Genomic DNA, 72,089 nt, shown 5'->3' with positions numbered 1-72,089 from the left:
GCTATCCCCTGTTTCATCATAAAGTGGCACTTTTCCCAATTGAGCAAAAGATTGCACTCTTCACACCGTTTAAGTACTTCGGCTAGATTGTCTAAACAATGATCAAAAGAGTCACCTACCACAGAGAAATCATCCATAAATACTTCAATAGTGTCCTCCACCATATCAGAAAATATCGACATCATACAATGCTGGAAGGTCACTGGAGCATTACACAACCCAAAAAGTATCTGTTTGAAGGCGAAAGTCCCATAAGGGTTACTGAAGGTTGTCTTCTCTTGGTCTTCCGAAGCTATGGAAATCTGATTGTAGCGAATAACCATCAAGAAAACAATACCTACCCTTACCAGCAAGTCGGTCCAACATCTGATCCATGAACGGCATAGGGAAGTGGTTCTTTTCTGTCCAAGCATTTAATTTCCGGTAGTCCATGCAGACTCTCCATCCAGTCACAGGACACATCGGAATAAGCTCATTTTTCTCATTCGGAACCACACTCATCCCAGCTTTCTTGGGCACACACTAAATAGGATAAATCCAACTACTATTTGCAATGGGATAAATAACTCCAGCATCCAACCACTTGATAATTTCCTTTTTCACTACCTCTTGCATAGGCGGATTTAGTCTTCTCTAGTGCTCGATACTAGGCTTGTGATCCGGCATGAGTTGGATTTTATGAGAACAAATGCCAGGAGAGATCCCAATAATATTTGCAATAGTCCACCCAATAGCCTGTTTGAACCTCTTCAACACGGAAACCAATGCCTCAACTTGTGTCACATTCAAATTTGATGCAATGATGACTGGTAAAGTAGCATCTCTCCCAAAGAATACTTACCTCAAATGTGATGGTAGAGCCTTAAGCTCCAATTTCAGAGCCTCTTCAACAAACGGTCTTGCGGGTGGAGAGTCGCGATTCTTCATGTCTAACTCCAATCTCTTTTGTTTTGAACGAAATTTGAACCTATCAAGTGCGGCGACAAATTCATCATAGACTTCAATACCATCACCCTCAAAATTCATCATTACCGCTGCTAGTGCATCAACACCCAACCTCTCTTCAATAGATACCTCAGAACCACTCTATACAATATGATTCACCACTAATACTGAGTTGATCTCACTACTCTGCTTCATGGATATACAGATGTTGAAAGTTTCCTCTTAATTATTCAATCGGAACTTCATCTGCCCTTTCTCCATATCGACCAAGGCGAGCCCAATGGCAAGGAATGGTCTCCCAAGGATAATGGGAACCTCAAAATCAACCTCACAATCAAGTATCACAAAATCCATCGAAAAGATAAAAGACTCCACTTTCACTAGTACATCTTGGATCACACAATGAGCCTCTTCACAATTCTATCGACCGTGAGAAATCGCATCGCAGTCGGTTTTGGATCCCCTAAACCCAACTTCTTGTAAATAGACAATGGCATCAGATTAATGCTAGCACCCAAATTGCACAACGCCTTCACAAAATGCAGCAACTCGATGGTACAAAGAATAGTGAAGGCACCAGCATCCTCCTTTTTTTGCACAAGGGACCTTGTAGCAATAGCACTACAATGTTGCAACCTATAATCATCTTCAAAACTCACAACCCTTTCCTTCGTCACCAAATCTTTCATAAACTTCACATACCTAGGTATTTGCTCCAAAGCTTCTATCAACGGAACATTGATGGAAAGTTATTTCAACATAGCGATAAACCTGAGGTATTTCCCTTCTTCATTCTTCTTGATTAACCTTTGTGGGAATGGAGATGGAGGTCTAGGCATGGGGACAACTTTTTGGGTTATCTCTGCTTCCTTCTCTGTAGCATTCTTGGACACTCCAGTAACCTCAATCTCTTCATCATCTTTCTCAACCACATTTTCAACCTTAGACGGCATAGGTGGATCAATGGTCTGCTTAACCCCCTCGAGTAGTGACAGCCATACAATGCCCATCATTCTTCGGATTTTGGATAGTGTTGCTAGGAAGTGTGCCAGGCAAATGTGGGTTTACTGCAGTGGACAACTAATTCATCTGATGCTCAAGTTGCTTGATAGACACTGCATGGGCATCAACCTTTTGACCAATACCAGATAAATCATTCCGCATCTCCTTCACATTCTCATCTGTCGAATCAAACCACTTCATCATCTTCTGCATCATATCCTCAATACGTAACATACTACCCCCCAGCCTCCCTATTACATGATTCCTAATTTTGAGGAGGAACATATGGCCCAACCCGATCGTTTCTTTTTCCATAGTTGTTTCGGTTGTAGTTGTTGTCGCGATTGTAGTTTCCATCCCGGACATATTAATCCTCTCGATTGTAGTTTCCATAGCTTCGACCTTGGTTTCCTTGACCTTGGTGCCAATTATCCAAATTGGAACCTTGGGCGTTCGCTCGAAAACCCCCCATCTGATCATTCACCGCATAAGTATCCTCTTCATAGTAGCATTCCACAACCGGTGGTGGATTCCTAGTTAAATAATTCACAGCATTTACCTTTTTGGCACCTCCGCTCACATGTTTCAATACCAACCCCAGTTAGGTCCTCATTTGAGCCATCTCCTCACGAATGTGATTAGCAGATTGGTGAGGTGTAGCTAGAACTGCAATTGTGCTTCTCCCAGTATCTGACTTTGTAGTTCTCCAAGCTTTGTTATTCCTAGAGATTTTCTCTAATTTCTTAGCGATCTGTTGAAAAGTGTACTCACCATATGAACCTCTAGTGACAGTATCAAGCACAGCCTTACTATTGTCATCCTGACCTCTGTAGAAGTATTCCTTCAGTGACGCATCATCAATGCGGTGATTCGGAACACCTCTTATGAATGCAGTGAACCTATCCCATGAACTACTCACAGACTCTCCAGGTAGTGCCACGAAGTTATTGAGTTTATCTTTGTGGTTCAGCTTCTTTGACACTGGGAAGTACTTTGCCATGAACACCCTATGCAATTGATCCCATGTGTGAATCTAGTTATATGGGAGCTCAGTAAACCACACAACAGCATCACCGGTCAATGATAGAGGGAATACTCTCAACCCAATGACATCCATGTCCAATTCTGGTCGACCCACACAACTATAGCAAACACTCCTCAACTTGGCCATGTGCCCATGTGGATCCTCTAATGCCAAACCAGAGAAAAAACCCCTCGATGTAAGCATCTGCATCAGACTGCTAGTAACCACGAATGTATCCCCCAGAGGTAGAGAAGGTAGAATAATAGGCCCTTTGGATTCGACGGTATTGAAGTCGACCCTATAATTATCACGCAACATTGGTTCTGGTAGTGGATTCTGCACCCTCAATGCATCTCCAAGCAGATTTTCACCCTGAACCTAAGCATTCTCATTATCAACCCTAAGAGGCTGCAACTCAACTCCATCACCTAGATTTCCTCCAATAGGATTGACTGGGACCCCTTAATTATTCATCCTTCACAAAGTTCTGTTCAATTCTGGATCGTAAGGAGTCAGTGGTTCACCTAAACTCCGTGTACTTGGCATACACTAGAGTAGGAACCTGAGAGAAACAAAAACAAAAGAAAAAGTAAAATTAGGAGATAATTGACTAAAGTTCAATAATGTAGTTAAACTTAATCTAAAATCCTTATTCCCCGATAGCGGAAGCAAAATTTGATAAGCTCAAGTTACACCTCCTTAAAGAAGTATAAGCGATCGTTATCAAGTAAAGAACCCAACTTAGAGGTTGGGGTTGATCCCACGAGGAATATGGTTTAGAATTAAACTTAACTAACAATTATATTTGTTTAGTCAACTTATTTTCAGAGACAAGTAAGTAAGGATGGGGGTTTTGTGTAACAAATAACTGATTGTAGTTTAGAGAACAAGCGAGCATGATTCGAACTTTAGGTGTTATCAATGAGAGAAAGTAACTTGGGTGTATGTGTTCCCCATAAGCTCATAACGCAGTAATCCTAGTAATAGTAATCTTTTTCTAGTGTATCACATGCAGAGTGGTAAGTTATGTATCTCTAAGTCCTTGTTCTGGCAAATAGAGAATTTCACCCCGCACTTTGGTCCAGCTACGTGTGTATAATTTACTAACCCTTACATTTACCTCATACTAGACATCACGTCAATGTATGGCTTAGTTTTCACCCTCGCACCAACTGACATTAGACTATTAGATAGTGTCACACAAAATCTATGTTGATAATTCTTTTCTTATTAACTACCGACTTGGTTCGGCAAGTAGCAACAAGAGAAGTTCTGACGTTTTGCACCATTAAAAAGACTTCTAAACGAAAGAATTAGCAATGCATGCAATAACACTATTCAAGAATTACTTAGTTACTATTCATAATTTGTTAATCGCTCATGGTTCCCACAACCCTAGTTGTGGATTTAGTTACCCATAGTAGCAAGAACACAATTCATATTTTTAGAAGAAGAATTCATGAACTTACGTAATGAGTAGAAGAAACCCAAAATCTTCAACTTAAATTCAAAGCAAGAATCTTTATAAACCAAAATTAGGAAATCAAATTGTTAATGTTTGCAAATTAATTCCCAAGAACACACCAAGAACTGTAGTTAAAAAAGTAGCTAACCCCCAAAAATGAGGTTTACATACCATATTTATAGAAAACATAGTACCAAACAAAAAGGAAACGAAATAGGGAAATAAATTATTGGACACAGCTTCAATCAACTAGATTGACCTACGGACCATGGATCGACCTACTGTCCATAGGTCCCTTCCGTAGCTCAGGACTTAGACAAATTCTCAGAAGCTTGGAACCTTCAACTTTCAAATGCAAATAACGGACTTGCAGAATGGACCGTAGGTTGACCTACGGTTCGTGGGTCCCCTCTCATGGTTCCATACTTAGACTTTTTCATAAGGTACTGGAACTCAGACTTTCTGGTACAAATGACAGACGTGTAGGACGGTTTGTAGGTTGACCTACGGTCCGTCAATGGCTTTCATGGTTCCACACTTGGTCAAGACTTCCCTGATGCTCCATCTACGACACCAACCTATGGAGCGTGACTGGACCTACGGTCCGTAGGTCACCTCCGTAGATGGCTCCTTCTTCAGAAATTCAATTGTTGTCTCTCTCAACCTCGTCCAAGTCTATTTCCTGCAAATATAGCACAATAATCATTAGTTCTAATACAAAATGGCCCTAGACACACACAACTCTTAAGTGAAATGTATTAAAAATACCGTAAACTCACGGTATATCAATGTCTAATTAAATGAATGTGCTTCTATTGATGCTAATGAGAATGTTGACTTAAAGGTAAAATGTAATGATGGATGCTTAACTGGATTGTTGTTATGAGTTTCCTTCCTTGTCATGACTTATTAAATGAGAATGTTCATTATCTATGAGTATTGACTAAAGATGAGAATGAAGAATGGTAAGTATGTTTATGGTGGCCTCAAAGTGGTACTTAGTATGAATGGTATTATGGGATGTCATTCATACATTGCATAAGTATAACTTAGGGTTGTCTAAGATGATGGTTCTATTATGTTGTAATGGTTTATATGATGATTATGTTTGTGACTCATGTTTTACACTAAAAGTACATGATGCTTGTCAAACTTGTTATATGCATGGTTTTCAACTAAAATGTCCTTTTTAGCATGATTTTTGCATGGCTATCATACTTGGTGCATTTTTGTGCTAACCCATATTTCTTCTACATTTTTCTACAAAGTGTAGGGTTTGGTGATAGCAGCTTCCATCCTCGTGGATAGGTTCATAGTAGATCAAGAAGTGAAGTTATGGTGAGTCATCATAGTATCCAAGGGCTTGACCATCATGTCATTTACCTTTTATTATTATGTTTAGAGCTTTTGTATGGGTTGTGTCCCAAAGTTTTAGTCTTATGGTTCTAGATGTTTGGGACAAAGTATAGACTTGCGCTCATGTTTATAAAAGACTTCGATTGTAAAGGAAAAAGTTTTAAATTTCTGCACCATATTCTATTGTCTTATGTTATGAATGTTATGAGGCTTATATGAGGCTCTTCAAAGTCTTATACGTCGTGTCACATCCGGGGTGTAGGCTCGGGTCGTGACACAAAACCCCTCATTCAAGTCATTCTTTCAAATCCCAAAAGAAAATCCTCTCAAATATTCTCTCTCTAGAAGTTGGAAGAAGAAGGAAGAAATTAGAGCTAGGTCAAGTTCAAGTCTCCCAATTTTCAAGCTTTTTAGGGCATTGTAATCAATGTATGATGGCTTTTCATCTATGGAATCCTTCCTTCCATGGAGCCCTTGGAATTTCCCCAATTTGATAAAGAATTTCCCAATTCTAGTTAGGGTTTCTTCCACTGTTGTGGGTTATGATGAATGTTGATCCAATTGAGTGAATAATGATTGTTTATGATTGAATTGATAGTAAATCATGTTTTTAGGTTGAAATTACATGTACGCATGCCTATTCCATGATTGTAACCTAGAATTGATGTAGTTGGGTTGATGCCATGAAGGGAAACTTTGTGTGTTTAGATGTATCCTTATAGGATTGATGAATTATGATTAGAATTGCTTGAGGATAAAGCATAATTTATGATCATGAGATCTAGGGATTTGAGAGAAAAGCTTATTATAGGAATTGTTGGTAATTGATGTTATTGTTGAGTAAGGGATACTTTCCCCGTGAATTGACTAAGTATGAATGTTATAATGTGAAAGGTTGTCTCACATGAATGATTCTAGGTTTGAAAGGATTGCTCACCTAAAATGAATCTAGGCTAAAAGAATATGTAATTGATGAGGACAGATGTGACTACCCTTGACCTTCATATGAAAGGATATGAGGTGATTCCCATATTCCTTAGAATTGAACAAGAGGCGAGTCCCCATGTTCTTACTATGATGAATGGACATGGAGGCGAGTACCCATGATCCTTATTTAATAATGTGGAGACGAGTACCCGCATTATATGATGAATGGTGTGGAGGCGAGTACCCGCATTATATGATGAATGGTATGGAGGCAAGTACCCACACCATATGATGAGATTATGGAGGCGAGTAGCCGCGATCTAAAAGTAAGTAAGGCAAGAGGCAAATACCTATTAGCCTTTATAAGCTAGGCAAGAGGTGAATCCCCATGTCTTTAAATGTAAGTATGAATAATGAGAACTATGATGTAAATATTGAATAGCTTGGATTATTGCTAGAGATGCCTTCCATGAGGTAAGCTTGACTTGAGGCGGATGACCTAAGCCTTGACTAAGTATGAGTAAGGTTGCTTGAGAAGTATACCTTTCTTAATATGATGATGATGATGATGATTTATGTGTATTGATTATGCTTATGATTTAGATTGACTAACCATTATGTTTATGTGTTTTATGCTAGACATCATATTTAGTACATGTTTGTACTAACTCGTACTTTTGCCTACATTTTTATCAAATGTAGGGTCCGGCGACATTGACACTCATTCTCATGGCTAGGATCATAGTAGATCAAGGATTGAAGAATTAGTGAGTCCTCATAGCGTTCGAGGATTGACCACCATATTCTGTTATGTTCTTTCATTTTATGTTTGGACTATTGTCTGGGCTGCATCCCAAGATTTTATTCATGAGATTTAGATGGTTTAAGACAATTGTATTAGACTTCCGCTTCATTTATAAAGACTTTGATTGTATTGAAATGTGTTAATTTCCGCTTATTCCTATTACTTTATGTTATGATATGCTAAGTGGCTTGTATGAGGCCTCTCGGGATCTTATACGCCTTGTTACGTGTACAGGTAGCCCTAGGTCTTGACACCCACTTTGAAATTGCCAATACCGAGCTTGAAAACTCAAAAATAGAGGAAATAGGGTTGAAATACTAAAATTAATACAAAAACCCTCCTGGGTTTCAATTTCATAAACTTTAGGTCGCTTACGTGAGCATCGCGATCGCGAACCTTGGTTCACAAAACTGAACCCCGGATAAGTGATTTGCCTCGTTTCTGTAAGTCATCCTTCGCCAATGTGAAGGCCGTGAAAGCGAGAAGGCTTTGCAAAAGCAAGCGTCTGACCTCCTGATCCTTCGCGAACGCGAGACTGTCTTCACTAACATGACCCTAAAAAAATTGAAGACCTTTCATGAAAGCGAGGACTCTAGGCACCAACAAACATCAACCAACACAAATATTTTCCAAATGGACCCTCGGAATTCATTTGGAACCTAATGGAACCATCAAAACACGAATCCAAGGTCTTCTTGACTTGAAACTTGTAAAAGTCGCAATGAACTAATATAAGGCCTTAAAGGGCAAACTCAAGCTCAGGACCTTTGTAAATTCAATCAAGACCTCTCCTAGGCCTAATATAATATCTCAAATCCAGCGGAACTGTTGGTAATCTAATTTGAGCATCCGAACCTCAATTGTTGACCAAAATCAATTGACTAAAATCTCTATAATTTCCAACTTAGGACCTCAAATCTACAAAACGACTCCGAATTTGAAATACACGATTCTCTTAGACTAAATTCAAAATTTCAGGACTGATGAAATCATCTGAATTCCATTCCGAGACTCAAAACTCTAAAGAACAATGAAAACCACTTCTAACAAGTTTAGTCTTTTAAAAGTCTAAAATTTCTACAATTCACAACTTTTACTTAAAACTTGAAACCAATTTCACAAACCAACTAGAAATGACTCGAGGCAACCATCAAGAGTGTTAAAATAGTATTTTACAAAAATTTCCAAAAGAAAACAACCGGGCCATTACATATGGTCCTTACCTTGGCAAGTCGCACAATCATTTTTCGGTATAGAAAAGAGACTAGATTCCATGTTATGTCTCACATGATCTATTTTGGTTAATGGTGAAATATCCCATAAAATAACTACTCCCTTCGTTTCAAAAAGAGTGGCCTAGTTTGACTTGGCACGGAGTTCTAGAAAATAAAGAAGATTTTTAAATCTTCTGGTCAAGTTATGTCAAATATACTAAATTGCCTTTAATATTGTTGCCTTAAACATGCCACGTGAAAAGCTGTAAATATAATGTTACCAAAAAAATGAAAGAGGTCATTCTTTTTTAAACAAACTAAAAAGGAAAGGATGCCATTCTTTTTTAAACAAAGGGGGTATTATTTTACTTCAAAAGGTTTTATAACTTCATCAATATTTATGACTTAAGATTTTCTCATGGCTTTTGATTATGCATTGACCTTGTCACATCATTCATGATTTAGCTTATTGACCTTTAATACATTTTAATTGGTCATTCATTGCTTGTCTTTAAACTCATTATGATATCATGTATGTTTACTCATTTTTCTCATACTCAGTACATTCAAAGTAAATAATATAGGATCTGACGCTCATCCCTGGTCCTGGCTAAGTGGATTAATCCACTTAGAACTTGGATTATTGAATCCTCGTAGTTTGGTGGCAAGGCCATTGTCATTTTATTACTTTTGATTCTTTTTCCATTTTTCAGACTTTGTACGTGGTTTAGTAGGTTGTCCTAACCACATCCATGTTAGTAGAGTACTTTGTCATACATAGTTTATTTCCACATTATGTTATTCTCTCTTGATGAGTTCTCTATGACTTTGAAAGACTTTTGAGACTTACATTTCGTTCTTATTTTGTATTCTCTTGATTTGATATTCATAGTATCACGCTTATGTTAAGTTTTGTTTAGGGCCTCACATGGTCCTATTCACCATATCACATCTAGGGTATAGTTTGGGTCATGAAAAACTTGGTATTCAGAGAACCAAGTTTAAAAGGTTCTAGGAGTTGTCAAGTGATATACCGTGAGTTTATGGTATTTTTTGATGCATTTCACTTGAAGTTTGTGTGAGTCTTGGACATTTTGTTATTAGATATGATGGTTTTTATGTAATCTTTGCAGGAAATAGGTTCGGAAGTGGTTGAGAGAAAAAATAAGCAGTTCATCGTTCAATTGACGGGCCGTAGGTGCAGAGGCGTGGATATGAGTTCAAAGAATTCGGACTAACTGTGAAACCATGAAGGCAAACGATGCCTCGTAGAATAAATGGCGGACCTTCATCCACGACCGTCGTTTTGATCAGAGAGTTGAGTTCCAATACTTGAACAACAGAGGAACAAGACGGACCGTAGTCCAGTCCACGGACCGTAGGTGGCAAATGTCGTTTGAAGAGACTAAAATTTTCACCAACTACTTACCCACGGAGGTGAACCACGAACCGTAGGTTGATCCACGGTCCGTCGTTCATGTCCTCGATCAAAATCGCGTCTAAGCCAAATTTTTCTTATTTCATTTTCCTACTTTGTTTAGGACTTTTCTACTATAAAAACTAGTTGTAATTTTCATTTTTAAGGGTTAGACCTTATTGGAGACTATTGTTTTCGTCTTTTGGAATTATTTTGCAAACATTTTAGCAACTTAATTCTTGAAGATCGTTTATGAACTTTGCTTTTGATTTTCAATTCAAGATTTCGGTATTCATCTACTTTGATTGTAAGTTCATGATTATTCTTACTAACAACATTATGAATTCTGAATTCTCAAGCATGAGTGGCTAAATCCACAACTAGGGTTGTGGGAACCATGAGCAATTAACAACGTATGACTAATAATTAAGTAATTTTTTACTAGTGTTCATGCATGTATTGTTAATCCTTTCGTATAGAATGCTTTTTACCATAGGCCAACGTTAGAACTAGCCTCGTTCCTACTTGACGAACCAAGGAGGTAATGAATGAGAAAATGATTAAACAACTTAGATTTAGTTAAGGATTTTCTGCTATCTAATAGCCTGACCTTAATCAATTGATGTGATGTCTAATACCCAACTCAATTGACGCGAGGTCTAATCAGGGGTTAAAGGTAAGGGTTATTAAAGTACACACCCGTAGAGGGACCAAGTTGCGAGGTGAAATTCCCTACTTGGAGGACCAATCACTTAGGGATATCCAACTTATCAACCTTGCATGTCAAACACTAGGATAGAGTTACTATTATTAGGAATATTGCGTTAAGAGCTTGTGGGGAACACTTATACCCTAGTTTTCATCTCATATTGATATCTCAAACTCCAAACTTTTTCTACTTGTTACTTAGTAATACAAACCACAATCTGTTATTTTATTTATAAACCCCCTTTTTGTTACTTTTCTCAGAAATAGTTTAACTAATCATAGATAATTGTGAGTTAGCTTAATTCTAAACCATATTCCTCGTGGGATCGACCATAACCTGAAAGTTAGGTTCTCTATTTGGCAACGACCGCTTATACTTCTTTCGAAAGGTGTAATTTGGGTGTATCATCAAGCCGCGTCAAGTGGTTTCTTGTTCATGAGTGTGAAGCATGTCACATTTATGAATAGGAAGTGATAAGATATTTAGGAAACTTCCCTTCTTTCACTACTCTAAAGTGGTGTGATAGAGTTAAACTCTATAAAATTCTTCCTCCAAACTCTTGTTTAGTGTTTTTCAGAATATTCCTCGTCAAAGAGCTCTTGTGAGAAGAAATGTTGGTGACAATGTGCAACCCAAAGTTTTTGTCAATCCTTTAGTTGAGCAAGTATCACATGCCGAGTTTAGAGTCATTTTACAAGTGTTAGCTCAAGCTATGAATACTCAAGCTAATAGGGAGGTTGTAGCTCTTATGAAACCAATTGTGGGTATGGAAATGACAAGGGTAAGGACTTCACAAGGATGAATCCTCTAGAATTTCATGGGTCCAAAGTGGAGGAGGATCCACAAGAGTTCATTTAGGGAATCCACAAGATTGTGGACAGTATGGGTGTGATGCTGGTGGAGAAAACAGATTTGACCGCTTACCAACTCAAGGGTGTTGCTCAAGATTTGTTTAAGAGTATTGGATATGGGTCCTTGGATTGGAACAAGTTCAAGGGGGCATTTATTGATCATTTCTTTCCCGTTGAGATGAGGGAGACTAAACTACAAGAGTTCATCAACCTAAGTTAAGGGAACATGAGTGTGAAGGAATATGCATTGAAGTTCACTCAATTATCAAAGTATGCACCTACTATGGTTACCGACTCAAGGGCAAAGATGAGTAAATTTGTGCCAGGTGTGTCCGAGATGATGGTGAAAGATGTCGAACCGCCATGCTAATCAAGGAAATAGATATCTCAAGGCTAATGATCCATGCCCAACAAATAGAGGAAAAGCTAAAGGGGAAGGCTATAGAGTCAAAGAGGGCAATAACATGTGATGGTGACTTCTTTCACTCTAGGTTTCATGGACATGGACGTTCTCAGTTTCAGCAAAAGTTCATCGGTCATAATTCTTCAAATGCTCCAGCTCAAATGCTCAACAATTATAGGGTGTAACCCTAAGCCTCAGGGAGGTGGTTCTGGTGGATCGTCTATTCTCGCATGCTGAAAGTGTGGAAAGAGTCATTCAGAAAAATGTTTAGCTAGTAATGATGTTTTCTATGGTTGAGAGAAAAGTCCTCACAAAGTGAGGGATTGTCCTTCACAAGCAAGCAAGAGTAAGGATGGCCTGCAGGTTCATCATAATGCTTCTGGTTCAGGTGGTGCTCCTCTTCATAATAGATTTTATGCTCTTCAAACTCGACATGATCTTGAGAGTTCTCCGAATGTGGTGATTGGTATGTTACAAGTCTTTCATCTCGATGTATATGCATTACTTTATTCATGTACTATATTGTCTTTTGTGACTCCTTATATGGATGTGAGATTTGTTGTTTTTCATAAAGTTCTTTTATAACTTTTTTCATTCTCTGCACATGTTGGTGACTCCATTGTTAGTAGACGAGTATATAGAAATTGTCCCATTTTAGTTTCTGATAGAGTCACTCATGTTGATCTTGTAGAGCTAGACATGTTGTATTTCGATGTTATTCTTGGGATGGATATTCTTTACTCTTGTTATGATTCCATAGATTGTCGTACTCGATTGGTCACATTCTAGGTTCGAATTAGCCTATCTTAGAATGGAAGGGTAGAAATTCAGCGCCTAAGGATCAGTTTATATCTTGCCTAAAATCTAGGTAAAAGATATCTAAAGGTTGTATCTATCAACTTGTTATAGATTCTGAAACCCCTACTCTTGAGTTAGTCCCGATTATAAATAAGTTTTTAAAAGTGTTCCCCAAGGATCTTCGTAGTATTCTTTCTAAAAGGGAAATAGACTTTGGTATTGACTTTCTTCCAGATATACAACCTATCTATATTCCTCCTTACCGTATGGATCCATCAAAATTGAAGGAGTTAAAGGATCAATTGAAAGATTTGTTGGATAAGGGTTTTATTAGACCGAATATCTCACCATGGGGTGCTCCGGTGTTGTTTGTTTGAAAGAAGGATAGTTCCATTCGTATGTGTTTTGACTATCGGCAATTGAAAAACTCATGATAAAGAATAAGTTTCATATTACAAGGATAAATGAAATTTTTATCAACTCCAAGGTGAGAGTTTCTTCTTAAAGATTGATCTTTGATCGAGGTATCATTAGTTGAGAGCAATACTAGGCACGGGACCGGAATGGGACCATCGGACTGGCCCGATATGGTTTGATCGGGTTGTTGATCGATATCGGGATGGAGGCTCAGTTCCATCATGTCCCACTATATACCGGGATAGAACCGGGATGAACTGGAATGGAATGGGATGGGATAAACGGGACGACACATATAGTTATTTCAAAAAATAAAAATTTATTTTTGAGTTATTTTGAATTATGAAAATATGAATGTTTTTTTTATTTTTCTAAGTTTAATAGTTCATAGTATTTTAGTTTTGAAGTTTATAATGTTTATTTGTAATTTTACTTAAGTTTATTTTTAAAATATTTTTTTAAAATTTTTACTTATAAGTTTGTAAGTTAAGTTTAATAATTTATTTTTTTAGAGTTTTTGAGTTTCTGTTATAAGTTTTCAAGATTTGAATCTTTTGAAGTTTATAAGTTATATGGTATAAGTTATAACTTATAACTTGTAATTTAAATAACTTAAGTTTGTAATTTTAAAAAATTAAATAAACAGAAAAGAAATGCTAATAAAAGTATAAACCAATGACACAAATTAAAAAAAAAAATCAATCCAACTTATTCAAATTAGTATTACAATTACAATTTACAACAATTAGTAGTGTGCCTAATTTATGCAACCACCTTCTAGGAAGGGTTTTGTTTCAACTAAGCCTCGAATGTAATACTAATAGTTGTATAGTCCTATAAAGCCTTTCTTTAACTCAGCATTTATCCAATCTCTAAACAACACTGATATCTCCAAACTATCTTCTGCTAATGAATATTTATGGTCTCCAATTTGAAATATTGTCGCTCAGCATTTATTCAATCTCTAAACAACACTGATATCATTGAATTGCAAGCACATCTTTCACCATCCTACTAAGTTTTGGAAATAGAGTTCCACAATCCCTCCACCAGTTCAGTAGTTGTGACATACCTTCCTTGTTTGTAATATCACTACAACAAATTCGATTATCAGGGACAAATAATTTTGTCATTTATAAATCATATTTCGTCACTAAAATTCTTGTGAGACGAAAAATAATTTGTCACTCAGTCGTCACTAAATGTGTGTCTCTAAAAGTATGCAAAGACGATTTAGTTCTTCGTCGCTAAAAGTATTATATTAACTACAAAAAGAAAAATCGTCCCCAAATGCTTAAACATTTGTGACAAATTCATTTGTCATAAAAAGTATATTTTTTGTAGATAATAGTATGTTTTGTCACTAAAAAGGTTATTACTACCGACAAAATTATATCGGCGCTAATGACTATATTTTATATACCAAAAATTATTTTGTTATTATATGTATTAATTAGGGACAATTTTATTATTATAAAAAAGATTAATTTTCTTATTGTCACTAAAAGCGAACAATTAGTGACGAATTTGATGTCGTAGCTAATAATTTCGTAGCTATATATCATATTTGTTGTAGTATATTATTTGAACCTTGTTCAAGATATTTAACAAATTCACATTTATTAGAAGAATAAAGACCAAGTATATGTTTCATTCTACCATGGGTACCTACCCGAGGCAAAGAAGTTTGAGGATTTTTAACATTGTCTAAGGAACAATAGTTATCATACATTTCTTTAGCAAGTAATCTGATACTATTTTGACATGTTACCAAATCAGGTTTTTCATCTAGTTGAATATCTAAGTTTTGATAAATGCATTCAACTAAAGCTTTTGGACCATATTCTTTATATTCAGGGTTAAAAAGAATGGCAGTTAAATAAATTTGAGGAATAGGAAAAAAAATTCTTAAATTTTGTAATCATAGCTTCAATAAAATTTGTAAATAATTCATTTGTTTTATATTCAGAAAAGAGAGATGAAATCTCACATACATGTATTAAAATTTCAAAAATAGTAGGATAATACATTCCAGAAAAAAATTTAGTAGCATCATAAAATGATTTTCAAAAATATTCTAGGTTCATTTACTTTCGTCCAAACACAATCATTAAGTTTTAGATCAGGATAAATATTATGAGCATTAAATTGCATAGTAATAGGTTTTCTATATGCATAAGCAACTTCAAGCATATCATAAAAGGAATTCCATCTAGTTTTTACATGCTTTGGAACTTTTCTATACTGAAGCTTACAAGTATTACAAAGCTCTTTAAATTGATTATTTCTCCTACTACTATGCATATGAAAAATAAAAATAAAAAGCATTTTCAACTTTTACAACTATTTTCAAATAATTTCACATCATCACCAACAACCAAATTTAATATATCCGCAGCACATCTTACATGAAAAGCATATTTACTAATCGGACAAAGTCTAGGTTCTAGCATATTAATAACATTAAAATTAGCAAAATCATTACCTAAAGTAATAATAATGACTTTATCACAACGACCAAAATATCTAAAAATTTCAACACAGTAGTAGCAATATAAATCCCAGTTTTTTATGTTCACAAATTTTATAACCGATAATTCTTTTTTGTAAATTCCAACTATAATCAATCAAATGCTCAGTAACAATTAAATTAATAAAAACTATTAGGACTACGACCCATATCAGTGGTAATAGCAACTCTAGAATTAATTATTTCAAAATAGAAACACAAATATTGATAATATTTTTCTTGAAATTCAAAAATGTCTCATTTTACCATGCTTCTTGATAAACCATCAAAACTAGGATTATATGTATCACGAATATATACATTAAAACTCGAATGTTCTCCAAAACTAAAATGTAAACCACAAACAACAATGAATTTAGCAAAATTTTCACGATCACGGTCCTTATTATAGGGTCGTTGTGTAAGAGGACCACTTGGGTTTGAAGGATTTAGTTCACCTGGAACCATATTTGACCCTCTAACCAATGCTCCAACTCTAGAATCTTCACAAACACCAAGAGAAGATAAATATGCAAACCACTCTTTACTATGTTTTTGAACCAAATATTTTTTTAAACCCCCGTTGAACCTCCAGTCCCACCAGATTTATATTTAAAATGTTGTTTACAAAGATTACATATACTAAAAGTTCTTTCATCATTCAAATAACAAAATTTCCACACATGTGATTTTAAAGTACATTGTACCTTGGTCTTACCCCTACTTGGAACAATAGAGGGACGACTAGTTCTAACTAGAGGATTGTCTTAAGGTGGAGCTTTGATACATTGATGACAGGACTAGACGGTGTATCATCTAAATCTAGTGCTTCATCAAATTCTACTTCTTTATTTTCTTGACAATTACCATAATATCTTTTATAAACCTCTACGGGAACTAAAAGAGTATCTGAATTAATTTCTATACGACCAGGATGAGAAAAACTAGTTTCATTCACATGTGTAAATTCATTTGTATTCATTCTAACAAGAGAAAATTTAGATTTAGAAGAACTAGAACATTTATCCTTTTTATTAAACAAATTTTTTACTCCTTGTGTAATCGATTTTTTACGTCCGCTTTTTTTAGAAGAATTCATGATATAAAATATGAAATTTAACAAGAACAAATAAAATATAATAAATATAACAAGAATATCTTACATATAATAAATACAAAAATAAATATATGATTAGAGAGTGGAATGAAGGTACCAAACGTTTGTGTAAAGAACAAATGGTTATAACCGAAAATTGAAAAATTGATGTCAAAACTTGAAGTTTGAAGAAGATTGCTCCTCCAAAATACACCAAATGATAATTCAAATCTTCAAAATTACAAAATAATATGATTGGAAGTTGAAACTTGAAACTTTGAGAGAGATTAAGAGTTGAGAGAAAATTAATAATTGATATTGTAAATTTATGATTAAAAATGTAAAGAGAGGGAGTATTTATAGTTTTTAGAAATAAAAGGGGAGTAGGGGACTTGGGGGTCAAAATTTGATTTTGACCTTTAGAAAAAAAGTGTCGTTGGAGACATGAAAAAAGAAGTGTCGTTGGAGTCTTGGAGACATGAAAAAAAAGTGTCGTTGGCACTTGGCAATTTTGCATATTTGAAAATTGCAATTTTGCTTGCATAAATACACTGCCAATTTGAAAAGAGTGTGACACATGTTGTCAGTAGCTCTACCTGTCTGCCACTGCCACATGCTAGCCATTTTAATTTTTTTTAAAAGATTTCACGGGACTAGACCAGACCGAATCGGACTGGAATCTAGATGAACCGAGATTATTGGTACCAAATTATGATACCGTACTGTTTCGAGTACTGGTTCAATGTATCACATTTCGTCCCGACGGAGGGAAACGGACCGGAAAGTTAACCAAAATGACCGGAACGGTACCGGTTTAACCCGGTCTGGTCCCCAGTCTTTCTTGAGAGTAAGGGAAAGTGATATCTCAAAGACGACTTTTCGAACTCGATATGGTCACTATGAGATTTTGGTGATGTTGTTTGATTCGACTAATTCCCCAACAACATTCATGGATCTTATGAACAGAGTGTTCAAACAATATCTTGACATGTTTGTGATTGTATTTATTGATGATATTTTAATTTATTCACGAAGTGAGGATGAACATATTGACCATTTCAGGATAGTTTTGCAAATTCTAAAGGATCGTCAATTGTTTGCTAAGTTTAGCAAGTGTAGACTTTTATTGAAGTTCATTGCTTTCCTTGGCCATATTGTCTACAGAGAGGGTATTCAAGTTGATTCTAAAAATATTGAGGTAGTTAAGAGCTAGCCTAGACCTCTTTCCATTTTAGCTACTTGGAGTTTCTTGGGTTCGGACGATTATTATAGAAGGTTTGTGGAAGAATTTTCCTCTATTCTTTTGTCGCTGACTATGTTGACTCAAAAGAAGGTGAAATTCCAATGGTCAAAAGCTTTTGAGAAAAGTTTCCAAGAGTTGAAAGATAGACTCATTTCAGCCCCTATTTTAACCTTACCGAAATGATCTGATGGTTTTGTGGTTTATTGCGATGCTTTGTGGATTGGTCTTGGTTGTGTTATTATGCAACATGGGAAAGTAAGTGCTTATGCTTCAAGACAATTGAAGGTGCATGAAAATAATTATCTGACTCATAATTTGGAGTTAGCGACAGTGGTTTTTGCTTTGAAGATTTGGAGATAGTATCTTTATGGTGTTCATGTTGACGTGTTCACGGATCACAAGAATTTACAATACGTGTTTAAGCAAAAGGATTTGAGTATTCACAAAAGGAGATGGTTGGAGTTATTGAAAGATTACGATATGAGTGTCCTTTATCATCTAGGTTAGGTGAATGTGGTTACCGATTCTCTTAGTCAATTGTCGATGGGTAGTGTTTCTCACGTTTAATGGTAAGAAAGAGTAAGTTTTTGGTGTTCATAGACTAGCCTGGTTGGGTGTTCGCTTAGTTGATTCTGAGGATGGTAGTGTCATTATTCAAAATGGTTTAGAATTGTCTCTTGTTTGGGTTGTGAATGCTAAGGAAGATCTTGATCCGATTATGATGGAGTTGAAGAAGTTAGTTTTTAAAAAATCCATTGAAGCTTTATCCCAAGGAGGAGATGGTGCGCTTCATAACCAAGGGTGGTTGTGTGTTCCGAATGTTGATTAGTTAAGAAATCAAATTTTGGTGGAAGCTCAGAGTTCTCGATATTTTATTCATCCGAGATCCACCAAGATGTACTATGACTTGCAGGAGGTCTATTGGTTGAATGGGATGAAGAAAGATATTGCGAAATTTGTGGCTAAGTATCCTAATTGTCAACAAGTGAAGGTTAAACATCAGAAATCAAGAGGTTTGTCTCAAGACATTAGAATTCCTACTTGGAAGTGAGAATATTTGAATATGGACTTACGATTTTACCTCATATTCATCATCAGTTTGATTCAGTTTTGGTTATTGTGGACCAAATGACTAAGTCGGCTCATTTTCTCCCGGTGAAAATTTCATTTTCAATTGACGACTATGATAGGCTTTACATACGAGAAATGGTGAGGTTGCACGGGGTTCTTTTATCCATCATTTTAGACAGAGGTACTCAGTTCACTTCAGTTTTAGAGATCCTTTCATAGAGGAATTGTTACTCGAGTTAAGCTTAGCACAACGCTTTACCCACAGAAAGATGGTCAAGCTGAGCGGACTATTCATACTTTGGAAGATATGGTGAGAGCTTGTGTGATTGACTTTAAAGGTAATTGGGATTATCATATACATTTTATTGAGTTTGCTTATAATAATAGCTATCACACAAGTATTCAAATGGCTCTTTTTGAGGCTCTCTATTAGAGAAGGTGTAGGTCTCCTATTGGTTGGTTTGAAGTTGGTGAGGTCACTTTGATAGGGTCTGAGTTGGTTCATGATGTTATGAAGAAGGTTTGACTTATGAGAAAAAAGCTGAGAACAGCTCAAAGTTGATAAAAGTTATATGCCAATGTTAGAAAGAGAGAGCTTGAATTTGATGTTGATGATTGGGTTTACTTAAAAATCTCACCTATGAAGAGTGTGATGAGATTTGAGAAGAAAGGGGATCTTAGTCCCTGTTATGTAGGCTTATATCATATTTTGAGGCATTTTGGTAAGGTAGCTTCTGAATTGAATTTGCCATCCGATTTGGCATCGGTGCATCTGGTTTTTTGTGTTTCTTTGTTGAAAAAGTATGTTAGTGATCCTACCTCTATTGTACCATTGGTAGTGTTGGTATTAAGGAAATTCTTTTGTATGAAGAGGTTCTGGTCAAAATTTTGGATCGACAAGTCTGGAAGTTGAGAAATAAAGAAGTTGTTTCCATGAAGGTTCTTTAGAGGAATCAATTAATTGAGGGTGCTATTTGGGAGGCTAAAACATATATGATGTCCAAGTATCCTCATCTTTTTCCCTCCACTCCTATTCTAGCTTGAGGTATTAGTTCCTCATGTTCACTCTTTCGGAATCATGAATTTTAGTCATCCTCACATTTCCATATGCATGCATGTTCATGAAAACTTGTTTTAAGTTTATGTTTTAGTTTGGGGTTGATTACTCTTTGTTGATGTGCATTTTTATGTGATTTGTGTTCCTATTGGATTGTTAGATCTCTCTCTACTCTATTCATTCTTTCTTGAGTCCCATTCGAGGATAAATGTTTTCGGGGGAGATATTGTAACGCCTCAGAAATTGGTAAGTTGAGTTTGAAAAGAAAAGTTTAGAAAGGTTGTTGGTGCACTGGTCTACGAATGGGTCTACGGTCCGTAGAACCCAGTCGTACAAGGTGAATTGAAAAATTGGAAGATGTCAAGTCCCAGATTAGGGTCTACGAACCACCAAGATAGTCCATAGAAAGGTCAATGGGTCATAGGATGGTCCTTAGGAAGGTTCAAGACTTAGTGAAAATTGGGACGACCTTGGGTTCTACGGATGGGGTCTACGAGTCCTACAAAGGTCAATGGTCCACAAAAGGCTCTCGTGGATATATTTTAGAAATTGGGTCCCTAATAAATGGTTCTACGGGTGATCAGTATAGTCCATAGAAAGTTATACGCATAGTAGGTCGACCCGTAGAAGCTGCCCGACAAATGTTTGATCAAGGTCATTTGGGTCTTTTCCTACTCTTTTAACACCTAAACCACATCATGTTGATCATATATATAAGCCTTGTAACAACTTTTACTCTTCTAAAACTAATTGTTCCCTCACATTCACTCAAAATCCAAATTTCCTCCAAGTTCATTCTCTCCAATCCTCTCTCAAGCTCTCAAGGGAAAAGGCTAGGTTTCTTGAAGCTACAAGGCTTCTTCTTCACTCTTTAGGAATTTGATCACCAAGGTATGTGGAAACTTCACCAATAGATTCCTTTCATCCATTTGGTCCCAAGAGAAACTCAATGCCTCCTTTTGATTTCAATCCAATTTTTCTAGGGTTTCATGAAATTCTTCATGGCTTCAATTGTTTATGATTTATTTTTTTATAATTAATCTATTTGTGCATTATTTGATTCAAGTACATGTTTTCCAATGAATTTCATATGAACTCGTGTCTTATGCTTATAATATGATTATGAACTATGATTATGAAATTATGCATGAATCATAAAATTGAGAAATTTATGAATAAAAGATGTTTTAGATAAAGTATCAATATGATTTGTGAAAGATTTTCTCACTATGAAATATGATCATGATTTTTGATGCTTAGATAAGTGTCTTATTAACATGTTATGAAATCATGATTTTGAAAAGAGCTATTTTATGATATGAAGTTATTATTAGATTTGTATGACTAGATTACTACTTTTTCAAGTTTTATGATATGATTATGATTATGTTTATTACCGTGGGATTTTACTTAGCACTGAGAGGACTTTGGAATGGAGGCCCTACTACTAGTAGAGATTTGGTCTTTCGAAGCAATTCTGTTGTCTCTAACTATATGCCCATGTAGGATTTATTTTAGAATGACTTAGCTAGCGGATCCACCTAAGCTAATATGTATGGTACTTCCCTTGGCAAGTAGAACAATCTCTTTTCAGTGTGGTAAAGACACCAGATTCCATGTTATAGATCACATGGCTTATGTCGGTTAATGGTTAAATATCCTACAAAAAAACTATGATTTACTTCAAATGGTTGTATGACTTCCTCAATGTTGATGACTTAAGCTTTTCTCATGACTTTCCAATGTGCATTGACCTTGTCCCATCATTCATGATTTAGCTTATTGAGCTTTAATATGTTTTACGTGGCCATGCATTATATTTCTTTAAACTCATTATGATATGATGTTTATATTAATGTATTTCCTCATACTCGGTACATTCAAAGTACTGACGCATACATTGTGCCTATATTAATTCAGAATAGGATATGACGCTCCTCCGACTGGTTATGGCTAGTTGGATTGGTGAGTCCTCATGGTTCGAGGGCAAGGTAATTGTCATTTTATTGTTTTTGATGTATTTTCAAGTTTTTAGACTGTGTACGTGGTTTAGGGGTTTGTCCTAACCACATCCATGGTAGTAGAAGATTTGTCATACATAGTTGATTTCTCCATTATGTTAGTCATGTACTCTCTTGATGAGTTTCCTATGAGTTGGAAAGAATTTTGAGACTTACATTATGTTCTTATGTTGTATTCTCTTTATTTGATATTTATAGTATCATGCTTATGTCAATGGCTTGTTTAGGGCCTCATGGGTTCCTATTCGCCATGTCATGTCTCGGGTATAGTTTGGTTTGTGACACAAATTCTATAGAAAATCAAGAAACTATGATAATTATTATAGTAATTGTGATAGATAGTCGTTGCAACAACTATGGTAATTACTAGAGCAATTACGATAGTTGTTGAAACAGGTATCGCAATTGCTTGAATTGTTACAACAACTTCAACAATTGTTTGAGTTGTTGCAACAATAGTTGAATTATTATAGCAACTTTTGCATAGTTGTTGCAGTAACTTCGACAATTGTTTGATTTTTTTGTTAGAAAATAAGGTGAAAGAGGAACTGGTGAAGGAGATAGTGGTTGTGACAGAGGAGAAGGCTGGTGGTGATGGTGGAAGAAGAGATAATGATTGTTATGGCGACGGTGAAGGAGGAGAAGGAGGATGAGGTGGTAGTAGAGGAGGAAAAAACGTGGTGATGGTGGTGGTAGTGATGGAGGAGGAGACGATGGTAGTGACAATGATGGCGGCGGTAAAAAAGGGTGGGAATAATGGTAGTGGCAAAGAGGGAGGGTGAGGGGGAGGGAGAGGGTATGAGAAAATAGAATCTTTGTGTAAATAATAAAACTTAAGGATTCAAAATTAGTGTTATTAACACTAATCTTAAAATTTTCACCTCTACTCAATTAATTAACTTGTATCACTTTTTCTTAGTTTTGAAACTTTTTTTTTGTCACCTTTAATTACTTTTGTCGAGTTGCTCAAGAAACTTGGGTAATTTGTTGATCAGATAGATGAAGCGTTTGTGCATAGGAGTTACTGGCTTTGTTGACTTGTCATCTATTTGCATTAAAGTAGTAGTAAATTTGGATTGGTTTTCTCAAGGAGCATCATTCAATACATATGAATAAATTGTAAGGTGTTTTCAGAGGATTTTGGTTCCATTTTTTCTTTTCTTTATCCATCATTATGTCCTCTAGTGTTCTGTCTCCCTTCATTTTTATATTGTAATTTTAATTCTACCTGAGCTTCATCTAATTTTCATCCCCAATTTAAAATTGTAAATCTTGAATTATAATTTTATGTCATACGGACTTTAATTTAAGGTTTCAATCATATTATTCTCATAAATACTTCTAGTAAATGAAAACATTTGTTTGTACTCAATTATAATTAATAAAACCATAGGAAAATTATCTACAACTATGTATTACACTATTTAAATATGTTTTGATGTGAATAATCATATTGATGGTCAATTAAAATTAATATGGTTGTCAACAATATATAAGATGTTCTTTTCAGTCACAGCTAAGATTTGCCGAAATAATAAACAAGACAAAACTAATATATATATATATATATATATATATATATATATATACTTGAAAGAAAGTTAAATGAGGTAAAAATGAATGAAACAATTCTTAGGTAAATGAGTGATATTTTATTGATAACTCATTTTTTTCATAAAAAGGGAGAGTTCAAAATATTGAAGCTAACAATTGTAAACACAAACACAACTTAATGGGCCTTGATTTCCACCAGTACAAACACTATGGGCTAGGTATCACTTTTGATGAGAAAACACCATAACAACGTTTTGACCTTACAAGTGAAGAATTTAAGATTTATATACATATATTGTCATGGTTTTCGAAATCCATGACAGCAAAGAGTGAAACTTCATTACAGATTCTGGAATTTCATCCTAAATACTATGATGGATTTTGATAAACTCATGAATTCCCAAAAGAAAGAGAGACTATTTTTAATGATTTTTTTAATTTGCGGCTATTTTTCAATTAACAAGTCTAAAAATTGCCATTTTAAAAATTTTATCAAAAGAATTAGCATTGTTTTCTTTTATCATAAACACAACAATAAACATAGAAAAAACAATTTGGATACTGATTAATTTTTTAAAAAAAAAAAAATGAAATGATGAGAAAGAAGCAAATGATAGAGCTCAAAAACTTGGCCATATTGCTTATAGAATTTGATAAACTCAAATGTTTAAAGGAATTTCTAGAGTTGTGTGTTTTGGTAGAGCAAGGTGAAAAGGGCTTTTATAGTGTGAATTTTTTAGATCTATAATATACAACTTAATGGACAATTCAAATAAAAGAAATCATTAATGATATACAATTACATTACTCAACTTTCAAGATTATGACGTTGCTCTCATAAATCCTCTATTAATGCATTAAAATGAGCATTTTTGTCCTTAATTTTTTTATGTTTAGCTAAAAATTGTTCAAATTATAGATTTTCAAATTATATTAGTGAAAAAATTTAAAACAAGAAATTAAAATATCATCAATTTGAGATGAAAATGTTATATATTAAATAATATATTTCTTAAAATATTACATTATATTTAAAAAAGAATTACAAATATTAGATATTTAATTAATAGCATTATATGTAAAATAATATGTTCATTACAAAATAATACAAATAATAATAAAATAATGAAAAAGTGAAATAGAGAAATGAATAGTAGTTCTCCAAATTTGAAGAACTACTATTCATCCCTCTATAAATAGTATTGTAATCTTTTATGAAAAAAAGTATTTCTTTATATATAGTAAAAGTTTTTAAAAATATTTTAAGCAATGTAATCATATCATATCATATATATATATATATATAAAAGAGAATCCTAGGCCCACCTACGTGGCGCAACCATAAATCAGAATTCCCTTTTAATTTATTTATTTCCAATACTAGCATTTCCTTTTAATGAAAAGTTGTGACTTTTATGAAAACTTGTAACTTTTAGGAAGAGTTGCGACTTTTATATCAAAAGTTGTAACTTTTATGAAAAGTTGTGATTTTTATGAAGATGCGATTTTTATGAAAAATTGTGACTTTTATGAAAGGTTGTGACTTTTCCGAAGGGTTGTAACTTTTCCAAAGAGTTGTGACATTTCCGATAAGCCACAATAAACATTTGTTCACACTACCCTTTGTTGTCTATAAATAGAAGGATTTTCTGCTACAATTATTTGTAGGTGTTTTTCCGCTGTAGGGTAGTCGAATTCAAATACATTAATTAAGCTTCTTATGAAGTTTGTTTGATTCCTCAAAGTTTTCTTCCTCCTATTTCATGGAGCTTAGTGATTCATGTAATTATGACAATCTTTTTTTGTTATTTTGGTGACTTTTTTTTAACTCTGTTAAAAATTCAGCAAAATGATTGAAAATTGATCTTCTCTTTTGTTCCTTTCTACAGGTTTCTTCGTGTAAACAAAGAATATTGATTTTGATTGCAATGCAACATTACTATTCTTGCACCTCTCATTCAACAACTCATAACGTTTTTGAAATGGTTGAATTCATAACATTGGTTCTTTAGTAAACAAAACTTTTATTTCTGCCACTATTATTTGTAGGTTTTTTTTGCTATAGGGAGTCGAATTCAAGTACATTAATTAAACTTCTTATGAAGTGTGTTTCATTCCTCAAAGTTTTCTTCCTCATATTTCATGAAGCTTAATTTTTTACTGTAAGTCATAGTGATTCATGTATCTATTGCAATTTCTATTTGCTATTTTGGTGACTTTTTCTGAACTCTGTTAAAAATTTCAGTGAGGATGATTGAAAATTTATCTTCTCTTTTGTCCCTTTCTGTAGGTTTTTTCATATACTTTTTGGGAAAATTTATTGTGGGTCGTTGTGTTATATTTTATAGCACACAACTAGGAGTGTCAAATGGGCGGGTTGGGTTGAAATATAAATCGGGTTGGGTCTTGACCCGCTCAAGTTTACTTTGGGCTTAATGGGTTGGGCTCAAATGGGCTAAAAAATGGGCTGGGTCTTGACCCGCTTTATAATCACAATTTAAATTTCAACTCAAGATTTTTTATTTTTTTTAAAGTAATAAATGGATAGATAAATCCTAAAAGATATTAAATAGATAATAATTCATACCTTCAATATAGGAACATATTTTAATAAAGAGTTTTAAAATGAGTTGAAATTGGAGATTGAATTGGACTCAATTGAGGATTCTCTTAAAATGGGTTAGGCTTGAAAGGGTTGGGATTGAACCCAATTCAAATTATCTTGAGCCCAACCCTTAAAATTCTGGGTAGGTTGGGCGGGTTACCTATGTTTGGGTTCATTTTTGACACCTCTACACATAACAACAAATATGTGATAACTAATACGGAACCAATGATGAAGTTACAAAGCAGATTGCTCTCTTGCTTGCCATAGTTAATATATTATTTTGATTGCTTTTTCTTAGGTACAAACAATTTTTATGTCATTGCACTCTTCCTAGAATATTAGTATAGGCACAATTAGTCCACTTCTTTTGTCGCAGGTTAAGTAGTTTGTCATATTTCTTCGTCTCTTCTTTTTGGGCATAATAAGATAAGAGATCAAGTTTTCTTGAAACAAACAAATGTCTAGACTACACTATAATAAAAATAATTATCGGCAATAAATATGAACATTAATGAAAAGTGCTAGAGGCTTTACCGACATTAATTAATTGTCATTAGATTCAATGTTGCTATAAACTTTAGGGACATTTATAGAGAGTACCAATTGCCTCTGAAAATACATATTTAGCGACAATTAAGCTATTAATTGCCGTTAAACATCATTTTTACGGTAGTGGTGACTCTTTATTTTGATATTCTCTTTGGTTTTTTTATAAAGAAGTAAGAACTCTTTCTCTTGGATTATTTCAATTAAATTTGTGAACTGTAAACTTGGATACAACTCGATGCGCTATCTTTTTGAAAAATATGTTAAGCAATATGCCTTTTTCTTCTTGATTGCTAGGAAAGTAAGGTTGTCTTTATTATTATTTGTGAGTTCAAGTGCTCATAAAATTATGTTGTGAGATTTTAATATGTTATGTGTCAAAAATTTGGTTTAGAATATCCAGTTGTGAACAGTTCCATTCAGACCAAATAAGTTGGGGTCGGTGATATGAAACCTAAGCAATAGTAATGACTACTCTAAGACAATGAGGAAAAACATTTATAATACTAACAATTTTAGGGTCATTTTTAACATATATATGATACGTCATACTATAATAAAAACAGATTGATGGAGGTTCATAAGAAAGGAGTTGAAGGTCTTCCATTTGAGTTTAGTTAATTATGTTTTTGTATGGACGCGATGTTCCACTTTACTTGGGAGTGTTGTTGTTCGAGGCTTTTTGGTCTCTTCCTTAACGTCTGATGTTATTCTTTATAACTTTTTGGAATTTAGCAAATTTCATTACTTCTGACCAACTATTTCTATGGAGATTTTCTTAGACTTCTTTTTTATACTTACAATCTCTCTCTGACTCATAATTTTTCTATAACAGAAAATTAAAAATATAGCATTTAAGATTTCGGAGGAACGCTTTGTCTTAACCTAAAATGCTCTTGACAATGTAGTGTATGTATCGAAAATATGAATATTATCGAAAGATCATATGTAAGCTTAATGAAATAGTTCAATCCCATGCGAAGCACAAGTAATTTACCTAGTATAAATATATATTAAAGATTAATAACAATATCATGAACTTGATAGATTTCGATGAAATTCTTGATTACCAAAGATAAATAAATAAATAATAATGTTTTAATTGAAACAAGTAATAGAACGTTAAATAGTGGTAAGGAAATTATTTTTCACTCATAAGCAGAGAGATTATTTTTCTTCTTTCATTGTATTAATTACCAAAAAATAACAATCTTTAATATAGGTGAGTACAAACTCAATATTTTCAAGTATAGCAGCAAAGGAATTCATGACCCCACCTCTACTTGGGAGTGTGTGGATGGAAGTGGGAATAGAGTTGAATAACAAATACTTGAGGATAAGTAATTTATGAGAATAATATGATTGAAACCATAAATTAAAGTTCGTATGACATAAAATTAATCAGCATTCAGCTATGACAAAATTAAAGAAACATCACCCTCGTTTTTAATAACCTAGTACATAGAGATTTGTTAATATGAATGAATGACCAAACCAGTTACTAATTACTATGTACATAAAGATACAGAAAGAATCACCCCAAGTTGCTATCTTCAGCAGCACATCAGGATTTACTTCTTCCTCTCTTCCCTAAAAAATGATATAGTATGAGCACGTGTTCATATTGTGATCGTGGATGAATTAGGAACATCATTGACCCATACAAATGTAAATTTCATAAATAAAATACAAATTATCCATAGATATGGAGTGTTGGCAGTAGATCAGACATGTTTGTTCTATTTCAGAGTGCCTTGTTCTCTTTAATTTGATGGTGCGATTTCAAAGAAAATAATTTTAAGACTCGCATCCTGCAAAAGAAGACAGCAAAAAAATTAGTATTAACGCATAAAGAGGCAACCAGTATGACTAAGGCTGAAAGCAGAATAGCTAGAAAAGTTGGCATGAGAAAATTATTCAATATATGTTGAATCATAAGTTTAGGACTGTATGAGAGTATATACTATTATACTTTTGAGGGGGAAGTAGATTTGATAAAAGGGGGGAATCAATTTAGGAGAGGAATTTCAGAGATATCATAGTAACAAAGGTTTACTCAGTGTGCTGTGATAATTTTAGCAGTACAAGGGATCAGGGTTTATGCACTTCAAGCAAGTAATTGGAAAGCTAGAAGAGAAGCTATTCAAGAGTACAGCAGCAAATGGGGCAAGAAGAAAATCCGCAGAGAATCCCACCAAGATTAGGTAACGCTATAAGAGTAATTAAATAAACGACTCAACTACATAGAAAGATTTTCCATAGAAATTAATCATGCTTTTCTACTATCGTCAATGGGAGGCCAAGAATAAATTAAGAAAAGGAAATTCAGACTAGCAAAGAAATGATAGGTTGTTCTCACTTCTTTTCTGAATTTAATTTAATTAGAGAATAGGTAGAAGCAAGCGAAAATTTCTCAAGGTAAAGCCCAAATCAAGAATGCCCTTCACTAAGTCATTTTTATCAGACTTATGTTTCTCCAACCGTGGCAGGTCCAGTAGAGCTCCCAAACTAAGTTATCAAATTATCCAATGAGAAAGGTCATCAAAACTATGTCTCTAATGTCTCCTATGCTTGTTTGTATGTACAGTAGTTTCTCAAATCCTACAAGGAAGAAGGTCCCAGTATTCACTTTCAGATCAACTCTTCAGAGATGGAAAATGATCAAGTTAATTGTTGTTTACGTAGATTCTTTAACATGGGGACATTCTGATGCAAAACCATTTGACTATTTTGAGTATTATGGAAGAGAGGGAGCATTCTGCCCTTATTAAAGAAGAAAAAATGGCAGAAATGTGGATTGCAGGATTTTTGGTCGAACATTGTAACCATGTCTCAGCCTGCTAGTTGCTATTCTCTTTTTTTTTAAAAAACTGATAATGTTGTATTCCTCAGCATTAAGGTACGCTAGAGACCTCCAAAAAGGTAACAAACTAAAACAAGAGATTAATTACAGTAATCATAAAAGATCTACCGACTGTTCAGCATTTTCTATACAATATTCGTTACACCAAAAGTAGAAAGTTGCAATGCAACTCCCTTTGATATTTTGAATGTTGTTGAATCTATCTTCAAAGCTTCTTCCATTCCTCTCCCTCCAGATAGTCTATACAGTGTGGGATTATTCTCCACCACTTCTTTTATGTCTTGCTTCCCCCGCTCCTAATCCAACAACTTAACAAGTCTATTGTGTGCTCTGGCATTGACTATTTGGTATCTGTTAAACTGAGGATCAGACCATTCCTCTCCCTCTAGATAGTCTATACAGTGTGGGATCATTCTTCACTTCTTCTGTGTCTTACTTCCCCCACTCCTAATCCAACAACTTAATAAGTCTGTTGTGTGCTCTGGCATTGACCATTTGGCATCTGTTAAACAGAGGAACAGAGTCCAAAGCTGAGATGTGTCTTAACAATGGAGAAACAGAGTCCGTTGTCTCTATCCTTTTTCCATTCAACTTATCTGTTTCATAGCCAAAAAATTTCTTAACCTAAAAAATTCTATCATCCTTTATCCCAACAAAATGGCATCATTTGCATCCGGTAGTCTTAAGGGAAAGGGTTTTATGAGACCACCAAAAAAGTGTTGGAGTAGATTTTGATGACAAACCATTATGCAATCGTGTTAAATTTCAGCTGCAACCAATTAAAGATGTATATGGGAAAAAAGGGTTGTTGATTGTTCGGATGGATGGCTCGACACTAAAAGACAACCTTTAACCAATATAATGGCATCATCTAGTGGGAGTCCCATGTTTTTAAATTCAACCAATTCTAGTGCGATCATTAAGGATGTGGAATATATTGCTAAATTATTTATTATTGAAGCAATAGAAAAGATAGGTCCAAATAATGTTGTTCAAGTTATTACGAATAACACAAGTAATATGAAACTTGTCGGTTCTATCGTGGAACAAAAATTTCCTTGTATATTTTGGACCCCTTGTGTTGTTCATTGTTTGAATTTGTCTTTGAAAATTATGTGCCAACCTTCGGATAAATCTCCTCACTTTACTAATTGCAAATGGATTTTAGAGTTGCTTAATGAAGTGAGTAATTTGAACAACTTTGCTGTGAATCATGATTTGACACATGCACTTTTTCAAAAACATTTAGATTTATGTTTATTGGAAATTGGTGAAACAAGATTTGCCTAGCATATTATTATGACCATCGTGTTCACAAAGTGAAATCGTTCTTAGAGAAGATGGTCATGGATGATGAATGGAAGAATTATTAGGGGGTAAGGGAATTGAAGCCAAGACCCGTGAAATAAAATCATTTATAATGAATGATGAGAAGTGGAATAGTATTGACTACTTTTTGAAATTTACGAAACCTATTGTGGATATGCTTAGAAGTGTTGATATTGATGGTTCGAAATTACATCTCATTGATGAGATGTGGGACTCAATGATTGAGAAGGTTAAGAAAGTAATCTTTGAGCACGAGGAGGAAAATCTCATTTCCGGTCGATCAAACTTTTTTTATACTATATATGATATTCTTGTGGTTAGGTGGAACAAAAGCAATACCCCTTTACATTGTATGGCATTCTTTGATTCCCAAATACTATCACGAATCATGGCTTCAAGTAGAGAATGGGATTCGAGGCAAGCTCCTAATGAAGCTAGAGAAATTTCATCGAATAGAATCAAGTGCTTTCAAAGGTACTTAAAAGAATCTAATGAATTGAAATAAGCTTCATTGGAGTATGGATCATTTTCTAGCGGGAGTGGATATTTTGGTGAGCCTCATGTGATTGAAGCTATGATGTATGAAGATCCTCCTCTTTCTTGGTGGGTAAATCATGGTGTTTCGGCTCCACTTTTGCAACAATTAGCTGACAAGTTGTTTATTCAACCGACTTCTTCCTCTTGTTGTGAAAGAAATTGGAGTACGTATTCTTTGATTCACAACATCAAGAGAAATAGGTTAGCAACTTCAAGAGCCAAAAATTCAGTTTGTACTTTATAATCTACGGTTGCTATGTCATAAGAAAGAAAAAAATATATATGGGCCGAGCAAGTATTGGGACATAGGTATGTTAGCATTTTTTATTATTATTGTCCTCAATTATTTATTTTGCATGATAATTCTTTTCTCTTTATAAAAAAACCTTCTAATATCTATTCTTTTTAATTTGTTTTAGGTGAAAATCAGTTTGATATTGACGAGACAACTAATGGCTTAACTGAGCTATCAATAGATGAACCTCAATTGAAAGGTGTGGTATTTAAGGAAGAAGTTGAAGAAGATGCAGAAGAGTGGCCAACTTAAATAGCTTGACAGTTGACAATACCTTGTTGTTATGTTAGTTATGAGTTATGACTTAAGTTGAGACTTGAGATGCTCTCTTGTTTTTTTTGTTGAATAGTGAATTCTTACTTGGTGTACTGAAATAGATTGGCCATGTGATTCACATTCACTAATTACAAATAGCTAAATTTAGGATGAATGTATTTGTTTATGTCTAAAAGCATGTTTGGCATTGCTATTGGGAGGCAAAAAGCACTTATTTTGAGGGGAAAAAAACTTTTTTGGGAAAACTAAGGTGTTCGGATAATGAGTAAAACTGATTTTAATTGAAAGTAAAAGCAATTTTTCTGCTATTGGGGAGAAGCTAAAAATTTCTGCTTCTTAAAAAAAACAGAAGTAGAAAAAAAAAAATTCAAGATCAAATTATCCTTGTCATATATACATTTTACCAATATATCCCTTATATTTATTTATTTTTGTGATGAATTTCGTATGTAATAATTTAATTTGTGAAATGATTTTTAATTTATTTTGCTTGATATTTTTAATTATATTTAAATTATTATGTTAATATTATATCAATATTTAATTTAATTTTTATTTATCTATGTATAATATTGAATGAAAATTTGAATATGTACATATTAATTTAATAAAAATAAAAAATTAATTAAAATTTTAATATAAATATTTAACATAATTCTCTCTATAAAATAATCTTAATACTAAAAGTGCATTGATACTTGTCCTTTTTTGTAATTTGATTCTCAAAAGAACTTTGTAAAAATGATTAGTCAAACACAATCTACTGAGCAAAAGCACTTAACAAATAATTAGTAAAAGTGTAAAACACAAATTGCTTTTTTTCAAAAGCACTTTTCTAAAAAGCTATTTTAAAAAAAGTGCTTCTAAAAATAAGCTATTTTTAGCAGTAATGCCAACATGCTCTTAAGTTTTTTTTTTTGAAAAAAAAAAGTTTTAATAATTCTAGTTTTCCACTTTCACTTTGTTTCAAGAGTTGTTGTCCTTGTTCTAAGGTTAGTTCTTTTTTTTCAATTTATTTTTGATTCTTTTTGTTACATTTATTCTGTTGTTATATGCTTTTAATGCTTCTTTGAAGCTCCTCCTCTCCATTAATGTAATGAGATAAAGCATTTCTCGTAGTATTGCACCTTGTACTCTTGCATATCTATTAATGAAGTTCTCAATTCTAGTAACACGACCACTCCAACCTTCATTAAATTTGTTTTCTGGCATGATGATGACTGCTCTTGTTTGGCTATTAACCATAATAACCGAAATGAATCTGCCATATTTGTAGGAACTTTAAAGAACAGTTAGAGATATCCCTACCCCTCCAAGATTTAAAGCTATAGCCTATAGGACTTACCCCTAGTCTGAAATAGATTTGATTTCCATCAATGAAAAAAGGCTGCAGAAAAAGAGAGTAAAGAGGAGCTCCAGTGATCGAATACAACCAGGGTAAGGGTTCCAAAGGTCCTGGAGGGACCTTTAGTGTTGTACCTTGGGAATAGTGCCTGGGAGCATTTTTCATCTCTAATACAATGACTTGAAGTTGGTATTCTAACACTTCTATTTTGCATTCGCTTTCATGGTAGCTATCTTTTGACTTGAGTCGCAGAATCTATTGTCGCATATTTCAAAAAAAAAATATTGTATTCCTCTGTTATTTAATCTAGAGAGATTTTTATATTGAGAAGAATTGTTTTAAGGAACGGGGTAGAATGAGGTGTTTTACAAATCAGGGGACTGAACAGAAGCATCAAGAATATTATAAATTGAATGCTTTCAAAAATAAAAATAATGTTATGGGAAAAACACTAAAATCGTAGAAAACTAAAAAAAAACCAAAATTACAACAATGTAGGGAAAGTAATCCGAGGTTTAGGTACAGAACACTATAGTTACTTGTACTTTGGTGTATCCCTGTTGAGAAGCACACTATAATTTCAATGTAAAGTGGAAAGTGAAATGTATATTTGGGTCACAATGGTAGAAAACACTAGTTAGAGCATTAAAACAAAAGGAATAAGTCCTAATATGCCTTTGAAGTTTGCACAATGGTTCAAATTAATCCTCCGCTAATAGTTAGGTCAAATCTATCCTTGTCGTTACAAAAGTAGGCTAGATTTGCTCTTATTAACTAAGGGCAGAAGCTTTTCAATAAGCACAACCTTTTTTTGCAAGGGAAAAGGAACAAAATTATGTTTGAACCATGCGAAATGGTTCATATTGGCCCCTAACCTACGCGAAATTTCAGATTTGATCACCATTTTTCCCATCCCTTATCTCTCTAAATGGATCATCACCATAATAATTGTTTCTCTCCACTCTCAAAAACACCACTTGAAGATCCCCATTACTCCACCACCACATCTCACTCCCACAACACTCACAAAAAGAACAGAGAAATTTTTTCCATTAAAACCACCCCATTCAGGTGAGATCCCTCTCACACCTTTAACTTTACCACTTTCCGAAACAACATTTTACCTCCTCCTCAGGACCACTGGCCTTCAACCACTATAAACCCATCTTGACTACACCAATAATGCTATAAATGATTTAGGAGCTTATTTATATGGAGCTCTGGCATTGCTATTGGTGATTTGAGAAAGATTGGTATGGAATGTCTTCCAACAAAGATGATGATGAGAAGATTGCCGAAATTCAATAATGACACCCAATGGACATATATTATAGTTTAAAAGTTACAGCACCAAATACTAACAAGCATATCCAAAACATCCAAAAGGCAAAATCCAGAAAACTTACGACATGTAATCGGCAACGAAAAATATTGGTACCCTTCCTAATTCAGCACCTCTCCATTTTCTTCTAGGTAAGGCAACAATCTTGTCAGCTTCCGAGCCTGTTGCGGTCAAAACAAACTACGGGAGATAACAATTAGCTTGAGATAAGAACCTACTGGGGACAAACATTTCCATCATAGCTGATACTAAATTAAATTGTATGTATCAAAGAAACATGAAACCATGAGCAGAGAATTTTCTCAAGCATGTACATATGCAAGATAATTTGTGGCGGGTTAGAATCATAACATGAATTCTATTCATATTTGCCCAGAAGTATTACATCCTTTTATTAGCTATTTCATATACAGACGGCAAGAGAATTCAAGCATACTGAAAGCCAGGAGACAAGCATAACCATCATAGCTGATACTAACTTAAATTGTATGTGTCAAAGAAACATGAAACCATGAGCAGAGAATTTTCTCAAGCATGTACATATACAAGATAATTTGTGGCCAGTTAGAATCATAACATGAATACCTCCCCCCCGCCCCCCCTCCCAAGTGTTCAGACGTATTTTGGAGCAAGTCTCTCCTGTATCACAATTGGAAAGAGAGAGGAAGAATGAATTTTAGGAAAGGGGATGCAACAAAGCTTCAACCATTTATCTAAATCTTGCTTGTTGGGATACAACAGTCTAAATAATGAGCATGAATTTAATGCACTATGAGATGAGAAAAATACTAGAAGCAAATATTTACATCAACTTCACGTTGAGAAATGCTTTTAAGAAATTGAAAAGGTATGTTCCTAAGCAAAATTTATTGGGTGACTCGTAAGTTCCCTTCTTCCTATGCAGTACATCACATCCAGCTCAAAAGCCTCAAGCTCACAAATGATCTGTCACATCAAAGTTCATGAAGTGCAACCTTGTAAATGAGCTACCTCTTCAACCTATTTGAGAAATCTGTTAGAATAGGAATAGTGACAAGAATAATATATAAAATCCTACTTGTAAAGGGAATGTAATGTAGTGTCCTAGTTGGAAAAGGAGTCTATAAATAGTCTCAATGTAATAGTAGATATAAAATTCAATAATATTTTTCTCTTCTAATTCTCACATGGTAACAGAGACTCTATGAGAATTTTTTTTTAGAAAAAATAAGTTTCCACAGCCGATGGGAGGTTATAACTCCTATAGCTGCTCGTCTTGCCAATGATTATGTTAGCAAAAGTTGGAGCAATACAATATGCATGAAAAAAAATCATGTTTAGAAAGATTGATTAGAGAAGCATCCGGGACAAAGAAAGTAGTCACCGTGCTTCTTTCCGGTGACTTCTTAGATCTGATTTGTGCAGCACCGTGCATATCTCTGGTGACTACTTTCTCATATCCGATTTGCATAGCACCGCGCATCTTTCCGGTGACTACTTTCTCATATCTAATTTGTGTAGCACCATGCATCTTTCCACTGACTACTTTCTCATATCTGATTTTATACCAATTTCCGACAATTTTTCAGTTTGTTATGTTTCAACTGAGGTTTCCCACATGTCCAAAGAAGCCCTTACCAGCTCTCTTTCAAATAACTTACAAGGTAGCATGTTTCATTTGGCTTCTATCTAAGGAAGCTGTCCTTACACAAGATAATCTGATGAAAAAGGGGATAACTTCATACCCCAGATGTGTTTTTTGTGGAGAACGAGCAGAGACTGTTTGACATTTGTTCCTTCACTGCAAATTCACAGACCAGCTTTGGAGGCTATTCTTAAACCTTAAAGGTTTCTCTTGGTTTATGCCAGGAAAGGTTATAGAGGCCCTGCAAAGCTGGGAAGAAGCTGAGGTTCAAGCAAGAAGCAGAAGTAGGTGGAGAATTATACCAGCCAGCATATGGTGGACAATTTGGAAGGAGAGAAATGCTAGGTGTTTTGAGAGCATAGAGAATAGTATAGAGCAGATCAAATTGAATTGTATCTTGATTCTATGTTTTGGTGAAATCAGATCTGGTCTAATGATCCTATATCTATTATTGATGTGTTAGATTCATTATAGACACAGGATCATAGGTTCTGGAATTACTTGTAAATATGGCCCTAGTACAGCTCATGTACTGATCTGTTCGTATCAATATACAAAAAGTTACCAGTTTCAAAAAAAATCTTTCACTGGTCCTCATATTAATCATATCTATAACAAGCTTGATACATATGACATGTATGCAACACAGCAGCAGCTTGAGAGGGAGTGTTGGAATAGGAGTAGTAACAAGAATAGTATATAAAATCCTACTTGGAAAGGGATTGTAATGTAGTATCCTAGTTGGAAAAGGAGTCTAATGTAGTATCTATAAATAGGGTCTCAGTATAATAGAGTAGATACACAATTTAATAGTATTTTTCTCCTATATTTCTCACAAAATCCAAATTCAATTACCCTTTATGTTTGCATGGCTTGAAAAAACATGGATATCTAAGTATTTTAGAAGTCTTGATAATAGATCATTAATCTCCTGCCAATGCAGACACTATTTGAAGTGATTCTAGAAATCTATAACAGTCGTCATTCGATCACATAATAAGAATTCTTTTGGGTAACTGAGAAATCATCAAAGAGCAGTGGTGCACAGTTTGAAACCCGATGGTTAATGGACCTGCCCCTCCACCCTTCTCCATTTAAGAAATTGTAGAGTCCAAAACCTAAAGGAAAAATTACACAAGTGAAGGTCTTTTATTTAATAATTACCACTTTTAAGTATACTTTTTAATTTATTACCATTTTTGTCAACTTTTAGCAATACTGATTTAAAACAATTTTGTTCCTTTAAACTTAGCAAAAAGTGCTGTCATTCGCAACTTTTAGCAATACTGTCATTCAGCCAAATTATTATATATGGTTAAAAGAACAATGTTGACATATGTCGTAATTATTTTTTAAAAAGTGTACACGCAAGTGATTTTCCCTTTTAAGAAATTATTCCAAAACTAAGACTTGTTATATGATCCATTTTTCTGCATGTTTCGCAATTGAAACTATCTCAAGACAGCTAACCAAAAGCTATGGCCCCTCAACAAGTACTATAAGAAGCAATTTTGGATGCACTTTTTTCCTGTGTTGGTAGTTTTCTAGCAGTTCTTCAAAATTTCCATTTCTAATTCCTTTCCCAGTCAAAGGTAAAGCACACAAGGATTTTGCGCTCATCACCTCCTATGATGACGACATGATGCAATAAGATTCATGCAAAAAAGTATAAAGTTGTGAGCAGACACAGAAACAGTAAAAATAACAGCTTACAATTTTAATCATCACCATGCTAACCTTGTTATAAGCAAAAGAACTAGACAAGAAATCACAGAAATTGGAACTTGTATTTACCAGTGGAAACAACATAGCCATAACCCCACAGCTCACTAGTGGAGAGAAAAGAAATATTGCCAGGACACATGGATTTCCTGGATAATTAAAAGACATATTAACTTTTGCAAGAAAGATGATCCATGTAACTTAAAAGAAAATTCTGAAAATGTTCAACACTACTTGGTGTTGAAACGGAAAAATGCCTCGGAAGATCTAAAAAATACAATAGAAAAACTCTAAACGACAATGTGACAGCAGGACCATTCAAATTGTCGATTTGACTCAGGAGAACTTCTGTTTTGAAATGTTTACTAATGATATAAACAGAAGCTGACAATTACCAGAATGTTATTCAAGGACACCAATGGGTCAATTTTGTATTAATGAGTTTACAAGCAATTTAATCTCAGATATCAATCTAAGGAAAATAATGTCAAAATTAGGAAATAAGAAAGAGCGCTCATGAGGTTTCTAAGACAACTACATCATATCTTTGAACACAAACTGATAAAGCAAACCATACGCAAAGAATGGAAATCGATATGAAGGAATATAGTACCAAAACCAGCAAAAAATGCCCAGTTTGATTCAAAGAAGTCCAGCCTCTTGTCTAAGCTTAGTCCAGACAGATTCCACTTATACCTGGAAAGTTATGCCCTTTTTAATGAACATCCATATCAATACTTACTAGCAATATCGAGCTAAAAAGAAGCACTTACTCAAAACAATAGTATGCATACAACCATGACAGAAGCATAAAATTTAGAGCTTTCCCTATGTAGGGGATAAATCCAGTAACATAAACCTGCACAGTATTGAGAACCAATGGCATTTGAAGACAGAATTTGAGGAAACGGATAAGCAAGGACATATAAAGAAGTAGTTCACCTCCTTGGAAAAGAAAATAAAAAGATCACCTCCATGAAGAAGAAAGTCAGCAAGAGGACCGAATAAAGCTGCTCCGCTATACTGATCATAACCCTGCATAAAATAAAAAGCAAAATAGAACTCTCACAACTGGTGAATGAAGGCACATAGCTCTGCATAGAACATATTGTTTTAAGTAAGAAAATATTGCTTCAGTGTACAACATTAACCAGAGAAAAAGAGAACAATACCCTTCGAGATCAGTTGGTTTTTCCCTATGAACTGTGTTTTGCGAAGTTTGGGGCTCCTTTTGATCAGATAACTTTGTATCACGATCCCCATAATTCTCCAAAGCAAAAAACCCATATTTAGCAATATCAATGTACCTGAGTTAAAACGCCGGAGAAATAAATCGTTTCAAACATAGAAGATCTAGACAGTGTCCTAAGTGAGTATGTATGCATTGTAAACATGGATGTTGATGTATGCTTACCATGGTCATGATCGCATATTTATACATATACATGTTCAATCATGAATCTTGGTTTGTGCGTTTTTTGCTAACAAAAGGATATTCTACATATTGATGTCTTACCCTTCAAGAGTCCTTTTATTTTGGGTTAGATACTTGTATTTTCATGTAGCTATCAACGGCGAGATTTACAGAAATCCTATTTGTGTCCCAACACAAATTATTTACTATTGAAATAAATTGGATTTAAATAGAATGTGATGGACACAGAGGATTCATATATCTAACCCCACTATTGAATTGAGGATAGATTGATTGATTGACACTACTATAACCCCTCCAAGACACCAAGACAATCTTAAGTGCAACTTTAGAAACCTTGACGTGCAGGGGCGTCTATAGCTTTACCATGTATTTGTATTAAAAATCACTTACTATATATGAATAATTTATCAAGAACCTAGTGAACCTTCTTTTCTGGAATCAAGAACCCATAAACTTAATATCCTGGCTCTGCCTCTATTGAAGGCTAACTACGCCTAAGATAAATCTCAATGTAATATAAGTTCTATACATATTATGTTAGTATTGAACCAAAATGAGAAGGCTATATATATATATATATATATGAAAAGGTAAAGGAAGCTATTACCAGATATTGCTGAGAATAAGGCTGAATATGTACAATGGGTAAAACCAGAAAACCTGCAAGGAACAATGAAACAGAGATATTACGCAAACATCAGCAAATAATACAGATGAAACACTGAACACTTTTTTTTATAAATTAGCTAGCCATATTAGGCAAACACCAGCGAGTAATGAGTCCTTCGTCTTCTTCATCAAATTGTCATGATTATTTTTTATTTTATTTTGAAAAGGTAACTTGTATTATAAACACAGGAATACTCAGGATGTATTCCAGTAATACTTACAATCAGAAATACAAAAGTGTTGCTATTTTCCTATGAACTCCTTAAGGATTCTAACATACTAGTGATATCCTCATCTTCATGAGGATATTCATGTTTACACCAAAAATAGAAAAGAGCTAAACATTTCAGCTTCATCTTCTCCATAGAGCAGCTCTTGTTCTCAAAACATCTTTGATTCCTTTCCAGCCAAATAGTCCACCAAATGCAGGCTGGGACAATCTTCCATCTCTCCCTGTGCCCCGACTAATTTCCATCCCGATTCCAACATGCCAAAGCCTCCTTTATGTTTCCTGGCATAGACCAACTGATGCCCCTTTTATTGATGAAAATTTGCCAAAGTTTCACTGTCTCCTTACAGTGTAAAAAGAGATGATTTATTGCCAAATTGTCATGATTATTAGCATTAATTTTTATTTTACACCCCCACCCCACCCTTAGCATGTAAAGATGAACACTTGAAAATGGAAAAGTAATACACCAGAGTTAACTCATGGATATTGACTTCTAATTTACACCTTTATTCCCCACTATCATATTAATTTATTTTTTCAATCTATTTATAATCATTATAATTTAAGATATTTAGGCTATTCGGGCACACACGTATGTACTATTGCCCATAGATCGAACCTGAAGCGTAAAATATTTAATGAATGACTACAAAAAGTGTGCAAATAAGGAAGATATGGGAACTCAACCCCATGTCAGAAAACTGCAAAAATTAAATTTCTATCAAATTAGTAAAGAAAAAAAAATAGAATAACACGACTCACCCTAATTACTTATCTTTTTAAGAGAAAAGAGAATCCCTTTTTCTGTTCTAACTCGACATATGTCAATTTCTCAAAGCATAGTGAATTTCAAATATGGATAATTTTTGTTCAAATAATTTATACCTAAACCCAAATAAAGAACAAACAAATAAGTTTCACAAGTGGCATTTCACATTGATTATGTCGTCCCCACCCTCAAACACACCTCATCTTCACCCCTACCTCCCATTTACTTACCAAACACAAAAAATATTTTACAAGAATACACTTTTCATGACAAAACATATATATATATTCCATCATACCGAACACACCCTTAATTAATCATAAGTCAAACACCCCATATTTTAAAATATTCAAGTGCCATATATGTACATGGGTAACTGTTTATTTTATCGTTGCTAAGTATAATGTTGATAATAATAGCATGTTATTCTTCTCATTAAAGAACATCAAGTACATATAAAAGATCTATCAATGGTTTATCAACCTTTAATAAAATTCTATGTAATATACTAATAATAAGAAGTATTTTCATGTATATCAAATTACCAAAACTACTTTTTAATCAATTTTTCCATTCAAGAAAAGTACACGTATATATCATTTTCGTGATCTCAAGATAATTGGCAAGTATTAATGTAAGTCTATTTCATGTTTTTATAACCTTGAAAATAATTTACATCCGGCATGCTACCACCAAATTGTATATCAACTAAACGTTTTTATTTGGTCAAACGAATAAAAAAAATATATTCAAGCATATGTTAATCCTAATCATGGATATAATTTAATATATACAGTATGAGATCATCAAATAATAAGTATATACCATAATAAATGTAGTTTTCTCATTTTATAAATCACATAGGGCTCTAAAGTTGCCAATTTCAAAAAAAAAATCACATAGGGCAGAAAAATTAAAGAATGAGTAGAAAAAGTAAACTCCAATTAATTGTCACTTTCTCATTGATATGGCTTTGGTATTGTCTTCTGCCGACCCGCAGTCAATATTATTATCATGATAAATGATCGTCCACCAGTATCAAGCAAGATCACCAAGAGAACTTAAAAATTCTTATTTTTAACATGAATGTGATGGTTAATGAATTGAAGAGTTCGTGCCTCTTCATTTTCTTCTTTTGTTTGCACGGGTCGTGGATTTAATATAATTTGCTTTGTAAATCCCGTTGCTTTCATCATATTGATATCTAGAGGGTTTAAATTAATTATACTAAATAGATCCTCTATTCTGGAAGAAATTTGAGTCCTATTTGTCTTTGTATTCTTTTTGCCAAGAAAGGGCACTTTTTCATGTCCTTGAATTATCCGTATGGTGTGGTTGTGAGGAAATGTTCCAAACCTTTGGAGAGCCTGACAGGTATGGTTAAGCATGAAGAGTTGTGACTTGTGATGGTAATTTTCTTGGGGCTTTTAATTAGGCTATTTGGGATGATTAAGGTATTTAATTATTTTTTGAGACAAGGGTAACTTTGTATTCACACCAAAAAATTCATCATCCCAAAAAATGATGAATTGGAAACTTACATCCCACCCATGGGTCTACTTTACAAGTTTCCTTTAAAATCAACTAAATCTACTATATCCCCTACAAGATTCTGTTTACACCAAAAAAACAAAAGGCTTATACAATTCATTCTAATCTTCTGTAAGTTAGTCTTTTGTCCCTCAAAACTTCTTAAATTTCTTTCTTTCCAGAGGGTCCACCATATGCAAGCAGGGATAGTTCTCCACCAGTGTTCATTACTTCCTCTGTTCCCAATACCTTTCCAGCTATTTAGTAATTCCTTTGTTGTGCTAGGCATCACCCATTTAACTCCTAACAGAGCCAAAAACATGTTCCATAGGCTCACCGCTGCCTTACAATGAAGGAACAAATGGTCATTGACTTCTGTTTCTTGTTCACACATGACACATCTTGAACAAAATTGCCATCCCCTTTTCTGTAAAGCTTCATGTGTTAGACAAGCCTTTCTACAAACCAACCAACAAAAGTAAGCTACCTTTGGGGGGCATTTGGTCTTCCAGATTAACTTCCAAGGCCAAATGTCTACCATTGACTGCCTTGTGTTAAGATTCCAGTAACATGATTTCACTGTGAACACACCCTTGTTATGTAATTTCCATCTAGGTTTCTCAGGCCTCATAGATAAAGCAGGGTGTGAGTTTAGTACTCCCAATAGGTTAGCAACTTCCCCAATTTCCCAGTCATTTAGTGCTCTTCTAAAAACAAGGTCCCATCCTTGCTGACTCCAAGCTTGGGATACAAAGACATTCCTTTGCATACTCAAAGTGTAAAGATGTGAAAAGGAGTTTCTAAGACTGTCTTCTCCAATCCACACCTCATTCCAGAAATCAGTTTTCAAACCATTTCCAACAGTGATTGACATGTTGTTGAAATGAGGCCATAATCTTCTTATGGTTTTCCAGACACTACATCCAAAGGTTCCCGCAACCTCCTCAGTTGTCCAGTGATTGAGTAAACCATACTTTCCGGCTATGAATCTTCTCCAAATGGCCCTCTCTTCTGAGGAGAACCTCCAAAGCCATTTCTGCAAGAGAGAGGTGTTTTGTTTGCTGAGGTTCTTCAGGTTGAGCCCCCCTTGTTGAGTGTTGAGAGTCAGTTCATCCCATTTCACAAGGTTATAACCTCTCTTCTCCTTGTTTCCTTGCCATAGAAAGGCTCTCCTAACTCTATTGAGTTTTTTTTCAATGCTCTTTGGTATGAGAAAAGGCTCATCATGTATGTAGGCATGCCATCAAGAACTGACTTGGTGAGAGTCAATCTGCCCCCTAAAGAGAGATATTGACTTTTCCACCTAGATAGTTTATTCTCGCACCTTTCCAACACCCCACTCCACACCTCTAATTCTTTGTTTTTAGCACCTAGTGGCAGTCCCAAATATTTAGTTAGTAAAGATTCCACTTGGCAGCCCAGAATAACAGCCAGATCTTGCAAATTCCAAACCTGGTTGATAGGAGAAATGTGACTTTTCAGCCAATTTACATGGAGACCTGAGATACCTTCAAAAATTGTTAGGATGGCTCTCAAATGCCTGATCTGACTTGTCTCTGCTTCACAAAAAATTAAGGCATCATCTGCATAAAACAAATGAGACACTTCAAGATCTTCACCTCTACCTGTCTAAGCACTGAAACCTTTCACCCATCTATTAGCATTTGCTGTTCTGAGCATATGATTTAACCCTTCCATAGCTAATACGAACAAAAAAGGTGACATGAGATCCCCTTGCCTAAGACCCCTGTGGGATTGAAAGAAGCCTTTTGTGTTGCCATTTACTATGAGGGAGAACTTCACACTGGAAATACAGAAACTGATCCATTTAATCCACCTACTACCAAAACCCATGTCTTTCAGAATTTTGAGAAGGAAATTCCAATTGACATGGTCATAAGCCTTTTCAATATCCAATTTACATAGGATTCCAGGTTGCTTCTGTTTAACCCTTGAATCAACTAGTTCATTAGCCAACAAGGATGCATCAAGTATTTGTCTCCGTTTCAAGAATGCCATTTGGTGTTCATCTACTAGCTTCCCAATAACTGTTTTAAGCCTTTCAGTTATGAGTTTAGAGATGATTTTGTAAACCCCCCCCCCCCCGATTAGGCTAATAGGTCTGAAATCCTTAAGCTCAACAGCTCCAGGCTTCTTTGGGATCAATGCTACAAGGGTGGCATTGAAAGATTTTTCAAAGACTCCCCTCTGGTGGAAATTATGAATAGTCTGCATCAGGTCCTTCAAGATCTCCCAGCATGCCTTGAAAAATTTCAAGGTGTAACCATCAGGACCAAGGGCTTTGTCTCCATCACACTGTTGGATAGTTTGCAACACTTCTGTTTCTGTAAATGGTCTCTGAAGCCATTCATTCTCCTCATTGGTGACTATAGGACAGCCTGTCAAATCAAAAGTAGGTCTCCATGGCTCATTCTCAGTGTAAAGATTGGAATAGAACTCTATCATAGCACTTTTGATTTCATCAGGTTCTTGCATCTCTTCCCCCCTTACAACCAGCCTATCAATTGTGTTGTACCTTCTGTGTACTGTTGCTAATCTCTGAAAGAACCTGGTGTTCTTATCCCCTTCTTTTAGCCAAAGTGCTCTACTTTTAGCCAAAGTGCTCTAGATTTTTGTCTTCATCTCTCTTCATCATGATTGGCCAGTACTTCAAGTTCGACCAGTATTGTTGCCCTAACCATCAACTCTTCTTCGGATAATTCTCTGTCTTCTTGTGCTCTGTCAAGAACTACCAGTTCTTCAAGTAGGTTGTTTTTCCTGTTAGTCATTTCAGAAAATGTGTTCCTACTCCAATCTTTCAGTTTCTGTTTCAGCAATTTCAGTTTAGTACATAATTTATAATCAGGGCACCCTACAACTGTGAAGCCATTCCACCATTCCTGGACCAGTTCATTAAAACCCTCGACCTTAAGCCACCAATTTTCAAATTTAAAATAAGAATTCCTTTTTTCCCAGTCTCCGCACTCCAAAAGGATAGGGTTGTGGTCTGAGGTTACTCTGGGCATGATTCTTTGTCTGATATTCTTGAAGCTTTCCTCCCATTCCGTTGAGTATAAGAATCTGTCTAGCCTTGTATTACTTTGATGGTTTAGTCCCCTAACCCAAGTGTATTTACCTCCAATTAGAATAGGGTCATGTAATTCAAGATCTTCAATCCATTTGGAGAAATCAGCCATAATGTTAGTTATTCTAGAGCATCCCCTTCTTTCCAACATATGTCTGACTGTATTAAAATCTCCCCCTGTTACCCATGGCCCTTCGGACGGTCCCTTCATTGCAGCCATTTCCTCCCAACATTCGAGCTTTTCCTTCCTGGTATGAGGAGCATAGACACCAGTAAAGGTCCAACAAAAAGAATCTTGCAGCGCTTCAAATTTATATGTGATTGAGAAGTTACCTTCCTCTACTTTTGAACCCTTCCACACCCTATTGTCCCACATTAAGAGGATACCCCCTTTGCTACCATCTGCTACCATAAAACCACACCTCATCCATCTACTTGGCCATAATTGGAATGCCACTCTTTCTACTCCCTTGTTTACCTTAGTCTCCTGTAAACATATCACGTCAGCCTTCCACTTCTGTAGGCAGGTCTTAACTAAGTTTTTTGATGCCTCATTGTTAAGACCCCTAACATTCCATGTTAAGATCTTGACCTTCATTTAAAAGTTAAGCATAGATTCCTCCCCCTGTTCCTTACCCCTTCCACTTCCTTATTGAGACTAGACTGAAGGTTTTTTAATTCATTTTTCCCTCTACCTCTACTTTTTGGAGTTGTGGTTTCCTTCGGCTGTTTAGTTTTGTCAATTTCCATCTTCCTTTCATCAATTCTCATGAGGAGCTCCAGAGTTTCACTTTCAAAACCCTCAAAAGCTACCCCATATGTATTACTCAACTCCAGTATATGAGAATTCACCCAATTAGATGCCTCTGTCTCAATCACCTCGGGCTCTATTGGATTCAGCATGTCAACTGGTTCTGGTTGGTGTATCTGTTGAATTTGTAGCTCTGCTTCTCTCGACTCAGCTTGGTTGGCAGCTGTATTCGTGGATTCCCCTTGTGTCTGTCTATGTGAGTCGTTATTCTTCAACTGTGCGTGCGTGTGTGAGGTTTCCTCTACACTTGGGCCTTCTTCTCTTCTTTCGTGTGTCGCCTTGGAGGAAACTTCCCAGTTCTTCATTGCTAAGATGAAATTCTCAGCCAAAACCTTAATATCTTCAAGCCCCTTTAAAGAGGTCATGTGCTGGGCATGTGCATCTTTAATGAAAGGGGCCTTAGAAGCTTCTGTCACTTTTGGGGTGAGGCCCAATATAACTTTAGGGTCCAGCATACTAAGCCCATCAACATTAGCCCTATTTCTCACTCCACTAGACTCTGCAGAATCACATGGGAGTGCATGTGACAGTGGTCTAGTCCCTTTCAACTGATCCATGTCAGTCCACATCCCTTTATCCAATGGATCTTGGTCAACAACCTTCTGGGTAAAGAGGTTAGAAGCTCCCCTATCTCCGACGTAGGCTCTCGCTAGAGGTTCAGCCCAAATCTGCATCTCGAAGATCACTCCACCATTCTCGACTTTGACCTCCCTCGGAATATTATTTCCATCGCTGCATACTCTAATTCTCGCCCATTTGAGGTGGTTCCTCAGTGTGGTCTCCTCCTCTGTTTCGAGCCAGCCACCACAAAGATTTCCAATGGCTTTGAAAAAATTTTGCGACCAGAGATGGAGTGGGAATCTTCACCCAAGTCGATTTGCCTGTACTCCTCTCTTCTACAGTGGCAACTAAAGGATTCCACCAGATTAGCTTAACTGGGGTTTTTTTCCATTCCCAGATCCCTTCCATGACTTGTTGTGCTAGTTGTATGGACTTGAATTCAAAGAGAAAAAAATTGTTGCCCATTTCATATACATTCAAACCATATGCTTGTTTCCAGGTATTGTAGGACCATTTCCGGACTTCTGTCAGTGTGGCATCTGCATTAAATTTCCCCACCAAACTCCTCTTGAGCGCTTCACTATGATTGCATATAGGTTCTTTAATGCTAATGACCCATTTTTGCATTGTCACCTCTGCATTTGCATTTACTCCGCTCCCTTCTCTGTTTTCCCATTTAGAACTTCTGACCATCTCGGCGTAGGGAATGTTTTCATCAACAGTTCTGTATGCCTCCAGGTTGTTTGTGGTCTTGTGAGCACTTATAAACCTTGCCACCTTCTCTGCAATGTCTGCCCACCCTGAATTGCAGGTCAGTTCTGGGATGATGAGAACTGATCTTCTTCTACCCCTTACACTTATCAAACTGATGTACCTCCCATACTTATTATAGTTACGAGCACCAAAGATCTCAGCTATATCATTTGTTTTTCTCCACCTACAAACTGAGTTCCCTTTAGTTTGGGAAGCCTCCTTGAGAACCCTTACTATCCATTCCATGGATCCTTTGTTGAAAGTTGTCCTCGTGACTGCTTTTCTGCTTCTCTCTGTCCATTCAAACCATATACCAGAGGTCCCTGATATCCTTTCTACATCGAACGATTTGAAACCAACTGCAAAATAAATGAAATTATCCATATCGGTTGAAAATAAACTTTCTAGATCCTGTGTTTACTCCTCTTGATTGAATGCTAAGGATGGAGAGAAAAACTATTGTATCAGGAGATAGCTGGAGAAAGGGGAAGAAAGTTGGTGGTTCTCAGGTGACCCACCGGAAAGAGAGTTTCTCTCTCTCCTAGGAAGTAGGAGAGAGAGAGTTTTTGGGAACTGTGCCTGAGAGCATTTTTTGCAAGCTAATACTTTTATTGTAGTATATGTTATTTTGATTAAGGTATTTAATTATTTATAAGGATATTTAGGTAATTTAACTTTCAAGTAGAGAGTTCATGTTTTTAATATAACAAAAACTATTTACACCTCCGCAGCTGCTTTAAGCCTTTCAAGGACTGATTATCACTTATCTCCGGATGCAGTCTTGCTTCACTGAAGTGGAGCTCCACAATATACTGCTATTAAAATGTTAGATTTCCCAAAGAAAATACACCGGAAGTTCCTTTCTTGAACTCAAACTGCATGCATCTAAATTCTGTAGTGAAATTTAGTACGTAAAGGAAGCCAATTTGATCTAATCCAGTCCTCACTTGTGTAGCACAGAATCAGATATCAGTAAAGACGAGGAAACAAATGTTTGTCATTCCTCTAAGCACAGATTTGGGTTTTGTTAAGCTTCTGTTAAATTAAATTAGCATGTCTACAAAAGTAGGCTACTACATCTTCACAGAAAAAATGATCTAAAAAAAGAAAAAGAATCCATGTTGATCACGTGATTAATGAAGAGGTCACTGCTAGCCTCACATTGAGAAGGGTATACTCACATAAAACAGTTGTACGAGTCCAACACGTAGGAATCGATAGAACTCCAAAATATTGCTAAATGAACATGGCTGTTGTGAATTGATTAGTCGGCAATGACCAGGTAATATCCATTCCAATGAAGGGATGATAACTGATTTCAGAACAAGGATACTGCAAATGAAAAATAAATCATATATCACAAGGCTAACACTATATTGTGCCTCTTAAATTGAGTTTTATAAGCCAGCATAAGAACTATAAGATGATGTAAGAAAACGATGTTCAGTCATTCTCATATCAGAGCATACTCAAAATTTCAGGGGTGGATGCACATTGAGCTAAGTGGTGCCATCCGACACCACTTTGTTGAAAAAATTCATTTAATGTACCTATGTACACAATTTGTGAGGGAAAAATATATAATATTGAATGATACCACTTGACAAGTGTATACTCCCATGTCCAGTGGTGAAGCTGTTTTGTTACTTAAGAGAGGAGACAGGTTCGAACCTCCTATGTGAATTTCCTCAGTGCTTCTTTTTCTCTTTTAACAATTGAGTATAAAAACATCATTTCAAGGCTCATTTAGTAATTTAGTTGAAGATCTAATAAACAACATTTTGTATATCAAATTTCCCTGCTTTTTTTTTGGGATCAAGTAATGTAGTTATATTTTTCATTGAAAAGCATCAAATAGATGCACGAATTACACACATAACAAAAAAAAAGAAAAAAAGAAAAGCTCCAGTAGAAGGATTCCTATATGTGTTCTAAGGAGATGACAAAGTCAATAAATTGGTTGGAACTGTCTATAGTATGATGCCTACTCCAACAAAAAGGGCAAGTGAGGTATCTCGTTTTAAGTATGTCTAATGGAGTTAACAATCCATCAAAGCATCTGTGGTTCCTTTCTGTCCATAACACCAAAATATGCAAGCTGTCACCATCTGCCATAACTTCTAGATAGGTTTCCTGACATCCCATTGATCCCAACTCTTGAGGCTTCCTTGATTCTGTAGGGCATTACCTACTATACCCCAAAAAGGCAGTAGAACATGGACCAAATTTCTCTAGGTAGATGACAGTGGAGTAGGAGGTGACATGTATCTTCAGACCGTCAGAAGCACATATAACACCTGCCGCTGATTGAGACATCCCTTTTTATCAAGTTTTCATGTGTTAAACACCCACCAGAGAGGGCTGTCCAGCTAAAGCATGCAATCTTGGTAGGAATCTTGACTTTCCTCACTAGTTTTCCATGGCCATTTTTTGATGATGTTGCTGCTGGTGGACATATTTAAGTAACATGATTCACGGTAAACGTACCAACTTTGCTATGATTCCATACCAATGTGTCTTTCATTAGAGGGTTAATTACAATTCCATCCAGTTTTGCCAAAAGATTCGTAACCTCCTCCTCAGTTCCATCTTGTATGTTTCTACTTTCTTCTAAGAAATAAAATCCAGTGGTCATCTCTGCTATATTAGTTAACTGTGGCATGTGAAGCAAAGACAGCTGATAGAGCTTCTGGAATTGCACTTGTAAGGTGATTTTTTTTTATAAGCATGGTGTCCGGTCTAGCTTATGCACACCTCAATTAATTTCATGGGGTACTTGCGACATTCCACCAGCACTGGTAGCGGGTTACTCTATCCACCAAGACTTGAACAGATAGGAAGAAATCATCTAGTGTTTTTTTTGTCTCCGCTAGGAATTGAACTTGAGACCTCATGGCACTCAGCCCACTTCATTGACCACTCAGCCACACCCTTGAGTGCTGCTCTTGTAAGGTGATATTACCGAGCAATTTGTTCTTCAGAACCTGACATATGCACCATTACCCACTTTACAGTGAATATTGCAGCTGATTTCATCCAATAGCTTACTTATGAACTTCCATGGGCCATCTCATATGGGATTGAGTTAATTTAGTATGCCAGTAGTTATCTTCACCATGTTTAGCCCTTATGATCTGCCTCCATTATGCATTATCCTCATTAGAATATATCTATAGCCACTTCATAAGTAAACTCTAGTTATGCAAGGTAAGATTCCTTATTGGCTTAGTCCGAGACCTCCACAATGTTATAGAAGCACAACTTTGTCTCGTTTAACCAAGTGAAATTTGTGGTGAGAGCTATTTCTAGAGAAAATTCCTCTTTAATCTGCCCATCAACTTAAAACCTTGATTGGGATGGAGAACAGGGGCATGTACTATGTTGGTATGCCATTTATCACACTACTTATTGAAGACAACCACCCCATGGACAAATACTGCCTTTGCCAGGTGACCAATATATGCTCGAATCTCTCCACTATTCCCTGCCATATCTGTATAGACTTGAATTTAGCACCTGGTGGTAGGCCAATATAAGTGGTAGGAACTCTACCTGCTGCAACTGTAAATTTCAGCAAGCTCCAGGTAGTATTTCATTCACAGGATATATTATGTCCCCCGTATATTATGCAGTCCTGATAGAGCTTTAAAGATGTGAAGGATCACTCTTGGGTGTAGGACTTGACAATGTTTTTCCTTGCAAAAAGTAGAAATGTCATATGCATAAATTAAGTGAGTAACATTGATTAAACCATCATTCCTGTAGCCAATGCTAAACCCCTTGATCCATTGCCATTGTACTGCCATTTCTGGTAGATTATTTGGTCCTTCCCATATCTAGTATTAGCAGGAAGGGGAATAAAGGGTCTCCTTGTCTAATATATTATATACTGTTAATAAGGATTGAGTACTAACTATTGATATGCAAAATCTTACCCATTTCAACCATCTGTTACCAAAGTTTGTTTTTGTAGCACCAGTAATAGAACTGACCAGCTAAGATGGCCATATATCATTTCAAATACCAGATAACAGATCCAATCCAATCCATGTACGCAGGCACTTTGGTAACAGGAAGTCAGTTTATTTATTGCTGTCTTCATCCTTTCGGCAAGTACCTTGATTAAGATTTTATACACACTTCCAGTTAGACTTATAGGCCTGAATCTTTTAATTCACTTGTCCTTCCTTCTTTGGCATCAACACTGTAAGAAGCAGTTGATGGAAGTGTTCTAGGGCTCTCGGGATGTCTATTTTTATTACATACCATGATTTCTAGAAAAATGACATTGTAAGTTGTTAGGGCAGGAGGCTCTGGCTGGAGCACCGGAATTGTCACTGATCACCTTCAAATGGTGTCTCCAACAGATCCTTTTCCTCTTCGGTGATATCAAGTAACTAAGTTCCTCCCGTCCAGCTTGGCAGTTGGTCTCCACAGTTCACTTTTTGTGTATAGCAGCCGGTAGAAGGTACGAATTGCATTTTCTATGTTGTCCTCGCCTTCAATAATTTCCACTCTCACCAATAATTTGTTGATGTGGTTGTTTCTTTTGTGTGCGTCAGCCACTCTCTGAAAGAACTTCATGACCTTGTCCCCTTCTTTCAACCAAAGGCATGTAAACTTTTGTCTCCATGAGTTTCTTCTTCTTTGCCTAATTCTTGAAGTCCAAAGGAAAGTGTGATTTTCTCATGTTTCTCCTGTTGTGTTAGTGGGCTATTTTCAGCACTACTGTCAATTACAGCAAAGGTCCCCAAAATTATTATTTATTTATTTTTGGGAGATGCAAGATATACTATTAATCTTTTGGCACAAGGGTAATATTGAAGCCATTTTAACAGTTCCAGAAAAGCACCAAACACAGAGCCTGTTCGGATTGACTTATAAGCCAAAAGTCATAAGTTAGAATTGGCTGGGTGTTTGGATTGGCTTAAAAGTTTATCAAACCTACTTTTAAGTCGGTTTTTGACTACTGAAAGTGTTTGGCAAACATAAAAATAACTTAAAATAAGTCAAAAAATGACTTAAAATAAGTTAGGAAGTGTTTGGCAATGTTAAAAATAACTTGAAATAAGTTTAAAATGACTTAAAATAAGTTAAAAACCAAAAGTAGGTCTCCCCCTACTTTTTATTTTTTGACTTAAAAGTCATTTAAGTTTTGACTTTTTTATTTTTGACTTAAAAGCTACTTTTTTAAAGTCAATCCAAACGGACTCATTTTTTGTTATTTTGGCTTAACAACAAGTGCTTATAAGCACTTTTTTTAGTTTATTCAAACACTAAAAACTGCTTAAAAGCTATTTTGGCTTAAAAGCACCTAAAATAAGTCTATCCAAACAGGTTCATAATCCTTTCTTTTTTTCAATTCTACCAAATATCTCCTTATTGCCCAGGCATTGATATCCCTTTTTAAAGCTTCTGCACTAAAATATAGTCAAGACTGCCATTTACATTATAACTCTAGTATTCTACTTTTATCAATAAAACCATCTACTTGTAACCACATATTTTTAAGTTTGAAATATGATGTGGGTGTCTCCCAATTCACATTCAGCAAGATGGGCCAGTGATCTGATAAAACTTAAGGCAGGGTGGTTAGCTTTATTCTTCTGAAGGCTTCACTCCATTCCCCTGATGTGAGAAATCTGTCAATTCGAGAGGCTTGGTCACTGTGCTCGCCCCTTGACCACATGTATCTTGCCCCTTACAATGGGGGGTCTACCAAGGATGTCTTGTATTAGATTAGAGAACATCAACATTACCCGTGACCTACCACTGCAATTTTTCCTTTCACCTCCAAACCTTGTTACACTAAAATCTCCACCTATTACCCATGGGATATCCCATATCACCGCTGGTAATTTAAAATCCATAAGTCCTTCGCCTATTGTTATGTGGACCATAAACACCTGTGAAAAATGTTCTCCATAAAGCCTTCCAGTACAATACACATCAAATAGAATAGGCGGCATACTGATAGTCAACGCCTTTCCATGAACTTTTTCCTATAATACTAGAATGTAACCTTTACTACACAAACTCAATCAGCCCATTTATTCCCCCATATATTTTCTATTATTGTTTCTGTCGATTCTTTCCACCTATGCCTGTTGAAAACACCAGATATCCGCCTTCAATTTATGCATGATTAATTTGATAACTCTGCACTTATTACTATCATTAAGGACCCTTACATTTACAGATCCCTTCTTTGCAACCCAACTTCCTTCCATATGACAAAATTATGATTCACAAAGATAATTCCACTAAACCACTAAGTACTTGAGAAACAGTTTACCTGTCGTTATGCAATGTTTATAATATTTTTGAATTTCTAGGTGACATAAGTGCATTCTAAACCTAATATATAGTTTTGTCACCACATAGAATCATCAAGACCTTTTGATTTCTCCCCTTACATTTGTACATTGCAAGCACACGACTTTTCTAAGAGGAAAACCTTTTTTATCATTAGCATGTTTGTGAGCATCATACTTCAGTCAATCAGCAAATTAGATTGAGCCGGCTATTCAAATAGAGTGTATCAATCGAAATCAACTTCATTATAATATAAACCCTGGTAGCAGACTACTTCTAATATAATTTACTAAAACTCGCATATGGACATGCGTGATACTTTTAATGTATAGTCAATAGTGAAGCTCTTTAGAAACTTGCATAAAATCATTGTATAATTATTATCAGGAAACCCATCTTTTGGTTTTTCAATAATAATGGTGTCGGGAGGATTCCATTGGGTACCTCACAGTCAATGGCGAAGCCAGGATTTTCATTAAAGGGTGTCAATGGTTATAGTAACAAATATAATTATGAGGCTAGCAAGGCTTGAACACGCCACTCAAAGAATTTTAACGCCTTAACCACTAGACTAAATCTTCAACTTATGTTGAGAGATGTCAATACTTGTGTGTGTGTGTGTGTGTGTGTATATATATATATATATATATTAAACCAAAATTTGACATTCCAGCAAAGGGTGTCGCTTGATACCCCTTGGGCAAACAGTCCACTACAGCAGGTTCTAGATAGTTGGGAAGATATCACCAAACTTTTTGGTCGATCTGAATCAGAGTCTTCCTAGGTCTTCCTTACTTATTCATAGACCACTAGAAACCTAGCATTCAATTAATAACCGACTCCCCACCCAAAACAAAAGTAAAATACATTATTATCCTACATACAAAAGAGAGAGAGCGAGAGAGAACCTTCCTAAGAAGATGAATCCATTCAACAAAAAACACTGACCCGTACGGATGGCAAGCTGTTTTGACCTACAAATAATGAATACATATAATCAAAACAATGAATAGATATGATTGAGCAATTGAAAAGGGATCCTAACCTGAGAGAGTAGATGATCACACGATGGAGACAGCAAGCTTCTCTTACGCCGTCCACCCACTGTAGCAACGCTTGCTTTGACTTGCTTTGAACTCTCTCCACTAATGGACCCATGCTTTCCATCGCACAAGACAAATCCCGAACTGATCTCATCAACCATTAGCAAGTTTTGTTATATTTATTATTTTATTTTATTACTTTATTACTCTTATTTAGAAGAGGGAGTTGTGAAGGACTAACCTAGCTCCAACAAGTTGTTCTTAATGTAATTTAAGTTGTACTATGGGACCCATTTTATTCAACAACCATTGTATTAGCATCTAAGTTGTACTATGTTAGGGTCCACCTTATTCAACAAGTATTGTACTAGCATTGATGATTCATAAGTATTAATTATAACTTGGTGTGTAAATTCTTTAAAATAATTATTGCCTCGATTTTTTTTTAACATTTATTTTTAATTTTAAAAGATTGGAAATTTTATGTTAAAAATTTTAATAATAGAAAAAATGATTTATTTAACTTTTATCATCATCAATACTATTAATTTATTTGACGTTTTTCTTAATCTTCATCTCATCATTAATGTTATTTCTATAATTTTCTTAAATCACTTATTTTTTCTTTTTTAACTCTTTTATATATATATATATATATATATATATATATATATATATATATTATATTACTTTACTCTTATTTAGAAATGAGAGTTAGAAGGACTAACACAACATCAAATAGATGTACCAAAGGTAATACAAATTGTACTGTATTGGGGCGCACCTCATTACACAAGTACTACTCCCCACTCATATCAAGACACATGTACTATGTAGGGAGTTAGGAAGAACCAACAAGGACAAATATGTAATTTTCTTAAGTTTACCCCACTCATATCACAAAGACACATGTACTATGTATAACACATAGATGCTTTTTATATTATCTATGGATTGATTCATTTTCCCCTTACAGTCTTATAATTTCAAAACCGTTAAATTTCTCTTAATTTTCGAGTAAATATCTCAAAAGATCATCCAACATTGAGAAATTATATTGTAAAATTATTCAACTTTATTTTATACTTCTTATTTATATTACTCCTTATTAGAAGTGAGACTTTAGAGGACGAACATGGCACTACAAAGTTGTACACAAAGCATTTCAAATTGTACTATAAAATTCATTGTCGCTCATTAATTGTACACGTGTCTTTCTACATATACAACAACCCACATGAATAATTACTTTTCTTACTTTTTTTCCTCAGTTTCTCTCTCTATATATTCATTTTTTTCCTTTTTTTCTACTTTCCATTCTCCCCTTTTACTCTCTTTAGTTTATCTTTTATCTTAAATTTTTCATAGATCTTTAAAATATTTTGAATTATTAATTATTATGAATTATAATATTTTGATTTTTACGTAGTTTACAAATATATAAATTTCATTTTTAAAAAATTGAAGATATCATACGCAAATTTACGATCAAACTTAAACTATTTGATTCTCGAGAAATAAAAAGTGTCACATAAAATGGGACAGACGAAGGATAACTCTCAATTAAATTTATTTCACTTTTTATTTTCCATTTTTAACATAATTTTTCAAGTTGGATTTCTAGGAATTCTATTGTAGACCCATTTAAATTTTACCTTTTTGTTTTAAACTAGAGAATTTGGTCGCACTTCGCGCGATCATTAAAAATTAAATATTTTTGATTAATTTTATATTTACTCTGTTGTTTAATCGTAATATTATTGTTTGTTTTAGTACTATGAAGATTGTGAGAAAAATAAAGTGTTTCAAATTTTACATCTATTAAATGAGGAAGAATATATTTTTTATCAAATAAGTTAAAATATATTTGCTAATTCCATTGCATGAAGTTGATCCTTTAATATATAATATATATTTCGGTGTACCATTCTCCTTAAATGTCTAAGAAATATCTCGTAATGTGAAATAACACTGTAATACTCCCTCTGTCCCTAATTACTTGTCCACTTTTAAATTGACACATTTATTAAGAAATCAATTAATCACATAGTGAATTTATCATTTTACCCCTATTAATTATGAAGTAGATGAAAAGTTCTGCAATTTTCAAAGTAATTAGTGATTTAATTGAGGGTATAATAGGTAAAAAAATTGTTCTTTCTTGATTTGTCAAAATGAACAAGTAATTAGCGACAACTATAAAAGGAAAAGTGAACAAGTAGTTAGGGACAGAGGGAGTACTAAACAAATGCATCAACAAATGAAATTTATATTAAAAATATATTGAATAATGACGTAATAATACCTTAATAGAATTTCCTATCTATTTTTTTGAAAAAAAAAACTTCACCCTTTCAATTTTGTTATATCTTCTTATTTAGTAGAAGAATCATCATTTATTATATTCTACTCCACCTTAATTTGTACCATCAGAGTTTTAAGAATAAACATTAAATTTTAAATCGAAATAAAAAATCATTGAAAAATGACAGAAAAAATAATAATAGTATATGAAAATTAAAATAAGGTGCAAGAAAAGCCTTTTCACGATAATTTTTTGAAATATATTGATAACAATTAAAATGGAGCTGTTATTTTATCTTTAAAATTAAGTTTGAGTGAATTGAATTAGTAGAATGAGAAAAAATATTAAACTAATAACTTTTTAATGTTATTAAATGCATTTTCTTTTTAATTGAGTAGTAGATTAAAAGTTCCGAATTAGGATATTAAAATAATATCTTACTCTCTCCTTAATTATTATGGTATTGCAAACATTTATTTTCCTTAAATGGTGATTCATTTTCCATTTACAGTTATATCCAATTAATTTCTAATGTATTGAATGCGGTTATGAGATATTGAAATAATATCTTTATATTTCCTGAATCATAATAAAATTATAATTTAACATTTATTTTTCTGAAATGATAATTTTGTTTTAATTCCTAGAACATGTTGTTTACTATATTGAATGTAATTATAATAAAACATATTGTATTTAGTATGATAAAAGAACTCAAAAATTTGAGAAATTAGATAAATAGTAATCTTAGCTTCTAAGAAATGTCACATCATCATTTACATATCCAACTTTTATATATATATAAAAGAGTTAAAAAAGAAAAAATAAGTTATTTAACAAAATTATATAAATAACATTAATGATGAGATGAAGATTTAGAAAAAAATGTCAAATAAAGTAGTAGTATTGATGATGATAAAAGCTAAATAAATCATTTTTTCTATTATTTTAATTTTTAACATAAAATTTCCAATCTTTTAGAATTAAAAATAAATGTTAAAAATAAAAATAAAATCGAGGCAATAATTATTTTAAAGAAAAATATAATCAAAATTGTCAAAAAAAATTGATAAGAATAAATAAATATCTATTACTAAGAATGGTGTCACTACATTTTCTATTTTAACTTTATTGTTACATATGGATAGAAACTTTTAGAAGAAGAAATGATCCAAAATTTTAAAAATAATGATTCCTTAAATGGTGATTCCTTTTCCATTTATAGCTTTTCAATTAATTTTTAATGTATTAAATATGGTTATGGATATTGGAATAATATTTTTATCTTTCCTTAATCATAATAAATTATATTTTAACCTTTGTTTTTGTGAAATGATAATTTTCTTTTCATTCGTACAACATATTGATTAATATATTGAATGTAATTATAATAAAACATGTTGTATTTAGTATGACAAAAGAATTCAATTTTTTAAAAAATTAAATAAATAGTAATCCTAACTTCTAAGAAATGTCACAAAAAAAATATTAAAAAAAAAAAATAAAAATAAAAATAAAAAAAAAAAAAATATATATATATATATCTAAGAAAATGATATAAATTACATTAATGATGAAATGAAGATAAAGGAAAGAAGTAAAAGAAATTAATAATAATATTGATGATGATAGGAGTTAAATAAATCATTTTTTATATTTTATAAATTTTCAATATGAAATTTTCAATCTTTTAAAATTAGAAAATGCTAAAAAAAAATAAAACTAAAACTAAAAATCGAGGCAACAATTATTTGAAGGAAAAAATAACAAAAAATGTCAGAAACATTGATAAGAATAAATAAATATTTATTGCTAAGAAGGTGTCACCCCACATTTTCTATTTTAGCTTTATTGTTACATATAGATAGAAACTTTAAGATGAAGAATGATCCAAAAATTTAAAAATGACAAATCAATTATGTAAAAATACATGTGTAATTCTTATAAAGTTATAATAACTAATTTCTTCAAATAAATAATTAAATAAAGAAAAAAAAATAATTAAGAAAATAATATAAATAACACTAATTATGAGATTAATAGCATTGATGAGGAAAGGAACTAAATATGATCATCTTTTTAAATTCTTTTTTAAGAAAATATATATAAACTTTAGTTAAAGATAAATAAGAAAAAAAAACTTTAATTAAAGATACAAAAAATCAACGCAAAATAAAAGAAGAAAGAAATTAGAAGAATAATGAGGTTGAAAGAAATAATATCTAATTTTCTCTCTTTTCAAATCACAAAATAAATTTTTGTTTGTTCTCCTCCTAATTTGATAAGAATTCCATAAATAGAATTATTTTTTCTCCAAATAATTTTTTTTATCCTTTGAAACACTAATCTGTCTTCTTATAAATTTCTCAACTACAATGAATTTTCTCTCCTTGTAGGAGGAATAAATATTTTTTCAAAAAGTCTTTCATTTTGAGGAGAAACTTTTGTTACATGATTTATTTCTTTACATTAATGTCTTCACAAGAATCATGAAATATTCTCTCTTTCTCTTTTGTTAAAAAAGTCACATGACCTAGAAATTTGATGGATATCTTAGCGACATAAGTTGATACCATATATTCATCATCATCGTCAGAAGAAGAAGAGCCAAAGTGAAGAAATTTGTTCTTATTTGTTACAAATGCTCAACTATTTTTATTTTATTTTATAGGCTAAATAATTATAAATAGTTATGAAAAATGAATAGTTTTTATCTTTTCATCTTCCACTTCCATTTACTTAAATCTATATTAGTGTAATGGATGTTATAAAGGGCATAATTAATTAGGTATGACATAAATACTTTCAGTTTTTTTTTTACAATACAAATAAAAAATACAAAACAAAGATAAAATGTCAAAAAAAGGAGAAAAAAAATGAATAGAAATGTTGGTCATAGAGAGGTGCCACATCATATTTTCTATATTCAGCTTATATATATATATATATATAGGTTCATGCCCTTAGATGTTATTTTATTACTTTAGCTGGCATCGACATTTTTGTAAATCTGATATCTACTTTGGAACATTTTATAATGTGGCATAGACTGACAATTGAGATCATAAATTTAAAATAATAAAATTTAATTTATTATAATACTAATATCAATATCATAAAGATATATATATATATATATATATCATTTAAAAATATATAAAAAGTATTATAAATTGTAATAATTAACCGCTTTATTTTTTTTAAAATCATATAACTAATTTGATTCACACTCCAAAATTCATAGGTGTCACATAATTTAGACATTAATTCTTTATTACTTAATATATGTAATTATATCAATGACACATAAATTGAAATTAAAAAATTACATATTTTATTTGAAAATGACGTAATAGTACTATAAGTATAATAATTAACAACTTAACATATTTTAAAATTTTAGTTGACTCTCCAAATTCCATATGTGTCATGTAATTGAGACAGAGAGAAACATATATTGGTTTAAAATAAATAAAATATTATAAATTATAATAATTAACAACTTAAAATTTATAAAAAAAATCCTTTAAAAAAAATTAGTTGGCTCTCCAAATTCAATCGGTATTACAATAATTAAAACATAGAAATTAACATAGATTGGACTCGTGCTGACATTTATGTTTTCATTTTTAAATTTTTTTATTTTATACTTTATATAAATAAAATTTTTATGTAAAAAGTATTATAAATCATAATATAATATAGCTTAAAATATTTGAAAACATATAAAAAGTTTTTGTTAACTTTTAAAATTTCATCTATACCACATAAATTGGGAGAAATATAGATATATAGATATTTTAAGTTGCTAATTATTGTGAGTTATAGTACGTTTTATATAATTTTCATATATATTACTCGCTTTGTCCTGATTTATGTGATAATGAAATTTCAAAAGTCAATGAATTTTTTATAAGTTTCTTTTTATATTAACTTGTTAATTATTGTGATTTATAATATATTTACGTAAAACATACTCTAAATAAAAATAATTAGCAACTTAAAATATATAAAAACATACTAAAAAATTGATTAACTTCAAATTTCATATGTACCACATAAATTGAAACAGAAACAGTAACATATCACGGGGTCCCATATCTAGTATATATACTAGACTACATACAAAAGTCCGGACAAACTCGAGCCCAATATATATTAGTTTAGTTATTTTAATTTATGTGATACATATAAAGTTGGAAGAGTCAATTAAGTTGTTAAATATTTTTTATTGTTAATTATTTTTATAATATTTTTAGCGTACTTCTCAAATAATATATGTGACACATGTGATATTTTAAGAGTTAACTAATTTCTTAATATATATTTTTAATTTTAAGTTGTTAATTATTGTGATTTATGTGACACGTGTGAAATTTTGAGAGTTAATCAAATTTAATATATTTTAAAAAAATTTTAAGTATGTAATTTTTAAATAATATATGTTACTCCCCTTGTCTCAATTTATGTGGCACATGTTAAATTTCGAGAGTTAATCACATTTTAATATGTTTTAAAATATTTTAAGTTGTTAATTATTATGATTTATGGTACTTTTAATGTAATTTTCGAATAATATATGTCACTCCCTCATTCGGGTGAAATTTCGAGAATTAACCAAATTTATAATATTTTAAGTTGATTTTTAGTACTATAGTTTGCTATAATTACCACTCGCGACTAACATTAACCATTAATTTTGTGGGCTGACTTTGAGTTGTATAATTAGGTACGTTTGTATAATTCACCACATTTGTATAATTCGCAACTAACAATTCTTTATTTGATTTGTATTTGTATATGATGGATTATATTTGTATATGATGATTAACCAAATTTTCAATCAATATTTTAAATTGTTAATCATTATAATTTATATTTATTACATTAATTGAAAGCAAATTAGTTGGGAGCTTTTCACAACCCCACGTGACCGTTAATGAACAACTAAAGTTTAAAGACACAACGGAAAATTCAATTGGCTCACAAATTTGGTAATTCCCAAAATAACCTCAAAATTTATATTATTATAAAAAAGCTCATAATTTTGTTGGTCAAAATTACTATCTAGAGGTTAAAGTTCAAAAGAAAGTTAACCTTTCACTTAAGTCGCACAAATTATAATGAGTTAAAAAAAACTCTTTTAAACTTATATGTGTTGACAATCTAATTCTTATTATAGCATCTAGTGTAATGCCACTTATACAAAAAACTATTTAATAAATTAATTACTAAAGCTATTTGGCTAAGTTATTCTTTATATTTTTCTAATGTCAATTAGAATTTATTGTTTAGCCTCTTTCTTTTTTTTTGTCTTGCAGATGTTTTAAGTTATTAATTATTGTAATTTATAGTACTTTTTATGTAATTTTTAAATAACATATGTTATTTTTCATATTCCAATTTATGTGACGTTGATAGAATTATAAGAGTTAACCGATTTTTTATATGTCTTTTAAATAATTTAAGTTTTCAATTATTGAGATTTATAGGAAACTAGTGAAATTGTCCGCGCTTCACGCGGTTATATGAAATTTTATAATATTTATATTTAGATTAGTATCGAATATATAATATAATATTAATATATTTTTTCATCTGCGACATGATACATTTTTTCATTTTTTAAAACATATAAAATAGAATATTTTTTTGCATCTTTTTAAGTGCAGCTATTCATATGTATATAGTAGAACAAAATATTCAATGTGGCGAAGTAGATTGAATAAGAGGTTATATGTTGAAAATATTTTATATGTTTGAATTTTCTCTATCTTTAGTAGGATTACTAATTTTCTATACAAATTTAGATATTGTAAAAAAACTTTTAATTTTTTTATTATGTCTTTATTATAATTTTTTAAACGCTAATTAAATATTTATAAGAATTATGAAAAATGAAACATACAAAAGTTATAAATAATATTTAAGATTAGAAGTTACAAGTAGAAGAGACATGAGTTATAAATAATTCAAATGTACAATTTTATTACATTAAATGTATTAATAATTATGCAGTGATTTTATTTGTAAAATAAATAAATGAAAATAAGGGATGAAAATACAAAAAAATGAACAAAAATATAATAATCGATGACTGCATAAAGATTATAAATTCATTTCAAACAAAAAAGAATGGTGAAAAAACCAAACTGTTACACACGCAAAAAAAAAATGGCATCATGAAATTAATATTTTATTTTCAATTACTTCTTTTACAAGTATAATAACAATGAAACTCTTAATCATGATTAAAAAAAATTTGTTATTGAAATGGGATAATTATATTAATTGTGCTTCATAACAAAAAAAAAGTAGAATAATAAAAGACCAAATGATTAACATTGACAATACATGTACCTAAATTATTTATACAAAACAAAATTTTAAAAAAATCTAGGAAAAGTATCTTAAGTAACTAATACAAGTCAAAGTAAAAAGAAAAATCTAGCAAAAATAATTTTAAATTATGCTTCATTTTTTTTCTACCATCTTCCTTTGCAAGTAGATCTGTCACCATATTTTGCTCCATATGTCAAACTCTTCATCATTTGCAACCAATATAATAAAAAAATATTATATGAATAAATAAATAAAATATCATGTACCAATTAAAAAAAAAAAAATTACCAAAAGAAAAAAAATCAAACTACATGAATATATTTGTACATTATTTTTTCAATAGTACTAATAGTACTAACTAATAATTATTTCTTGAAATCTAACAAATATTATAATTAAACTACATTATATCTCGAAAACTGACTATTAGAAAGAACAATTACATACTGACAATACATTGTTAAGAATTACAAAGGTATTTTTATTATTATACTTGCTTGGTGAATGATATATAATACATATATAAACAAAATATTAAGAAAGCATGTCCAAGTATATAAAAATAAAAATAAAGACTTGAGAATGAAATATATCTTACCTTCATGTACTTCTTTTTTGTTACATGTTAGATAATTCACAAACAAATATGATGAAGAAGAGAAATGATAATTTTAAATGTGAATCTTCATTAAACTAAATATGAATTTATATATACAAAATAGAACAAATGAAAAAATAAAGACATGAGAATGAAATATTTTTTACCTACATGTATTTCTTTTTTGTTACATGTTAGTTCATTCACAAATCAAATATGAATTTATATAGATAAAATAGAGGAAATGAAAAAATAAAGAATTGAGAATGAAATATTTCTTACAGTCGTGTACTTTTTTTGTACATGTTAGTTCATTCACAAACCAATATGATGAAGAAGAGAAAGGGTAATCTTGAATGTGATTTTTCATGAAACTTAATATGAATTTATAGGCAAAATAGAGAAATACCTTAAGACATCATAAACTTACAAATTTAAGTTTGGAAGTTAAGGACATAAAAATTATGGGAGTTATGAATATTATGAAAAGTTAAAATTAAAGAGAGGTAAGTCATGGGTAATGACTCCTTGTGAATAAATTAAAAAATACTTAAAATATAAGAAAATATTATCATTTATGATTTATGATTAGAAGTGAGACAAACAAATAGAAAAAGAGAATGTGAAGAGTTTTTGTTGTAAATGTTCATCCATTAGTAAAATATTTATTTGTAATAAATTAAGTAATTACTTTTACAATACAATAATTTACAATACAATAATTAATTTAAATTTTAACAAAAAGGTCAAAAAAGGAGAAAAAAATAAATACAAATGGATGCCATAGAGAGGTGTCATATCACCTTGTCTATGTTTCTCCTTTATTATATATAGACTAGACATCGGAGCCCGTGCTAGCACAGGCTCAATATGTATCATTTTTTGTTTAAATTTATGTGACAAAGACAAAATTAAAGAGTTAAGCAAACTTTAATATTAATTTAAAATAGTTTAAATTTTTAATTATTATTAACTATGGTAAAATTTTTTTTATGTCTTTTAACATTCTAAATTGCTAATTATTGTTGTATGATTTGTAATATCTTTTACGCAATTTTCAAATAATAAAGGTTATTTCTTCTTTCTCAATTTATGTGGTACTAATAAAATTTCGAGATTCAATCAATTTTTTTTGTCTTTAAAATATTCTATTGTTAATTACTGTAAATTATTGTACTTCTAAGTAATTTTCAATTAATATATATTATTTCATTTGTCCAATTTATGTGTGACCGATAAAATTTGAAAAACTAATCAGATCTTTTACATATTTTTATATCTTTTGAATATTTAAGTAATTATTATTGTGATTTATAATATTTTATACAATTATTTAAAAAAAATTAAACAACAAACAAAACGAATTCATCATAGGAAAATTACCAAAGCATCCTTCAATACATCAATAATGGGTCCCACTTTTTGTTTAAAAAAATATGCATATTGGGAGGATATTTTTGTCCAAAGTGGAAATAGAATAAGTATAAAGCATTAAAGTCTTTTAAAATTTAAAATTGTTAATTCTTATTGTATGATTTGTAATACTTTTACACCATTTTCAAATAATAGAGGTCATTTATTCTTTCTCAATTTATGTAGTACTAAAAATAATTTGAGATTCAATCTTTTTTTTTTTGTCTTTGAAATATTTCTAGCTGTTAATTACTGTAATTTATGGTACTTTCTAAGAAATTTTCAAATAATATATATTATTTCATTTGTCCCAATTTATGTGTCACCACTAAAATTTGAAGAGTCAATCAGATCTTTTATATATTTTTATATCTTTTAAATATTTAAGTAATTAATTATCGTGATTTATAATATTTTATACAATTATTTAGTATAGTAAAATAAATTTAAAAGAAACAAACAAAACGAATTCATCATAGGAAATTACGGAAGCATCCTTCAATACATCAATAATGGGTCCCACTTTTTGTTTTTAAGAAATTGCACATTCGAAGGATATTTTTGTCCAAAGTGGAAATATTGTGTAAAAAATGTGTATTTATTATGATTTTGAATGTTTTGTGGGGTAATAGGACGCACGCAAAGTTAAGGTGTTTTTTTTGAAAATCTGGGACAACTTCAAGTATCAGATTAATAAATTCAAAAGGAATGAGTAACAAATAGCTCATACAATGACATATTTATTATTTAAAAGAAGTACTCCTTTTGGTTGAAAGCTAACAAGATAGTTACAATGTAACTAAATAGTATAAAAATCTTTGCATTGTAGCTTATTATATATAGAATGTTTTTTTCTCAAAATCTAATTTACTTTCGTAAACTATGTGTCAGATCAAAATCAGATTAACAAATTCAAAAGGAATGAGTAGTAAATAGCTCATACAATGACATATTTATTATTTAAAAGAAGTACTCATTTTGGTTGAAAACTAACAAGATAGTTACAATGTAACTAAATAGTATAAAAATCTTTGCATTGTAGCTTATTATATATAGAATCTATAGATTTCATGCCATTTTCAAATAACATATACATATGTTACTTTCTTAGTCCTATTTTATGAGGCATGAAAGAATTTTGAGAATCAACTATATTTTTATGTCTTTTAAATATTTTAAATTATCAATTATTGTAATCTGTAGTATTATTTATGTATTCTCAAATTTATATAAAAACTAAAAAATATAAGACAAACAAATTAAAATGGAAAACAAAAAATAACAAAATTAAACGTCTAAAGAAAGCAATAGAGTTGTTCCATGACAAAGCAAGGGAGTGAGTCCCATTATTTTTATGACATATAAACATGGTTGGCAACGTGTTAGCCATCACAAAACAAAGGGTACAATTGTACAAGCAAAGAACTAAAAAGTGGATGTATCTTAGAAAAGCAAATAATCTGCTTTGGAAAAGCATGAATTGACCAAAATAGCCTCAAATTGAATATCAATTCCAATCAGTGTTTTAAAAGGCAGGGGCGCGAGGCGAGACGTTTTATGCAGTATGGGGCGAGACGTAATCTTGAGACACATGGCATAAGTCTTATGGATCTACGAGGCGTAGTCTCATGTATATTCAATTTTATAATTTAATTATTAAAAAAATAAAAGTAAAACTTTCAATTTATTTTACAATCAAATTTTATTAAATAACCTATAATATAAAAAAAAATACTATGATTTTTATTTGAGAAAGGTATTAATCACCAATAATGAAGAAAAAATGTATTACAATTACTATTAGATGGTTTGAGACAAAGTGTTAAAGACTTTCGTTTGCTTTTATAAAAGACTTCGATTGTATGGAAAATGCTTTAAACTTTCCGCATCATTTCTATTACTTTATGTTATGATATGCTGAGGGGCTTGTATGAGGCTTCTCGGGGTCTTGTACGCCTTGTTACATCTAGGGGGTACCCCTAGGTTGTGACAAAGTGTCTAGACTTCCGCTTTCTTTTATGAAAAACTTTTTAAACTTGAAATGTGTTTTACTCTTAGTGTTCTATTTCTTATGTTATGAGAACTAAGTGGCTTGTATGGAGTCCTTCGGAGTTCTATACGCCATATTACGTCTAGGGGGTACCCCTGGGTCGTGACAATCTAGAATTGTAGTTTCAATTCTCTCGAAATCCTCAATAACCAAGTAGAATTGTAGGTTCATACCGTAGTGCATCCATAATTCATCTACCATAATTTGAACAATCTAGCCTCACATAACAACGCAGAATTTTTCACACATCATTGATTTTCAACCAAACAAAAACCCAATCTTCTTAAAATTCATTGATAAACTCTTAGTAAGTCTGTATCGAATCAACTCACATCTCATAGTCATATCTAAATACAAAGGCAAAAATTCATACAACCTTCAACTTCGAACCAAGTATCTATACGAGATGACATATTTCTTCACCTTTATTGTATTCCTCCCATGATGTAAATTCCAAACACCTTGAACTCTCCAATAAACTTGACTCTTATTCCTTTCATAACTCGGTTACCAACCTTATTCTTTAACTGACAACACATGACATTTTATCTCTTACTCTATACAATAACTTTAAGTAAAATACTTCCTTCGATTCTTTAACAATCAATAGCAACGACCTTTACGATCCAAACAATGCACAAGTCCTTCCAAATTCTCAATACTCAATGTGATCGATCATTTCTTACCTCACCAATCCATACCATGATAAAACATACTACCACAAACGTAGACTTATAATTAAAAAAAACCTAAATTGTGATTCCAACCGTACCAGTTATCAAACTTGAAAACACGAAAGCACTTACTACCACACTCGAATTGAACGCATATAGACTTCTTTCTCAAATCTTATCCAATCATTTTAACCAATCTGATGAACCCATGACACTATTACTATAATGAGAGCAAAATGGATTGAACAACGTATCCCTGGAACCAATTCTCAACCCTCTAAATATACATCTTTAGCCCTTGCAATCAGAGTAAATAATCTTGCTTGCACCTCCTTCCGAAGGCTACACTACATCTCACTAATTTTTTTATACTTTTTTTTCATTATAACTCTAGCTCTTTTCAATTCTATTCTAGCGGTGTCCCAACATCTCCTAAAACTTTTCATACAACCATGTTACTCACCAAATAGTAGAAAACTAGATCATTAGATACTCGCAAGTCTTCACTACCATACAAAATCCACTTAACCAACAATCTTTATCATATAATTGCATCCTAATCACAATCCATCACGAACTCTTATTGCCATTATGCTCAGTTAGCCTTTGCCATTACCACGAAGTCAATCTTATCATCGACATGACACCTAAAACCCAGTTATACCAATCAAATTCAAAGGACTAACCCAATTTTATACGCACTTTCTTACTAAAATTCTTAATTGCCTTCACACAAGTATACAAGTTGGAAATTTTCTTTACCTATAAGCTTTTCATTTCGATATCGGTCCACTCCCTTAGAGCTTACGATGAAATCACTAGTCCTCATTTAGAATCTTCGAGATACATTTCACAACATAACACATTAATACGACCTAAGATCCACCACTATAAGTTTCCTTATAAACAATGTTTTAACCCACACATCCACAGTAATAACTAGTTGGTTTCTCAAATATAAATGCAACATCGAATCATTAGATAAGCATGTGGTACAATTGATAACTCCTTAAGTAGTTAGTATTCATGCTTAACAATCGACGTATCCATTTTCATATACCACTAGTACCACATCGTGAAAGTCTATTAAGTCCACCACTAGAACACATCATACCCCTAGAGAAGATTGTACTCAAATAGCTAACACATTTCTATCCATTAAGTAACTGTAATACACTACCAAATTCGTTCGCTGTCTCATCCAAAACGATATGCATTCCTACGCAGATCAGATCGATAGTAGGAGTACACACTCTATAACTCTTACCAAGTAAGAATTGGTGCCATTATAGTAGTCATATCATGACCTTCTTTGATATACACTCAATATATAAAGTCATAGTAAAGGTTTTGACCTCAATTGATGCAACATTATTTTCATCATTTTCGAAGCAACCCATAAAAGTTATCACAACTTTACTAACTGTATTTTCCAAAGTTACATTCAATTGTCAGACCACTCAAGATATTGCTATACCACACAAGTATTATTCCCTCTACAGAATAACTAACCTAAAAAATACAACACACTCATAAAGTCCCTCAAACCATTGTTCAACCTCATCATTCAAATATCGTCAAAATGCATCATCGAGCCATCACCTTACTCAACCCTTTCAAATTGCTGAACATTCTTAATCTGGCCACACATCCTTTTAATAACTTTCTCACTTCCAAATCAGATCTAGACTCCAAGCCATACACGACACACCAACGACTCACATGAAGAACTACGCACGAATCATCACCATAATAAAGAGAGTGTAATGAAGTGATAAGACTCATGTTTGACCAAGGATACACCATAGAGATTCAAAAAGTGAATATTTTTCCTAAAAGTCGTAATTGCTTCTCGAAAATAAGTACAAACGTCTCTGTACCAATCCTCGAGATTCTACTTAGACTCGACTTGTATACACGTGAGGCCTATGAACCTGGGGCTCATGTACAATTTTGTCACTACCCAAAATGGATGTGACGACACTCATCTTATCCCACCAAGACAAGTCATCCTAAACTCAAATATCATCAACTATGAGGAAGTAAGACATATTGAAATCTCAAAATATCATAAGTCAACTTAATAAAAACCCTAAAACCTGGTTGTCACATGTACAAGCCTCTAAAGTATTACAATTCGAATTAAAAGAAAAATACAAGTCTCATATGACATTGTTTCTAGAGTAGAACATGATCATAAATAGGAGTAAGAAGGTTCGCTGAGATGACAAACAACTACCTCACAAATCTCCAGGAAGTCTCAGAAAAGAAGAGAATAGAAAGTATCACGAAGATCCGGGCTAATAACCTACAAAAATGTAGAAGCAAGGGGTAAGTAACAAAACACGCGGTACTTAACAAGACAACTTCTAAACACAAGCTAAGGGAATAAAATACAGGTACTCCTTACACCCCATCCAAACCTCCACAACTACAACATGCATAAAACCAACCCAACCTAACAGTTCACAGTTTACATAGCACACAACTCAACAACAACATTCTAACAATTACATATCCTCAACAACAAACTCAATATTCATCAATCACAACTTTCAGAGAAAGACACTCACAAGATCAGCAACGCACAAGATCAAGTTCATCAATGATAAAGATGTGTAATGCAATGAAATGCAATTTCAAGTATAGTGATGCATGTCTGACCTAACGATACATGATTTCACGTATCATGACACTTCATCCAATACTAAGTGCCAACGATCGTTAGTTAGTAATATAACCTAACTAAGTGAGTTGGGGTCGAATCCCATATGGAGTGGTACTTATTTGAGAATCAATAGAAAAACATGACTATGTTCAAGTCAATCATAGGTAAAAACATTTATGAATAAAAGCATGGTTCAAGTTTGGGGTGACACAAGTATCAAATAATAGGGGATTTGGTTTCAACTATTAGCTACAGCAACAAATAACACAAAAATAACAAGTATAGAGACGGTTTCTTGGGATGTGATTGGATTATGGGCAAAGGTGGGAAATTGGGTAATTGCAATTGATAGTAAATTGTTATAAACCAGTGACTAAGCTAGACTTTAGTGGGGATAAACTTTCTCTTGAACAATTTACCCCGAATCAAATTGATTTCTCTTGAACACCAATAAGCAGCAAT

At 33.0% G+C, this 72,089-nt stretch overlaps 1 protein-coding gene and 1 pseudogene across 2 annotated transcripts; both read right to left on the bottom strand.

The window, feature by feature from the left end:
- Positions 1-2,947, bottom strand: part of LOC125828850 (uncharacterized) — a 10,665-nt pseudogene extending 7,718 nt beyond the window's left edge.
- Positions 2,948-28,756: 25,809 nt separating this feature from the next.
- LOC125828811 (protein EI24 homolog) lies at positions 28,757-55,723 on the bottom strand. 2 transcript variants are annotated; one of them, XM_049508137.1, is made up of 11 exons: positions 55,580-55,723; positions 55,443-55,508; positions 49,401-49,551; positions 40,417-40,469; positions 39,544-39,678; positions 39,343-39,406; positions 39,145-39,230; positions 38,985-39,067; positions 38,444-38,520; positions 35,090-35,205; positions 28,757-28,849 (listed from the first exon to the last, which is right to left on the bottom strand). In XM_049508137.1, exons 1-11 carry the CDS (start codon positions 55,699-55,701, stop codon positions 28,783-28,785), a joined length of 1,020 nt encoding a protein of 339 aa, XP_049364094.1. In that variant the 5' UTR covers positions 55,702-55,723; the 3' UTR covers positions 28,757-28,782. The 2 variants fall into 2 exon arrangements, with proteins under 2 accessions (XP_049364094.1, XP_049364095.1); XM_049508138.1 differs by lacking the exon at positions 28,757-28,849 and having other exon boundaries at positions 35,086-35,205; positions 55,580-55,707.
- Between the last annotated feature and the right edge of the window lie 16,366 nt (positions 55,724-72,089).

The sequence above is a fragment of the Solanum verrucosum genome, unplaced genomic scaffold (assembly GCF_900185275.1).
Source record: "Solanum verrucosum unplaced genomic scaffold, falcon-dt-bn FXZP01000198.1, whole genome shotgun sequence".
Lineage (NCBI taxonomy): Eukaryota > Viridiplantae > Streptophyta > Magnoliopsida > Solanales > Solanaceae > Solanum > Solanum verrucosum.
This window is presented reverse-complemented; position numbering and strand designations above follow the sequence as displayed.

Coding starts and splice junctions, on each gene's coding strand:
- LOC125828811 (XM_049508137.1), bottom strand. CDS start 55,701: ATGGAAAGCATGGGTCCATTAGTGGAGAGAGTTCAAAGCAAGTCAAAG. Junction 55,509..55,579: donor GTGATCATCTACTCTCTCAG/GTTAGGATCCCT, acceptor CATTATTTGTAG/GTCAAAACAGCTTGCCATCC. Junction 39,068..39,144: donor TATGCATACTATTGTTTTGA/GTAAGTGCTTCT, acceptor ATAACTTTCCAG/GTATAAGTGGAATCTGTCTG.